The 70,596-nt window shown below is 39.2% G+C and overlaps 6 protein-coding genes across 10 annotated transcripts; 1 reads left to right on the top strand and 5 right to left on the bottom strand.

The window, feature by feature from the left end:
* Nucleotides 1–20,049: 20,049 nt before the first annotated feature.
* On the bottom strand, nucleotides 20,050–21,924 carry LOC103697401 (AAA-ATPase ASD, mitochondrial-like). The gene has a single exon (XM_039134537.3). The coding sequence runs from the start codon at nucleotides 21,827–21,829 to the stop codon at nucleotides 20,300–20,302; it is 1,530 nt and encodes a 509-aa protein (XP_038990465.3). The 5' UTR covers nucleotides 21,830–21,924; the 3' UTR covers nucleotides 20,050–20,299.
* Nucleotides 21,925–25,108: 3,184 nt separating this feature from the next.
* LOC103697402 (protein NUCLEAR FUSION DEFECTIVE 4-like) lies at nucleotides 25,109–28,704 on the bottom strand. Its single transcript, XM_008779253.6, has 2 exons — nucleotides 28,152–28,704; nucleotides 25,109–26,453 (listed from the first exon to the last, which is right to left on the bottom strand). Exons 1-2 carry the CDS (start codon nucleotides 28,596–28,598, stop codon nucleotides 25,215–25,217), a joined length of 1,686 nt encoding a protein of 561 aa, XP_008777475.4. The 5' UTR covers nucleotides 28,599–28,704; the 3' UTR covers nucleotides 25,109–25,214.
* Nucleotides 28,705–37,619: 8,915 nt separating this feature from the next.
* Nucleotides 37,620–42,754, bottom strand: LOC103697403 (basic helix loop helix (bHLH) DNA-binding superfamily protein). Of its 3 annotated transcripts, none has more exons than XR_015980798.2 (2): nucleotides 42,542–42,754; nucleotides 37,620–38,057 (listed from the first exon to the last, which is right to left on the bottom strand). XR_015980798.2 is itself a non-coding variant. In XM_039134536.2 (2 exons), the coding sequence occupies exon 2, from the start codon at nucleotides 42,116–42,118 to the stop codon at nucleotides 38,462–38,464; it is 3,657 nt and encodes a 1,218-aa protein (XP_038990464.2). In that variant the 5' UTR covers nucleotides 42,119–42,137; nucleotides 42,542–42,721; the 3' UTR covers nucleotides 38,216–38,461. The 3 variants fall into 3 exon arrangements, 2 of the variants coding, with proteins under 2 accessions (XP_038990464.2, XP_038990463.2); XM_039134536.2 differs by lacking the exon at nucleotides 37,620–38,057 and adding an exon at nucleotides 38,216–42,137 and having other exon boundaries at nucleotides 42,542–42,721; XM_039134535.2 differs by lacking the exons at nucleotides 37,620–38,057; nucleotides 42,542–42,754 and adding exons at nucleotides 38,216–42,137; nucleotides 42,371–42,528.
* A 3,175-nt stretch (nucleotides 42,755–45,929) lies between these two features.
* On the top strand, nucleotides 45,930–48,973 carry LOC103697400 (1,4-dihydroxy-2-naphthoyl-CoA thioesterase 1-like). Its single transcript, XM_008779251.5, has 3 exons — nucleotides 45,930–46,190; nucleotides 46,281–46,472; nucleotides 48,518–48,973. Exons 1-3 carry the CDS (start codon nucleotides 46,059–46,061, stop codon nucleotides 48,668–48,670), a joined length of 477 nt encoding a protein of 158 aa, XP_008777473.2. The 5' UTR covers nucleotides 45,930–46,058; the 3' UTR covers nucleotides 48,671–48,973.
* Nucleotides 48,974–50,069: 1,096 nt separating this feature from the next.
* Nucleotides 50,070–61,296, bottom strand: LOC113461330 (tRNA ligase 1-like). Of its 3 annotated transcripts, XM_039134534.3 has the most exons (7): nucleotides 60,813–61,296; nucleotides 59,685–59,779; nucleotides 59,204–59,337; nucleotides 56,301–56,408; nucleotides 52,219–52,316; nucleotides 52,038–52,098; nucleotides 50,150–50,437 (listed from the first exon to the last, which is right to left on the bottom strand). In XM_039134534.3, exons 4-7 carry the CDS (start codon nucleotides 56,329–56,331, stop codon nucleotides 50,340–50,342), a joined length of 288 nt encoding a protein of 95 aa, XP_038990462.1. In that variant the 5' UTR covers nucleotides 56,332–56,408; nucleotides 59,204–59,337; nucleotides 59,685–59,779; nucleotides 60,813–61,296; the 3' UTR covers nucleotides 50,150–50,339. The 3 variants fall into 3 exon arrangements, with proteins under 3 accessions (XP_038990461.1, XP_038990462.1, XP_038990460.1); XM_039134533.3 differs by lacking the exons at nucleotides 59,204–59,337; nucleotides 59,685–59,779; nucleotides 60,813–61,296 and having other exon boundaries at nucleotides 50,070–50,151; nucleotides 50,336–50,437; nucleotides 56,301–56,617; XM_039134532.3 differs by lacking the exons at nucleotides 59,204–59,337; nucleotides 59,685–59,779; nucleotides 60,813–61,296 and having other exon boundaries at nucleotides 56,301–56,617.
* LOC148715058 (tRNA ligase 1-like) lies at nucleotides 58,514–61,118 on the bottom strand. Its single transcript, XM_088713126.1, has 5 exons — nucleotides 60,813–61,118; nucleotides 59,399–59,462; nucleotides 59,204–59,337; nucleotides 58,684–58,768; nucleotides 58,514–58,539 (listed from the first exon to the last, which is right to left on the bottom strand). Exons 1-5 carry the CDS (start codon nucleotides 61,116–61,118, stop codon nucleotides 58,514–58,516), a joined length of 615 nt encoding a protein of 204 aa, XP_088569252.1.
* Nucleotides 61,297–70,596: the final 9,300 nt, after the last annotated feature.

Below are 70,596 nucleotides of genomic sequence, written 5' to 3'. Positions count from 1 at the left end.
ATTTTCTTTAACTAGTTCTTCCTTATCCTTTTTAAGGGATTCAACATTTTGTGCAAGTGAGGTATTATTATCGAGTAGAGATTTTACTTTTAGATTTAATTCCTTAATTAGTGTTTTTCCCATTTTATTTTCAATGCTAAGTTTTAAGTTTCTATTTTCTAGGTCAATGGTGTTAATATTTTTAACGCTCTCCTTCTCAATCAATAGGTTTTCAATATCTTCTTTCAGTTTTTGATTGGAGGCTTTTAACTCTTTATTCTTTGCTCCTAACATACTACAATCACCCATAAGTTCTTGAAAAGCTTCATACAATTCTTCTAAAGTAAAATTTATAGTTGAGTTTTGACATACCTTGTCGTCTTCGAATGCCATGAAGCACAAATTGGCGGTCTCTTCCTTCTCTTCCTCGGAGGATGATGTGTCACTATCATCCCATGTTGCCTTCAATGCCTTCTTCTTCTTCTTTCCAAAAAACTTCTTTTGTTGAGGGCATTCGGAACGAATGTGTACCGGTCTCTTGCAATCGTAGCATATGATTGGGTCTCTTTCTTTTTCTTTTTCTTTTTCCCAATCATTTCTCCCTCCAAACTTTTTCCTTGGAAAGGGTTTCTTTTTCCTCATGAATTTTTTAAACTTCCTAACTATTAAACCCAAGTCCTCGTCCTCACTTTCTTCCTCACTCTCACTACTTTCTTCTTCACACATACTCGAAGTAGCCTTGAGTGCAATTGTCTTCTTCTTTGGCAAATCATCTTCATGTTGCTTCATCGTGAGCTCATGCGTCATCAATGAGCCCAAAAGTTGTTCTAGCCCCAAGGTGTTGAGGTCTTTGGCTTCTACGATCGCCGTGACCTTTGCTTCCCATGCTTTCGGCAAAGACCTGAGAATTTTACTTACAAGTTCCGGATTAGTATAAGATTTACCCAAACTCTTTAGACCATTAATTATATCGGTAAAGCGTGTAAACATGCATGTGATGGTTTCATTGGGTTCCATCTTAAACAACTCAAATTTGTGAACTAGAATGTTCACTTTGGACTCTTTGACTTGATTTGTACCCTCGTGGGTAACTTCAAGCCTATCCCATATTTTCTTAGCGGAACTACATGTGGAGACTCTATTAAACTCATTTACATCTAGAGCACAAAATAATGAGTTCATGGCCCTTGAATTGAGTTGAGCCATCCTATCATCATTCTCATCCCAATCCTCCTCAGGTTTGGGAACTTGAATGCCATTAACCATGTGTGATGGTTCTTGTGGTCCCTTGACTATAACCCTCCACAAGGCATAGTCTTGTGCTTGAATGAAGATTCTCATTCTAGTCTTTCAATAGGTATAATTTGTCCCATTGAAGAGTGGAGGTCTATTGGTTGCTTGCCCCTCAGCAGGAACATTGTTAAAGGGTGTTGCCATCTAGATCTTTGGCTAAGACGGTTAGGTCTTTCAAGAAATACACAGAGCACCTGCTCTGATACCACTTGTTGCCCAGAGATGGTCACCCAAGAGGGGGGGGTGAATTGGGTGTTTTAAAACTTTTGTCTAATTAAAAAATAAAACACACAAATGTATGAGCTAAAGCTAAAATAAAGCTATGAAGACAAACAATCGCAAACACAAGCTTTTATAGTGGTTCGGAGCCTCCACTGCTCCTACATCCACTCTCCAAAGCACCTTTGGGAATTTCCACTATAATCAGCGATTACAGTCCGGTAGTTTTGCGAGTGCACTACCCAACTCGTTGTTTTACACCGGGCTAACAACGAACCCTACAATCCGGTAGTTTTTCGAGTGAACTACCCAACTCGTTGTTTTACCCCGGGCTAACAACGAACCCTATAACCCCCAATTTCACTTAGGCTTGGGACGCCTTTCCCTTGTTCCAAGTCCCTTGACTGGAACAAGCACCACAATGAAAGGTTTTACAAAGGATTGAAAAGCTCTAAATAAGCAAATATGACAATGATAAACAATAGAACTCGGAAGAATTCTTTTGCCGTTGGAAGCGTGGGAAATGATGATTCTTCCGATGTGGATCGCGTAGGCTTGAGTATGAGCTTTGAATCCCGAGCGGAAGAGAGTGGTTGAGCTTGAAATCACTTGGAAAGCTTGAAAGCACTTGATTTCTTCACTTGAATGCACTCACTCCCTTGAACTTCTCTCTCTTGCTTCTCTCTTAAATGATCTAGCTTTGGGTTGGTGAAGAGTTGTTGAGAAGCACTTAAGAGGTCCCTTTTATAGCCCAAAAAGCAAATATAGCCGTTAGAGATAAAGTAAAAGAGATTTGAAATTCAAACCAAACCTGCAAAAGTTGTCAGTCGCGTCCCAGGCGCTCCGGAGACGTCTCTGCTTCAACGCGAGACGTCTCGGCTGTATAAATTTACTTTTCACTTTGTTTGGGGTCGACTCGGCACTTTACGGGAACGACTCTGGAATTGTATCGTTTGAATCCTTGTTTTTCTGTTTTTCTGAGAGGGTCGTCTCTGTACTTTACGGGGACGTCTCGGCTTGTTTGCACTTTTTGCATGGGGACGACTCCGCTGCCTTGGGGACGACTCCGCTGTTATAACTCCGAAAAATATGTCTTCTGGAATTCTCTGAGAGAGTCGACTCCGCTCTTTCAGGGGACGTCTCCGCTGCCTTATCACCGAAAATGACATCCTCTGGAAAACCCTGAGAGAGCCGACTCCGCTACCTCGGGGACGACTCGGGAAGTCTGCTTTTTACTTGCGGGGACGACTCCGCGTACGGTGGGGACGTCTCGCGCATATCTCTTGAAAACTGCCTTTCTGCCGCCACTGAGAGAGTCGACTCCGCTACTGAGAGAGTCGACTCCGCTATCGCGGGGACGACTAGGCAGGTGCCGGGGACGTCTCCAGACGTGCCAGTTCTTCCTGTTTGTGCCAGAGACGTCTCTGAGACAACCCGGAGACGTCTCGGCTGTCCCTGAACTTTTTCTTTCATCTCAAAAATTCTTCAATAAGTCCTTAAAAAATCATGGGAACTTGCCTAGACATTTCTTAACAATATTCTTAATAAAATACATGAAATCCTCAATTAAATTGTTAAGATAAATGGAATTATACTCTAGTGTTTTGTATTCATCAAAATCCATTAGGGGGTCAACAGAAGATGCAACACTTGTGATGAAAAGAATGCCAGAATAGATTTTATTATTCATTAAATAAAACATATACATTATTCTTACAATAAAAATTGGCTTTGGGACACAATTCCCAACATTTATAACTCTATTTCAACGGCTTTCCGCCGCGAAAATTGTGGCGGTGGGGCGAAATCAACAGTCGCTCGTGCAGCCGCGGGGCTGCCACGTAACGCCTGTGGCGCCCCGCCCTCGCTGCGCCCTAAGAAGCCGGCGCGATCCCCTGCTTTGGCCTCTTCCAAAAAGGGGAATGGGGCTGAAGTCGGTTGGGGCTGCCGACTTTAGCCCCGTATCTCACATTCTCTCCCCCTTAAAAAATTTCGTCCTCAAAATTTGAGAGATCTATGCCTTTCAAATTTAAAGATGCTCAGCTCATTGAGTAATATAAATCCAAGATCAATTCTCAACCGGATTGATTAAAATTAATTATATTTGGGATAGAACTTGAAATGAAATAGATCTCATACACTTATCATGGTAGTGTGCTGATCGCTCAAAGAATAATGACCAACCTTAGAGTCAAATCATTATATGGCTAGGAATGTAATTCACATAAATGAGCATGTACTGATGATCATTAGATAGCAACGGTCTATCTCAAAAATGATTTGCATCAAATCACAAGAACAAGTCTGAGAAGGCAAAGTATCGATACCATGATTCAATATGCCACAAGAATCAATAGTATTCACCTTTCCTTATTAACAAAATCTTTCATTATTGAACAACATAGTCTTTCATCATAACATGTTACTAAAACACAGTCAATATTTTTGACCAGTTTAAATTTACTCAGTCCATCAAACTTCCGCTGCGCAACTCAAATCAATATTCTCCAAAATTTCTTAATGATCCCCGACCACCAACATTTTTTTTTTAATATCCAAGCAAAATTTTATCCTTGCTTTTCAAGTACACTAGGTCATAATTAACCCTTAAGATAGTTGCTGTATTTGTACCATCATATGATCAAGTAATTATATTCTAGATCCAATATAAACTAAACCAACTCTAGATTTTCTTGACAATAAATAATTTGCTATTGTCTTCTCTTTTAAGAATATCAATTCTATGCCCCGATGAATTAAAAGATTCCAGATTAACTTACTCATGAGCATATTCAACCATCTCAAATCTTTTATTTTTGAACAACCCAAAAACATTTTAATCCACCAATGTTCTCAGAATTTATTAATTAACTTTCTATCAAAATACCAATTTTGATTGTAAACTGAAAAGATATAAAATTTTAAGTCTCAAGTAGAACCAAAAAAAGAACTCTTAAGTCTCATCCCCAAATATATTTTCCTTCTATATAAGACTTTCATGCATGATCCACATACGGATTTCAATCCTCGAATAATATTTCAATGAATATTATAAAATATTTTCTAGTCCAAACTTTGAACAACTTTTTATAAATGAACCTTAACTTGCCACCAAAATAATTAACTTCAACTAGAAGCAATATCCACATTGCCTGATATCAAGTTAAACTTCTAAAATAATTACGTTGCACGACAATATCCCATGACTAATATTCCTTCACTTAACTTAGTCAAAATCTAATTAATCATAACTTGAAATACAAATTACTCCACCAAGAAAACTCTCATAGTAGCTTATTCACACTTTGGTTACGACCATAATTAGGTTGCATTCTAATTTTAGCATTTCAAAATTCTGATAAAATAACACAAATTTATCCATAACAAAAGCAAATAAATACCTTCGTCTAATGGCCTAATGTCTACCCATCTCTCAAACTTTCCGACGAATCCTAAAGATCCTAAAACTTAAGCTCCGTCTGACTATTTCAAAAACAATCCCTAGGAATCTGAAATCTGAGCTCTGATACCACCAAATCTGTCACGCCCCAAGCCCGGATTGTGGCAGACGCCGCACACCCGCATGGCGAGCTGCACAGGCGTGCAAGGCATCGGAACATATCGGAGTAAATACATATATTCAAAACTTATTTAAGGGTTAATCACAGATGCTTAAAATTGACATAAATAATTAAAGTCATTCAAAAGCAGTCTTACAAAATTTCAAAATAACATTTGCTAACATAATTCAAATGTCCAAACTAATCTAACTAAAATGCCAATAACTGAAAAAATCATTAGAAAATCTAATGCACTCCCCAATTCTGTGCGATCAAGCCTCTAGATCTGAAAAACAGAAAATAAAATAATGAGCTACACTAGCCCAGTAAGCAACAAAATACCCCAAAGTGGGGTCAGAGCATATCAGATCAAAATACAGGATAATATCTGGAATAAATCATAAATAACATCATTTTACTGTTATCAAAATTTATTATCATTTTTTCAAAAACTCTGATACCAGAATTTCAACATAATAGGCTACGACCACGTAACCCAGTGGTATGGGTTGCACAGAGTGCCAGAAACCACTATTGTTAGTCACCGGTGGCAACGGTGTCCAGAAACCACTATTCTAATCACCGGTGGTGCGGTGTCGAAACCGGTTCCTCACAGATTATAAGTCGACAGGTCCAACGTATAATCTCCATTGGCGGGACCAGAACAGAACAAAACAGGTCATAGCCATGCTGAGAATGCATATATACAAAAATAGATTTTATTAATTGCCCAGTCATATTTCACGAATTTCAGAGCATATAACATGATTTTTAAATAAAATTTAACATGCCTGACCCATTTTGCTGAATACAAAATATATGTCAAAACTTAATCAGTTTATCAAATAATTTGAAAATCACACTTGAAGTATTAAGTTACTTACCTCTTCTCGCTTAACCCCTACTTCAGATAGGCGGATCAGGTTCACCTGTTTAAATTTAATTAATTTCTTGTTAATTTTAGAGCTAAGCAAAATCCAAAAATAATACTACTGGGCACGGCCCGACAAGGCCTAGAGTTAGTCCATAATGAACATGGCCCGATAGGGCCCACATCGGACACGGCCTAATGGGCCCGCATAGATCTGGCCCAATAGGGCTCCCATGGTTGGCCTCTAATGGATTATTTATGCAATAAAATTTATTGCAAGGACTAATACTTGATTACAGGGTACTGTTATATAATAAAACTTGAGTGAAGGGACTAAATAATATATTTGAGGACCTTTATGTAATGCAACTTTCTTAGAGGGATCAAAGCTAAATTACAGAAGGCTCTTTTGTGCAATAATATACTATCAAGGGCTTAACTGTAAAATTCATTTATTGGCCAAACGGGTTCGGATTTCGGATTCTGGGTTTCGGGTCTGAACTGGATTTCGGATTTCGGGTTTCGGGTCTGAACTGGGTTTCGGATTTCGAGTTTTTCTTTTTTTTCGAGTTTCGGGTTTGAACCGGGCCCAAGTTGGGCCCGCAGTGAATAGGGCCCCTGAACAAGGCCCTTCTTCTTCCCCAAACCCCCACAGACAAGTGAAGAAGAAGAAGAGGAAGAAAGGACCGGCGGGGGGGTCTAGGCGAACAGCCTAGATGGCGGAGGCCGTCGTCCGATCGACGGCCAGCCGGCCGCAGTGACGGCCGGCGGCCGTTGCGGTGGTCGGGGTCGAGAACAACCGAGCTTGGTCTCGGTTTGGGGCCAAAACAAAAGGGAAGAATCAAAGCTATTTGGCAATAGAATGAATAGCAAGAAGAAGAGGCTTGCCGACGGTCGACGGAGGCGGCGGATCCCGGCCGCAGGTGGCTCGATCTGGCAGCTAGCAGCGGCCACGGCGGTGGGGTTTCCAATGGCCAAACTAAATCTCAAAACAGGGGAAGCAGAGGGAACCAAAAAAAATCCAAGGAAGAAGATAACCTAGGGTGGAGAAGCTCAGTTGGGGTGCCTAAACATGCTAGCCGTATTATCAAAATGGGAGCAATTCCCTTCTCTCCTCTCCTCTCCTTTCCTTGCCCCTTCTTCACCTCCATCCACCTCCTCCTTCCCTTCATATGCTCTTTGGAAATCTCTACTTAGATTATACTTCCCTCATCATTCTTTCATGTCGACAATACAACATTTCAAGTGGCCGTACTTTCTATCCTTTTACAAATTTCAACATAAAGTTGTGAAGACACAAGAAAGCAAATAAACCTCCTCCAAAACTTGGGGGGCAGAAATAAGAATATGAGCCCTATTTACAGCATACTTAAAGAACTTCATATAATAATAAAAATGAATAAATATACCAGAGGTATTGATAGGTGCTGGTTTATAGATCATTTTTCTTCTATAATTAAAAATATAATACATGTCAATGACTTGCATAAGAACACATTTAAATTGAACGCAGTTTTTGAGCTTCCTTGAACCAGTGAATCTACTAGAGCAAAGGATATTAATTATGCAAAACACACAAAATCTCATTGTGAATATATCAAAGAATTATCCACAATGCATGGTCGTAAAAGTTGGTGCCAGTATTAACATGAGAAGAATAATGTGAATATTGTAGAAACTATCTTGGTATCAGTGCTTTTTGACCCTTGCTCCATTAGATGCTGCAGCCTTTAGCTAGTTGTAGAAACCATGTTTAATGAACAGTCCTCCAACTAGTTAGCTACTCATTTTTAACCACAACCAATACATGACGTGTTCTGTTTAAATTCTTACTCATTTTTAATCCTTACCCTATTTAGACTACTCAGAATGAAATGGAGGAAATGAGGTGCTACATTCAGGAATTCAAAATGTTGATTCTTTTCACTTTGCTGATCTTAGTTCAAGAACCAGAGTTTTCTTTTATAGGCTATCTCAAAATCGTGTAACGTAAAAGTTCGGCAGTCAAGAACCTAGGGAATATGATTTCAGCAGAAGTAAAGTTAAGGTTTGGGAAAAGGAAAGAAATTATTTATAGTTGGAAAACCCACTTAGACCATTGTCATCAACCTATCAATATATATATCATAACCAAGTTAATGAGCTCTTGGCTGTTCCCACCCTGAGGAAATAAAGCAGGCAGTTTCCATGTTTCACAGGTGACAACTACACCAAACAAATGGAAGTATTTGTAATAATCTAGTTTGACAGACTGATCAGATCAATTGCCTTATTAAGAGTGACTGATATCAGAAGAAAGACCATTTCAGAAAAAAAGCCAGCATTAAAAAAACACAGGTCTACCAGTAATTTGATGAAGAAACAGACACCTGTATTACCACCAAATAAATCACTGTTCTATTAGAAATAATTAAACAAGAGAAGGACAGAAGAATCCTTACTAATTAATTTAAAAAATGGCACTTCAAAGTAATTCACTTCTGACTAATTAAACCTATGACATATGATAAAATGAACTTCTGCAAATGCAATTATATAAGTCATAAGGTACTCAAAGTTACAGGGTTAAGAATCCTACTAGCCATTTGAAAGAATTTGCTATGAAGAATATAATGCCTAAATCACTTACTCATCATTTGTAACTTCTGAATCTGCTCCCTGATGGAGTCAGGGTCTTTCTTCAAGAGTCCAACCTCTCGCACCTTCTTCCTTTCCTTTTTGTTCTGAAACAGGGATTTCATTTTTTTTAAAAAAAAATCAGAAATATAGCTGGTTTAACTAACTAACTATTATTCAGTCATAAAGACATGGTTTTAGCCATTAAAAAGAAAACAAACAAACAAAAAAAACTGAATAAGGGGTCCCAGTATTCAAAGGTTTCAACCAAATTTAGATATCATACAATACTTAAAATTTCAAGGTTTGAAATATTGCACAACACATCTGCACAGTTAGATAAAAAGGAAGCCAAGTTTTGCAACTTATCCGATAGTTTGGATTAATTAATGAATTGTGATTATTATCATATTTTCTACATCAATAAAAAATAGCCATAATAAAGAAAAAAATACCCAAGGCTTCACAGCATCATGCAAAAGGACCGAAGAAAAGGACCGGTCAATGTTAATCTTAATTTGTAAAAGATTGGTTAGATGGTTGACATTGAACTAAATGATGTGAGAAAACAATCTAATGATCCCTCAACAATCAATACTTAATGATGGGAAAAAGGCTCCTTTAAAAGTTGTGCTGGGCTATAGCCCAAGTTGCATTTCTACATTCCAAGATTATATATCTGTATTACCAATTCAATATAGTATGATCGGTACAGTATGATATGCATCCATATCAAGAAAGGCTCCTAACACTTTTTCTCACTTTTAATCATGATTTCATCTTAATTTAAATGATAGAAAGGTTCTGCGTCATTCGTCGGCTTTGCACTTCAGCCCGCTCCCGGCCGAGGCACCGATAAGCCCTCCCACCCTCTCATGCCCGCCGACTCCAATAATAATTAAAAAAAAAGGTTGTGTTATTAAGAAAGCTATCATCAATCAAATTCTCCCTCCCCTATAAAACAATGATCCTTGGTTGAAACCCCCAGCTCCAAAATCCTTATCTAAGACATGGTTGCTATTTTTCGTCAAACCAAACCAACAAATCTAATCGCATCCATGCTTTGATGAAAAGAACATCAACTGTATCAACTTTTAGATATGTTTGATGTAAAATTCATTATAGATAATCATATAAATGATGATCAACGCTATTGGCGAAGATCAACAACATCCAAAACAGCTATAATTCAAAAAGGTGTGGCTCCCACCAGCAAATTCCACAGCGTTTCGTATGTGTGGCCTCCACTAATATTTTATCTAATTCTTTGGCACGGAAGCACAGCAGGCTACAAGGGGGTGAATCATCCAGCTCCTTGCGCTTTATTTTTCTTTACCATAAAAAATAGTTTACGGCAGGCTACGAGGCTACAAAGTTTTTCTCTGCAGCATCTTGTATGCACGTGTGGATGCGTGTGAAGAGCCTGGCATTCAGGCTACTGGGACCCACGTTAATCCCTACGAACGGTCGACGACAGCCAAGAGACCAACAAATATCAATATCTTTGTCGCCATCTGCACTACTTCCACCCTTCTCCTCCCCCTCAGCTTCTTTCGATGCTTCTTCCCCTTCGGCCTTACGCTCATGGGAGTGAATCAACCTCCCATCACTCGGATCAAATTTTGGAGACAACTCGGGGCTATCATCCACAAACTTGGGCATCAAGTTCTCTACGGCTAAGATCCTCTACAGTGCACGGACGGCACAGCAAAGTACTATACGATCTTTAGTAGCTGCAATTAGAAGATGAATGACCGTCAAACAACATGCACTGTATATGATACGAGACACGCCAATGGGCCACCTTATTTGATGGCTGTCCATCTCCTGATGGCAGCCATTGAGGGCTGCTTCCTCTGTCAGCTCTTGAATTCTCTTGGATTTAGCCATTTCGTTGATGTTTTGAGATAGCTGATGGCCAGCACTTTGAATGCCGCTAGTAGTCCTTAAATGATTTTTATGAGAAAGAGGAGCCCTATTGGTGTCAAAGGTATAGAATCATGTGGTTGAAGGATTTAGCTATTTCGTTGGAGACATACTCTTTATCTTGTACTTTTTATTTTTTTTTTGAGCCGGTAGGATGTACTCATGTTAGAGCTATATTAATTGCCGTTTTCATCCAAAAAAGAAAAGAAAAAAAAAAAAGAAGAGAGAGAGGGAGAGGCTCTAACTAGTTCTTTGGTTGACAAGGATGTCGACGTTACTTCTAAGAATGATATTGCCCGGAGACTTCATGCTTTCTTAGAGGATTTTTTTGGCTCCACGAGTAACCTGATGCCGTCCATCAACTAGAATCTCCTTAAAAGTCTAGAATCATGTGGTTAGGTGGATGATTGTCAAAATTTCTTCTTGGGCTAGTGGATGATTCATAATTAACAATTGCAAAGGATCATCAACGTCTTACTTGGGTTGCTTAGGTGTGTCATCATATGTTATAAAAGTAAAAAATATGAATGAAAAATATTAATGCCACACAAAAAGTCCATGGGTTCTAATATGAATAATTTAATAGCTCTAGTTAAGTACTTGGCTCTAGTCACTACAGCAAATGTTGGTTTTGCCGACTGACTTTTCCCGACGCTAGGAGAAAGCGTCGGTAAAGGTTGGCTCAGCTCCAGCCTTTTCCGACGCTTTAGGTTAGTGTTGGAAAAGCGAAAGAAACAACGACGCTATAAGGCGTTGTTATAAGTTTAAGAAACAACGACGCTTATAAGCGTCGTTAGAAAACTTAAAACCCCAACCCCTCGCTCGATCGGCCCCCTCTCCTCATTTCCTCTCTGCGAGCCCTAGATCGGCCCCCTCTCCTCATTTCCTATCTGCGAGCGCGCCGACTTCCCCGCTGCCGTCGACCTCTCCTTCTGAGGTAAGCCACCTCCTCCTCCTCCTCCTCCTCCTCCACCTCAAACTAATCTCACCTCCATCCCTAGCCCCGATCGGCGATCGAAGACTCCGCTACTCCGCCGCCGTCGACCTTACCGTCGTCTGAGGTAAGCCTCCTACTCCTCCTTCTCTTCCTTCTCCTCCTCCTCCTCCTCTTTGTTTTCTTCTTGTCTTTAACTCTCTTCCGGCCCCGTCTCCTCATCCTCCGCCGGTCGATGCCCTAGCTGTGCGCCGACAGCTCATCTCCATCCCGAGCGAGCCCTAGCTACTCCGTCGTCGTCGACATCGCCGTCGTCTGAGGTAAGTGATCCTCATACTCTCCGTCTTGATCCTCATACATATTTTCCTGTTATTGGGGGTTAGGTAAAACAATGAACAATGGAAGAGAGAGCGCTGAGCAGTAGATGAGAAAGCAAAGGGATTTTGGATGGTAGACTAGTAGTATTTCTAGACTAGATTTCTTGTATCTTCTTCTCTCTATTTCCCCTCCATTCCTTTCCTTTTCCATGCCTAGACTCCTCTTTTTTGAGCTTGGATTTGCGATTAATGTTGAGAAGTCCTAGCCGAGAATATGAAAGCATGTTTAACAGGATTTCTGTTTTCGATAGGCCATTGACCATTGTAGCTTTTTTGTATGGCAAGGCTACTGAATTCATAGACAGAGCACCGTTATTCCATAACTGACCATTGCTGTATTCGAGCTTGTAATGTGTTTTGTTATTGGGGTTTTATATGTAATGAGATTCTTCAGAGCTTGGAGAAATTTACTGTCTTTCTTTTATTGTTTGAAATCTATTCATGCCTTCACTGTAAAGTTAGAAAGGAATTCAGTTAAGAGTGTGTAAAATATGCTAATATGGGACAAGCAAAAACAACAATGAGAATAGAAAACACCACAAGAACAGTGATTATTCTATTATTTATGTATTGCTTAAATAAATTTTAAGAATCAGTAAATAATTATCTATAAAAAAATCGAGCTAACTTGCCTTCTAAAACCCTCATGCTGCATGTTCTTTCTTCATTTATGTGACCCTCTATTTCTCTTCACATGCGTGTGGGTCTTTCAAGGGAGATTATCTCCACTTGAAATGACATGTTGTTAAAAGGTATTAAACTTTTACTGAGATTCAATTTAAAACTTTAGCAATGATTAACGAATCATGACCTGAATTGCTTGCAGGCTACACTTTCTAAATAGAAGGGCCGAAGAAAAAAAATCGTAGTTAGCTTTCCTCTATTTCACCATCTTAATTTCAAATCCTGCTTTGGTACTCCAAGATTTTGTACTCAGATACAGGCAAATAGTGTGGCCTAAAGTGACACAGGAGAGCTGAATTGTTCTGATTGTTGTGTTTAGAAACGCCTGAATGCAAGAACAAATGAAAAAACATTTGACTCGTTCACAAGTATGATTTATTCTCTGTCTTCTTCTTCTTCTTCTTCTCCTTCTTTTCTCTTTACCTCTTCCAACATCCAACATCTCCAATAAGATATACAATAAACAGGATGACAGACTAAGTCCTACCTCAAAGCTGCAGATGTTTGTTAAATAAAAACAACAGAAAAAATACGAAAGCGTATGATTGGTTTAGTCTATGACCAAGAGAAGGGCGGATAACACGCCGTTTACAAAGCTCCATATGTTAAAGAATTTGGATGCTGACTTGGGCAATTCTATGATTTGACTAATATGACGCAAAAGAATGGAGGTCAGGATGTATCATGGTGTTTGACAATTTGCAATTGTTCTCTTTAATGGTGGCATGTGGAGTTGGTCAAACTACTTCAATGTGTTGGTTGACTGGTACCTGATAAATGATTTTGTGTATGAAAATAAATGAGAAATTGGAGCCAAAATTCTTGATGTCATTGGAATTCCTTTACTTATGATTGGTACTGTTGCCTGTACACTTGATAGCCAAAACGTTTCAGAGATATTGAGTTTCAGCACACATTCGTGGGACCAAAGACTCATATACAAAAATTAACAAACAATTGGCATTCTTTTCGATCAAAAGTCCAATGTTGATCTTCAAAAAGAACAACTTTTATTATATTTTTTTCATATGTGTGAGGATGGTAGTATTCCTTAAACCCACTTGTTACGAGATATCTATTTTGGCGAGGTGTCTGTTTGATAAAGGAGGCTTCAGCTTTTGTCATGTATCTTTGCTGTTGTGTGTTTATTCCGGATTTTCAGATATCGTAACTTTTTTGCTTATATTGTTGATTGAGTTCTTTATTATGTGTGACTGCAAGTACAAGCAACCTAACAAATGACAAGGAGAGCTCTTTCCTACATCAAATGCTTATTTTATAAGAATATTAAAAGTAATGTACTTTTAATATTTAACTAATATTGATTCTTTTTTGTGCATACTAGATTACAATATGCCGCGAGGAAGACGTTTCAGAAATATTGAGTTTCAGCACACATCCGTGGGATCTACTTCTGATCGTTCCCAGCAGCCCGATGAGCCCCATACTCAGTCCGGGTCCCAGTCGGAGCACGCTCCACCTGCAGATCGTCCAGACACGGATGACGTGGACGTCATGGGTAATTTGATTTACAATCCTTTGCCTTTAAATCATTTGCCTTTAAAAAAGTACATTACATATGGCATATTTTTTAGATGCTCGGATATGCCATATATCTATTGATGAAAGATTTTGAGAGAATATCACAGAAAAAAGGCATCCGTTAGTCATATTCTCCAACATCTATCACAATATATTTTACTTGATATATTTTACTTGATATGTTTGTTGGCAGTTTTTGTATGGATTGTTCTGGCAATGCCAAGTTTCGATTTATGATTTCCTGAGTACTTGGTAACTTTACAGTCAGTCAACTGACTCTGCGGTTAGAGATGGTGGTATTGTGCTGTTGATGGCAGGTCTCTGATTAAAGAGGAAAGTTTAATGCATTTAATTTATCAGATACTGAAAGATTAATTGCCCTATTACCCTTGGCCAAATCAATCTTGAAATTTAAAGCAGTGACCTGTGTATATAATTCTAATAATCTATTCTTTTTTCCATTTTGTTATTATGTGTCAGCCAGTGTTCTTATTATGCTTGATATTTGCTCCAAATTTATTTTATTGTCTGAAATATAAGAATGGCTCCAACTGTATGTCCTAGTATCTCTCTCTCTCCCTCACTATGTGTATGTGTGTGGCAAGTTGAAATTTATCTAAAGCTTTTTTTTTGTGTTGCATGACTCTTGAAGTAGTGCCATATATGCTTTTTTGATTTTTTCTCTTGTTATACTTAAGGCTATTCTCACACTTGATGGTCTCAAAATGTTGTATGGTGTTTATTTTATACCTGGTCAGGATGCCTGGCTCCTGTATTTGTGAGTATAATCCACATGGGCAGGAAGGGCTGAATATGATGAATGCCTGGAGAGAGAAGAGGATGGGATCAAGGAAAGCCACCAGTTTTGCAAAGCTGAGAATTTTGGGTACTAGTAATCCATGTTTAGATGAATTCCTTCTGAAGATCTTGGCATTGAAAAATAAGCAGCCTTTCCTAAACCAGCCTACAGAGCACTCAGTCTCTTCCCTGATCCCATTTCTTAGTTCTTCCCACCGGGGTGCGGGACAAGGCAAACAACCTCTTAAGTTATACCAATATTCTTTTTGACATGTCAACCAAGATTTTTTCTCTTCCTGTTGGCAAATGACAATATAACAGAAGATCTTTTATTTTGGTATCTCTACATGTTCAGGTGCTAAATCCTAGTGCTTATCATACATGGGTATCTCTTCCTGGCAAAATTTTTAATGGACTTCTTATTTTATAGATGGACTGGGGAGAGTGAGAAGAACACGAGGGCCCACTCGAGCACGGGACGTATGGAGCCTACCTGAGGATGAGAAGATTGTCGTCCATTGCAACGAACTAGGGCAGCCCATCAAGAATGCTGCAAGCATTTTATCAACTTTTTTAGGATCGGTTGCGCGGAAGGGACAATTGTGTCCACTTAACTATACGAAATGGAACGAAATGCTTCCTTCGTATAAGGTTGAGCTTCTTAGAGTTGTTGAGGTAAAGAATTGAATTTGCTTACTATCTTCAATTATTTTTTGATTTAACATTGATATAACATTTTTGACTTTGATGTAGACAAAGTTTGTCCTTCCTGCAAATAGCCATGATTGGGTGCTGAAGTCCGTCAACCGCAAATGGAAAGAATATAAGGCAAAGCTAAAGGCGGATTGGAAGCACGAGGGCATGACTGAAGAGGAGGTGGCCCGTGTTTGTCCTCCAGATGTAATCTCTCATCAGTGGAGGGAGCTTGTCCACAACTGGTTTTCCGAGAGATCTCAGGTTGTGTATATTTTTTCAATACCTTAGATTGTATTTACTATTATTATAGATTAGAAATTTATACATTTTATGCATTACATTGTTTATTGTTTTTCGGGGAAGACATATTCCAATATTGGTAGAGCTGCTCGAGCATCACAGACTGTTCCTCACACTTCAGGCTCCATGAGTTATGCGAGGCGTAGAGCTGAATTTGTAAGCTTTCTTGAAATAATTTAAATTTATTTTAAATTATTCTATCATATAGCATGTATACTCTTGAAATATACTTTTTGTTGTAGGTGGATGATAATGGGAGGGAGCCTGGTAGGGTGGAGTTTTATAGGATGACTCACACCCACCGAGATGGCAGCTTTGTCCGAGAGGAGTCAAGAGATATAGTTGTATGTATTCATCTTTGACTTGTGCTGTATTTTTTTTTGGTTCTATTATTCGCATACATTAATTTGATTTTTTTTTGGAGAGATATAGGATAGGGCAACAAATCTTATTTCGGAGCGCGTCGGGGGGTCATCATCATCCGATGCGACCCATAATATTGAAGCTGAAGTGGTCGCTGAATTGATGGGCCCAGAGCGTTATGGTCGAGTGAGGGGTTACGGCGTTGGAGTTACCCCCACTCAGTTGTCTTCAGTGGGCACATATACAAGAAATGCCAGAGAATCTGGTAACACTACAGAAGTTCGTCGGCTTCAAGCAACTATTGATGAGTTGAAGCAAAAACCAAGCAAATTTGCAGTCTCAGCTTACGAATATTTCTTCCATGTTACAACGGTTCTCCCTTCTCAGGTAAATAACTATATATATTTTAATATTTTACATATTATCAATTATGATATATGAGTTAATGTATCACATTATTCTTAACTTCTAAAGTTTTTTTTTATTTTTTTTATAGATTCCTGATACTTCAAACGCTAGTAGAGATGATGATGGAGCTGAATCCCGTCCCTGATGCATTCTAGATTATCTTTTATGAGTTTGATATGTATATGTTTCTGCTTTTTCAGAGTACATTGTAATTTGCTTTTTCAGAGTACATTGTAATTTGCTTTTTCAGAGTACATTATAATTTGTATGGCAGCTTTTCTGATATATGAGTCAAAAACATGGAGTTTTAATCAGATATATCAATATTCATATTTTGAATGATCTGAGTATTTGTGTCAATGTATCAATGTAATACAGGTTCATATTGTTATAATATATGTTTTGTAATTTGTATTTTATAATACTGATTATCGTTTTATTTTTTTATAAAAAAGACAATTTCCGACACTTTTAAGCGTCGGTAAAAAAGGTCGTGGCACCACCGGCCATTGAGCAATTTCCGACGCTTAAAAGCGTCGGTAAATCATGAATTGCCGACGCAAAAAAGCGTCGGAGAAACCGAGACAATTACCGACGCTTTTACGCGTCGGTAAAAAAGGTCGTGGCACAAGCGGCAATTCAGCAATTTCCGACGCTTAAAAGCGTCGGGGAAAGGTTAATGCCGACGACGCTATATAAGCGTCGGTAAAGTCATGTTTTTGCCGACGCTTTACTCAAGCGTCGGCAAAAACTTTTGCCACTCTGGTATATCCGACGCTTTGCCAACGCTTGGCTTTGTGTCGGGGGTATTTTAGCCGACGCTAATTAGTGTCGGCAAAGCTCCAAAAAAGCGTCGGGTAAGGTCCTTTTTACTATAGTGAGTTAGGCCACACCGACAAAACGACAATGCGGATGGTCCGACCATTTAAGCGATCACGTGGGAGACTTCATGACAGAAATTCCTTTCACCTTCGAGCTGGAGCCGCTTTGTGTTCCTCCTGCAGGGGACGGAGCACAGCATGATGCAGCTAAAAGGTGTTGACTTTGCGTATCGAGAGGCCATTAAGGCAGTAGATTGGATATTTTTTTTTATGTGGCTAGCCGTTCTAATTCCAAGAAGACTCTTTAATCGAAGGAAAGAAAATTACCCAATGCACTTCGAAATTTATTATTTTTAATTTTTTTAGTATATTTGTACCTACTATATATATATATATATATTGATACATCTGTTTCATCCAATTCAGTGAAAAAAAAAATAGCGTTGAATTTTTAATTTTATTCTCATTTGACTGTATTTTTCTAAAATTATATTTGACATCACTATTAATTTTTTTCATTCACAATTTAAAATTCAAAACTTTATTTAAATATAGTTTTAATAGATCAGGAAAAAAAAAGAAGACTGTATCACGGGTCAATTGATGGTCAGAATGGAACAATGATATCATAATGTGATGTAATAAATATCTTACATGGTTTATGAACTATAAATTATGCATTGATACCTCTATAATAATTTAAATAACTTTTACATGGTTTATGAACTATATGGCCAGCAGGGGCAATAATAACCACAGGTGGAAAGATGGAAGTCAGGGCATCCATTTTAAATCTCAGACTCCCATTCATGGCTTGAAGGATTTCAAAATTATATATGTAGTTTGGGAATTATATTTTTTCCCGGATGACGTTGCATGATCCTTATTATCAAATTTCTGCTCGGCATGTGCTGATGATCAGTCCTTCTGTTTTGCTGAGTCAAATATGAAAACTCTCGCCTGATAAAGAAATGAGCAGTCCATGGATCTCATTTAAGAATGGACCAGTATATCAAGTTAGAAATTATCATTGGACCTAAAGATTTGAATCCGACCCAAGTTTGATGCCAAACATAGACCTTGGCTTTTTAGAAAATCTTGCTCCTGTGTCGTAGGACTTGTAGCTCGGCAATCCATCGGGTAGGTTTGTTTATTCTTTTAAGTTCGAGTGTCTTTTGAATAGTTATAACGGCCCACAGATGCGAGATGTACCTTGTCAACTATAAGGTTTGATGTCTGGGGTTGGGTACAACCTAACTTGATCATAGAGACATTTATATGAGCCCAAACACCAAGATGCCCGCTGAGGCAAAATATTAAAATCCCTCTCTTTCTTATGCACTTGATAAAATAGGGAATGTAATCCAGGAATATATTTCTCATACGTACGTCCCATATTAAAATATAAATAAGAAAGTAATCCGGGAGTGCATTTCTCATAGATACATTCAGATTCAAAAAAAAAAAAAAAATCAGCATATCCTAAAACACAGAGGATTGCGTATTGTTGGAGAATGTAGTCCATTACTTAAGCTTGATTAGATGGCTAATTGCTTTAAATAAGTCAACAGATTAGGTTCAGGTGATGAGACTAACTAGCCAAATGCTGAGGTTCATGTGGTGATTGGCAAGAGAGCTCTGCCTCAAAAAACAGGTCGCTGCATATTAAACAACATGTAAGGCTGCTAACAAGGTGCATATTAAACTATAGAAATTTCGCTATGATGGATGAAACTATAAATTGAGTTATTGATCAAATCAGGTGTACTAAGAGCAGACAATCAGAATTTATATGTGATCCTAATTATTTTTTTTTTTTTGATGTAAAGGAAGGCAAAAACGAGTCATCCAACTTTTATTATAGATTAATCATATTTACAACAGAGATGAGTTACATTGCGAAAGAGAAGAGAAATAGATGCGAAAAAAAGAAGCTAAATAGCTCCAAACCAAGTGTCTAATAATCAGGACAAAAAATTTTGATTCTCGTAAGAAGAAGCAGTGGGTGTGATCCGAATTCTGAAGGTCCTCAGGGTTGGAGGAGCTTCCTGAGCAATTTGATTTTAGGGTGTATCATTAACAATATATTTTTCAGGGCATGTGGTTCTCAATATCTTATCAGGGTCTTTCCCATTCCTGGGACCACCTTTTGGGTAGAGCAAATTCTACCCAATTGAAAAGATAGGGTTTCTCGTTGCCACACAATTGAAAGTGGATTTCTGGTTGTCAAAATAAGACGGCGACGATGAAGAAGAAGAAGAGCTTTCTGAAATTCGATCTGATTGCAGAATTAAAAGCCATCTAATGTAACTCAAGTGGAGCCGGATTTGCAGATCTTGTCAATCCAAATAAGCCTTTTGGAAGTTTTGTGCCTACATCTAAACTCTGTTTGACAACCTGTTGTCATATTTGACCTGGTTCGTATTTTTGGCCTAGGAGATGCGTCCAATTGAACGGACTTTCTTTTCTTATAAAATACAGTGCGAATGCGACCAAGACTTTAATCCTAGGCATCTCAAGAAGAGGAGCATGCTTAATAGCTAAGGCTAGTTCGCACTTGAGCAAATTTCTGTATGACAAATGACAAAGAAAACTCACGTTAAGTTCGGGTTCGGTTGAACTTGTTTCGAGTTGGATCCACAAATGGGCAGAAAGCAAGCTATAAACCTAAAGATCCAATTATCTCCACTAGGTATCAAATTTATGACAGAAGATAATAACTTGAGCAACAAACTTCTTCAGACAAGTTCCGCTAAACTCCATCGGCTCTACTTCCACTCTTATCCTCCCCATTCATCTCTCCAGTGCGCACAGCCTGTTTGGATGCTCCCTCCTCCTTAGCTGCACTCACCTCCTCCCCCTCCACAATCTCTTCTCTACTGGCCTGAGCTTGTTTGGATGCTTCCTCCTCCTTAATTAGCTCCACTTTTCTCCTCCTCCCCCTCCACAATTTCTTCTGTACTGGCCTGAGCTTGTTTGGACGCTTCCTCCTCCTTAGCGCCACTTTTCTCCTCCTCCCCCTCCACAATTTCTTCGGTACTGGCCTGAGCTTGTTTGGATGCTTCCTCCTCCCTGGCTTTGTTCATGGCCTGGATCAAATTCTTAAGACACGAGTCTGCATCCTCGTCCCCAGACTTCCGCATCAGGTTCTCCGCCACATCCGCGGGGGTAATCTTCACCTCCTCCATCAGGTCCCGGATGGTGTCGAACAGAGGGTGCGAGTCGACGTCCAAATAGTTCCTGGCCAGCACCTTGAATGCTCCGAAGCAGCAGTAGGACATCTCGATGTGCTTGTCCATCCGCCCCCTCCTGATCAGCGCCGGATCCAGCTTCTCTATGTGGTTGGTCGTGAACACTATCAGCCTCTCTCCGCCGCAGGCGGACCAGATGCCGTCGATGAAGTTGAGAAGCCCGGATAGAGTCACCTTGCTGCTCTCATCCTTCTCTTCTTGGCCTGGTGGCAGATTCTTCTTCTCCTCGCTTGCGCCTTCCTCTTTCTTGCCTTTCTGCTTCCTCTTACCGGTGAGGTCCAGCGAGCAGTCGATGTCCTCGATGACTATGATGGATTTGCCCGTCGTCTCGATGAAGAGCTTCCGCAGCTCGACGTTGTTCTTGACGGTCGTCAGCTCCAAGTCGTAGACGTCGTAATCCAGGAAATTAGCCATCGCACCAATCATCGAGGACTTGCCGGTGCCGGGCGGGCCGTAGAGGAGGTATCCCCTCTTCCAGGCCTTGCCGATCTTGGCGTAGTAGTCCTTCCCCTTGCGGAACGCGTCGAGATCCTTCTTGATCTCCAGCTTCTTCCCGGGGTCCATGGCGAGGGTGTCGAAGCTGGACGGGTGCTCGAACAACACGTGGCTCCACACACTGCTCTTGTAGCCATGCCAATTGCTGCTCGGGTTGTTGCAGTACAGCTTCCGCCGCCGGTTCCGGACGGCGACCTCGCGGCCCTCTTTTAGCACATGGCTGAGATAGGAATCGAGAACGAGCTGCCGGTTCCTTTTGTGGAAGGTGAAGTGGTACGACCTCGTCTCTTCTGGAGCAGGGTAGATGGAGAGGGTCTGGGCTTGACGTGTGGACTTGGTCGACGACCACCAGAACTGGGCGCCGCCGAATTCGTCGGTGACCTCCTCATGGTCGTCCATGCTGAGGATGAGTTTGCTGCTGTCCTTGCCGAGATCGCCCTTGAGCTTGTTGGCGCGCTGCGAGCAAGAGTCGCTGAGATAGGCCTCGATGGCGGTGAAGGCCTCGCTGCGCTTCATGCGCTCGCCGGTGTACTCTGGAATTTTGATCTGGACATAGGGGTAGATGAAGGATGCGAGTTTGTGCAAGTATTTGGTGATGATGATTTCAGGGCCGAAGGGGAAGAATTTGCTGAGGACCGCCCCGAGGAACATGAGGCTGGCGATGGCGGAGCCCAGGTTTGCCCATTGCTCGCGCATCTCTCTCTCTCAGTCTCTTCTCTCGACCGGGAGTCTGGGACGAAGCCCATCGAATGCGGGATCGGGTTTATAGCTGGTGAGAGGAGGGTTCGCTAGCCGTGTGGTTGACTTGACTTGCTTCACTACCAAGAAACCTCCGCCACGTGACACCCTTCACCGCGTGCTTCCCGGGCTCGTCTCGTTTCCGTCCGCTTCATTCATTATCCCCTAATAAATATTAGGATATATAAATTCTTGTTACACTGCAGGACTAAGAAAATATACATAAAAATTTTATTATAATCATCAATATAAAATAATAAATAGTATAATTATTAACTAATATTAATCGTAATTTTTAGAGAAAAGAAAAAAATTACAATTCTAGTTGAAAGATGTGGCTGAAAAAATCGAGACCAAAGTACTTATCCTTCTCTTCTCCAACTATCTCTCTCCTACCCCGGCTGTCAAGCCGTCCAAGGTATCCCTTCGGCCGTCAATCCTCAGGGCATCCGGCTACAGAAGTTATCTTTTCTCACAGAAATATAAATACAATTTAAAACTTTTTTTATAAAAAAAAACTCTATTTTGTTGTTGCTTTTAGCTGAAAAGAGTGCTGAAATTTTCGCTTCTAGTTTGCTTCTCCTATCTCATCCTTGTTGGCGATAAAAATTAAAAATATTATTAAAAAAATAAACAAACTTGATGGAAACTATTGTTTTCATTTTATATCATCTGATTTGAGTTCATTGTGCAGAAAAATATGAGTTAAGTAATTTGTAGCATAGCCATCGTTGATAGGACTTGAAAAAAATAATAGCTAAAATATCTTGCTAAAAACTCCAAATCTGATATTAATTTTATTTTTTTCTTATGCCTGCCAACCGTTATTACAAAATAAAAATCACATACTAATTTTTTATTTAAATATTTATTACTAAACCGTAGAGGAGGTCTTGTTATCTCAAACTGTTTTCATATGGAGTTAGTAGATCTGTCACGTTGGACGAGGGCCAATATTCAAACAACGATAAATATCGTTGTATTTGATGCCATCAATCGCTGCTGCTGCGGAGCTCATCAAGATGCCTAGTAAGGCCTATGTTAAAATCCCTCTTTTTTTCTGATATACTTGATAAAATAGAGAATATAAATCCAAGGGCATATTTCTCGTACATACATCCTCAATTAAAATATAAATAAGTAATTTAGGAGTGCATTTCTTATAAATACACCCTCCCCCCCCCCCCCCCCCAAAAAAAAAAATAAAAATAAAAATAAAAATAAAAAAAATCAATACAATCTAGTTCTTATTGCAAATTTTTATAATAGAAGTATCGGTGCCATCGAGATTCAAACGTTCAAAAGTTTTACTGCATGAGGAAATTCAAGATGGGCGGAGGGACACGATGGCTGAGCCGCTGGGATCCTGAAACAAAAATCACGTAGGGCAGGTATGAGAGAAAAAAATATAGTACAGATTTTTTATTTTATTATATTTTCTAATGCTCATTTTTTAAAAACTAAAAGATTTTAAATTTTTCTACTAATAGAATCATTAATTTTATAATAAAAAAATAAAAAATTATGGTATATATTATATGTTTAAGTAATATATACCAAGCAAATTAGTTATTTAGCAAACTAATATACCTCTTTAGATAAATCGATATACAGTTTCTAAAACATGATGTTTACCAGTACTCAGTATACGGTCAGACGATATATACTTAGCAAATTAGCTATTTAGCAACTAAATAGACAAATTAATACACAATTTCTAGAACATCATATTCACCAGTACATACTACTTGGCCAGTGATACACATTAGTCGACTTCTGATACATATTGCAAGCTTATTTAGTAACAATATACATCTCGAGTAAATCGATATAGAGTTTTAAGAATATGCTTTTTACCGGTACATACTATATCGTGAGATGATACACACCAAATAAATTAATCATCTCGCAAGTCAATACACACCTCTAAATAAATCGGTACATAGTTTCAAGAACATAGTACTCATCAATATCTATACATAGTTTTCTAGCTTTGTTTAACATAAGAAATTTTATATATATATATATATATATATATATATATATTTAATAAACTCTTAGATGCAAAGATTTTAGAAAAGAATGAAAAATTTATAGGAGGAGAAAAAGTCTCCAAAGAAGAAGAAAGATTCCATATGACTTTTGCCCGAGATGATGCATAGTTTTTGAAGGTTCAAAGGTCTCAGCCGCCCTGTCCTTAGGGATGGTAAGTCTCCTAATAGCGACAACGCTATTTTTCGGGAAAGATCTTGGCTCCTTTTTTTTCTTTTTTTTTTTTGCTAAAAAAAATGGGTAGGGGGGAGGAAGGGACCAGCCCACCTCCGCGTAGCAGCCCCCACTGGGCCCCCGCCCCGTCAGAAAAATGTTCGATGCGGCTAGACACCGTTTTACTTATACCCTTCCTACTCGAAGGTGAGTACGTCACATCTGACACCACCCAGGTACATGTGGAAAAAAAGCATAACTGCCAACAAGCCGTTCGGGCATGGGACATCCGGTCTCCGAATTTAATCGACGCCCGTGCGTTTCGAATCCGAATAATTTGGATGGAATTATCGCCTCCTTACCATCAGACTACCACTTTGGTGGCCAGATCCTGGCTCCTTTGAGGAAAAGGTAAAGATGCTAAGTCTCCTGATGACGACAAGGAGGGACTGGGCGACTGAGCCGCCGGGATCCATAATATTTCTACCATTTGATGGGGGCCATGAGACGTGCATCTAAAGAGGCCTTACAAGCCTGAGCCTTGGCCCTAAGGGTGCCAGTTACGCCAAAATCAGTCAATGCGTGGGACTCCAAGTTAGGAAGCTTCTTCTTTTGCTTGCATGTCAGGTTCATATACACGATCCATGCTCCGAGACAAAGCTGATAAGGAACTTGATTTCTATCAATGATATTTTCAACAGGAAAATAAGGTATAAATGAGTCGAATTAGGTCGGATCATGAATGGCTTCAACCCAATCCGATTTTTTGCTCGGATTCTAATTTTCAACTTAGACCTAACCCAATAAAAGATCCAACCTAATAACTCCACTAGAGAACAAGAATTTGCCATGCTGAAGAGGCTCTTCTTAAGCCAGCAATGCACTCGCACTAGATCAAAGTAAACATGAATCCCAAACATTCCACTGTAAATAAAAGAAATTAATGATTCTCTCAGCTTAATAACCATACTACTTCCCAGGCAGACTAATCAAAACCATGCTAAATATGGAGGACACATCATCAAAATAACATTAGCATTTCAAACCGTTGCCTGTAGCTTGCTAATTACTATATCTCCATATTTACAGCAGAAAAGAGTTAAAACATGGAAGAAAATGAAGAAGAAGACTTGAGTTCTCATTCTACAAAAGAAGTTTGTAGTCTTGCATATACAACCTGCTTGTAAAACCTCCTAGTCCTATAGAACAATGCCAAGGCGACAGCAAAACCAAAAACGCTAACGGATGCCATAATCAGAAATGATAGCATGAAGCAATGTCTACCCATGCACTCTTGTACACCTGTCGATGATGACGATGATTCCATGTCATATATGTATCCCACCACTCTTACAGAGAGGATGTAAGAGCCAAAGGGGCTTGCAATGGCAACAGTGTTAAATATGGTGCCAAAATGCCTTAACCCAAATATCTCTGAAGTGATGCTGGGCATCAATGCCCATTGTGAACCATAACACACACCAATCAGCACAGAACCCACATGTAGAGAACCAGGAAAGCCAGAAGATATTGTTACATGACCGACACTCATGATTGCAAGTGTTGCAGCTATAAACAGGGGCCTTGCACAGCCTCTCAGCCGAAGGAAGTAATCCGAGATGTAACCAGCACCAAAACGACCCAGAAAATTCCATATACTCCATAGAGAAACTAAGGTACTTGTTTCCATGCTCGTGTAACCTAGAGAACCTCCGATTTGACTGATATTATTTACTGTTGCCAACCCTGAACCCATACCACATGCCATGGCTAGAAACAATAACCAGAAGTCATATGTCCATATGGCCTGCAGTAGATTCAAGTTTTCTCCCATTGGCAGCAGAAACTTTTCCTCGTTGTATCTTTCATGCCCATTATCACATGAAATTTCATCAGGTCCAACATGATCATGCTTCATGCAGCTTCTTTCAGCTGCTGGTTGGCTGTACTTTCGCTCTTCTATAACTTGCAATGAATTGATATCCTCTATCAATCGGATCCTAGCATCACAAGAAGCTTCTGCCGGTATCTTCAATTCCTTTGTCTGGGCTTTTACTACGATGATTAGTGGAGACATGAGCAACAGCAGAAGCATTAGAAATATCAGAATGCGGGCTTCCGATCCCACAGTCATAATACGTTCCCCTATTATAACGAGCATAAGATAACCAGCAATGGTTAAAGCAATGAGTGAGAAAACATCAAGAAATTTCTTGTCACGTCCTCCATTTGTCTTATGAACTTCTACGAAAAACATAAGCAGCAATGTTAGGAGAGTGGGCAACAGTGCAAGCATTAGAAGGAAGGAGCTTGGTTTGCCGTCGAACAATGCCCTATATATCTGAATAAGTATTGCACCACTTAGGCCCAGAAACCCCTACATAGTAAAACAAAGACAAATGTGAATTATCAGATGACCAAGGCAATAACGGACCAGAAAGAAAATATGAGAAACATGAATCAAGTAGAGGAAACAAAAAAGAGAGAGAGAAAAGTAACAGGAGTGATGCACCAGTAAGCTGATAACTGAAACTATAAGAAAAATATAATACAAGATAGCAGCAGAACAACTATTTCCCTTTGGCACAGTAGCCTATACTTAGGATCAGCTTTTTATGCAATGAGAAAAAGAAATGAAAGTAACAGAATGTGATGGCTAAAATCCCACTTGATTAGTTGGGATTTCTTTGAGTTTGTATTTAATATATATAGGATATACAAGAGTGGTTATAGGAGAAAAATTAAAAGAAAATTACAGCAGCGATTCAAATTAAAAATTTGAATTTGAATTGAAATAGAGAGAAAATAGGAAAGAAGTAATGAGAAGATTACAAAAATAATTTGAATTCAAAAATGGTATTTGAATGGAGAGAATTTAAGGTATGTTATTAAGAAGTTCCAGCTAAGTGTCAATGCATTTTTTATGTAAAGGGAGGGACGACACCTAATTTGTTGGAACAAGAAGGATAAAATACAAGAGTAGCAGAGGAGGAAAGACGAAAAGGAAAGAGGAGGTGGGGGGTTGCAGTCAGGATTAGGAGAATAATGAGGCAAGGAGGCGATTTTCTCCCAGTCAATGTACCACATCTGAACTTTGAGATCAGATAACAAGCTGGCCATTGCCAACCACACCAAAAAGTACAAAAATAGAAAAATTGGCATCATATTTGCATATAGTTGAATAGCAAAAATAGATCTTTTGCTCTAACTAATTAATAATTATTATAATCCAGGGCTACACTCAAAAAGGTTAGCCGAAGGATGTTGCTTAAAATTTCTTCATCCTCTATAAGTACATAAGATCTACTTAGTAAATAACCAATATGGGACTAAACACACATGCCCGCACAGAGCCTCACATAGTCTCCTGATTTAAGCTTCCTCGTCCTCACCCGGCTAAGAATTCAAATTTATTCAAATCTATTCACAAGTAATTTAAATCTAATCACAAGCACTATAATCGATTTGTGCCAGCAATTTTGAATCTATACTGCAGCATCTCCTAGCCTATATAAGCCATAAGTCGGATTTATCCTGATATCATTTATCACAATCCATAACCTTACCTAAAAAACCAGCCAAAAGATATTATTTGAGTTCTTTGATCCTCGGATCTACCTAGCAAATAAATCTACTTAGAAGGTCACATGGACCAACAAAACAAAACAAAAAAAAAAAAAAAACAGACCCAGCAAATTAACGGGCACATCTTTCAGTCCATGGAACAGACATAAATCTAACAAACTAGGACCCCCCACCAATGGTCCCCTCAAAGCAGGACAACTCTGATGATGCCCTATTCATGAACTGAACCGCCACAAAATTGTCTCGCATCGTTATCAAGAAACGCGTAAACCTCACGCAACAACAGTCCTCTTTCTCAAATTATCCCCGTAAACTAAGAACAGAACAAATCCAAACCCAATTCATGCCTTAAATTTTTCCCAATCTCCACCTACCGAACAACACAACAAATGAAAACAGCCAAGCGCTCGAATTCGCTGAAACTCACAGAATCCGAAGAAAAAGAAGACCTTTTGAGAGGACAGGAAGAGGAGGAAGAGGGCGAGACGACCTTCATGATGCCGATGACGGTGCCCCGGCTATCGGGGAAGTTCTCGACGGCGGTGACGACATCGGCGGTGTTGAAGAAGGTCTGGGCGTGAGCGGCGAGCAGCATATACAGGCACATGAGGAGGGGAGGGGGCCGGGGGAGGACGCCGGCGACGGAGAGCCACATGAGGAGGTATCCGGCGAGGCACTGGACGGCGCCTGCGGCGAGGACGGTCCAGGGGCGGCCGGGGAAGGCGGAGTAGAGGATGCCGGAGAGGACGCCGACGTTGGCGCCGACGTCCTTGAAGAAGGCGACGGAGTCGAGGGTGGACTGGTCGTAGCCCTGGCTCGCCTTGAGGAGAGGTGAGTATACGCCGAAGCAGTAGGACGCACCGGCGGCGCACTGGATCCAGGCGCTCGCCGCCAGCGCCGCCCACTTGCTCCGCGGACGGAAACCACCAGGCCCCATCGTTCGCTACCTCTCGCGGCGTTGCTCCGCCAAACGACCTGTTCCCAACCTTTATAGAACTTGTGAGAGTGAGTGTAAGGGGTGAGGAGTAGAACAGTTTACTCATAAAATGAAACAGTGCCACGTTCGACTAATATGTACCTTGTTTTGCTTACGTGGCGCTTTCTTGTTGGATGATGGTGGGAACCGTGTTCGGTTCGCGCGTGTGTAAGAGTACCGCGTGGGGCGCGTGTAAGATGCAACCCCAGTTTTTTTATCTTTAACTAAGGATGGACGAGACAGAAAATGTATTTATAAGACGATTGAAAGGAGTTTTTGGTCACGCCAAAATAACCTTCTCCATCAGAAAAGCGAGGACAGGAGAAAAGATAGGGAAGGTAAGGAAGTAATGCACCTTATCTTTTTTCTCCAGAGGAACCCATGCTCCTTTCGGATTTATGCTGTCTGGCTGTTCAATCAAACCTTTAATGAAGTGTTACTATTATTTGAAATATAAAATTTTTGAAAGATTTAATACTTGTAAATAAGATAGACTATGCTTCATTCAATCGGAACTAAATCCGGTTGCCTCCAAGGCCATCTGATGTTGCACCGATCCCAAAGTAACAAAAATCTTAGTTAATAGGTTAACAGGATTTGTTAAGAAAGAAAAATAAGAATATTGTACGTATATATACCTTCCAAAATTAAGGTTGCAAATGGGTCAGGTTGACCCGTGACCCGACCCAACCCAATCCGACTCGCGTAGATCCGATCTAACTCGAATTTTAGGACTCGTGGGGCCGGATCGGATTCTAAATTTGAATTCGTTCTATTTTTTGACTCGGATCTGGGTCAACTCAATCTCAACTTGATCCAGATTCGACCTAACCTATTATTTTTTGGATCAATTTTGGATCGTTTACCAAAAGATCCGTTCCGACCTAATCCGAATCCGGATTATCTCTTCAGACCCGTAAGCCCACAGGCCATAGCCGCAGACCCGCAGCCTGCAAGGGATGAAGTTAATTTTGTAATGCAGGAAGATCAAACCATCTCAGTCTTCTTGATATCCTGCTTCAGAAAAACAGAGATGGCGATGTTGATGCGTTTAATTTTAAAAGCCCTACGCATAGCGCCAAATGCCTACTAAAAGTTCCAAGCGATGGCCAACCACTTCACTGAAGGCAATCTATTAAATAAGTTGAGATTAAATTAAGGCCATGAGACAGCGGCGGCTAATCTACCCAACAATTACTCCCAGATGCAAGCCTGACAGATGACATTTTTAAATAAAATTTCTGCTGGCTACCAAAAAAAAAAAACTTCTACTGAACTTGTGGTTGCCTTAGCTTGGTCCACCAAACTGTACATTTCTGAGCGACAGCAACCTAGTATGGCAACACACTGTGTCCAGAAAACTTTTAATGACAAGTATTGCATCCATTCTTCCCCATCAATCCGAGATCTATGTCTTGAAGAATGAATTATTTTTTTATTTCTTTTTGCTAAAATGGGTAGATCATACCTGACGAGTATGGATGCACTAAAAAAGTCAGAAAACACAATGCTTCGGAGTGTCCAGGGCAACTCTCCATCTCCAGCCCACAAGTACTACCGGAATGACTGGCCACATAAACAGCAACCCAATCCGCAGCCTAATTGGCTTCTCAGAAAATATACTTGGCCTGAAAGACCCCTCCGTCACTCAGCATTGCCTAGATATCTCAGAGCAATGGATGGTCGCAGCCATTACCCCTTGGGCCCCTCCAGATCCAACTGATGACTGTGGCCGAGTCACACTTCACGATAATAGAGCTGGCTCGTAAATCATGCCGAACATGACGATGGCTCGCCCAAGCAGCCCTCAGCTCCGCACTGGGAACCGAGATGTCGAATAGCTTACAGCCACCTGCAGCCACCACCCTGGCATACAGGTCCTGCATAACAAAATCCGCGCCTCTCCTCGTGCCTCTGTCAAAGATAGACCCATCGAAGTTGACCTTAAGGAAGCTCGGAGGTGGAGGCTCCTAGGTGAAAAACACCGTGCGGGATGCTACCGGAGCAGAATGGAAACTCTAGATGTCCCGAACTGTCAATGTCCCCCCAACAGGTATGATATGACTGATTTTCGCCGCCTGCACCCGTGCGCTCTCCACCACGAGCCTCGGCGACATGCTGTGTTCGCCAAAAGTTCGAGCATTCTTTACCAGCCAGATATGGTAAGCCGTCCAAGTCGCTCTAATTGCATCCTCGTGAAGCAGTGGAGACTCCGACTATCGATGTATGGCCTGTAGAAACTGATCACTCCAGCCCCAAACCTTCTGCAGGATTCCTGCCAACTGCCAAGTCACACTCGCCCATGCGCACTGAAACATCGCATGGTCCACAGTCTCATCCACACCACACTTCGAGGGAATCTTCAGCCTCCGTCCGCCGAGTACTGCTCACATCGGAAGATAATTCCAGACCACCTTCCAAAGGAACAGTGCTACCTTCGGATAGAGTCCCATGCGCCAGATCCAGGCACAGTCTGGCCCTGGCTCATACTCTCATCGCCAGTCCTACTTGAGGTATTCCAAATTCAGATATCTGGATTTGCATACCTTGGTACTAAAAGAGATCGGACTCTATCCGTAAGATGCTTCTCGAAAAGCTGAAACAACTTAGCCTAGCCTTGTCCCACGCCATCTCTCGCCGCTTTGCTCCGTCTAACGACCTCTTCCCAGCCTTCATGGAACTTGTGAGGGTGAGCGCAAGGGGTGAGGAGTAGAACAGTTTACTCTTAGAATGAAACAGTGCCACGTTAGACTAATATGTGCCCATGTTGTGCTTACGTGGCGCTTTCTTGTTGCATGATGGTGGGTACCGTGTTCGGTTCGCGCGTGTGTAAGAGTACCACGTGGGGCGCGTGTAGGATGCAACCCCAGTTTTTTATCTTTAACTAAGGATGGACGAGACAGAAAATGTATTTATAACACGATTGAAAGGACGGGAGAGAAGATAAGGAAGATAAGTAATGCACCCTGTCTTCTTTCTCTCCTTTCGGATTTATGCTGCCTCGCTGTTCAAGCAAACCTTTAATGAAGTGTTACTATTATTTGAAAGAAAAAATACTTGAAAGATTAAATACTTATATATAAGATAGACTATGCTTTATTCAAATGGAATGGAACTAAATCCGGTTGCCTCGAAGGCCATCTGATGTTGCACCCATCCCAAATTAACAAAAATCTTAGTTATTAGATGGGATTCGTTAAGGAAGAAAAATAAAAATTTTTTTACATATATATATATATATATATATATATGTATATATATATATATGTATATATATGTATATATATATATATATGTATATATATGTATATATATATATATGTATATATATGTATATATATGTATATATATATATATATATGTATATATATGTATATATATATATATGTATATATATGTATATATATATATATGTATATATATGTATATGTATATATATATATATATACCTTTCAAAATATACAAAATTATATAAATATTCTTATAAAATTGCTATGTACATGCATACCCTTATAAAATACTTATTTTGCATGTATAACCTTTTTTTTTCTTTTTTTCATATATGTACACATACCATCTATCATCATTAAAGAATAAATGATTTTAAATTTAAAATGACTAAAGTACCTTTATAGGTAGATGCGCAAAAAAAAAAAACTTTATAAGAATACGCATGTAAATAGCAACTTTGCAAGAGTATTCATATAATTATGCATATTTAGAACGATATATACTTAAAAAAATCCAATAAACATGATTAAAATTCTGTAAAGATATTCAATTGTTCTTAATTAAAAAAAGGTAAAAAAAATTAATATTATTATGTCACATGATCTCATATTAATATCAACTCTTATAGAATAAATCATGCTGCTTTTACGAAATTCTCGCCTAAATAACGAATAATAACTCAATATTTACAAATCACTAAAAAATACTTTTACTAATCTAAGCATCTATAATTAATTTAAAATTGATATTAATCTTTTAAAAATAATGAAGAATATGGATGTTATAGATATAATAATGATAATTATATCAAAATCAAATGAAAAATAGTATTACCAAAATAATTACCTAATATTCCAACTTGACCGAGTTATGATCTTATAAAAAAATTGACAATGTGAATCAATCTATTTTTGACTTGTCGATCGAACTGAATCATAAAAGACTTAGCAAGTTTTAGCCAAGTTTTAATTTTTTTAATAGATTTTTTTAATGTATACTCTTCTCAATATGAGAAATTGTATGAATACTTTTGTAAAGTTGCTATTTATGTATATACCCTTATAATTTTTTTCTGCATATCTATCCATAAAGATATTTCAGTCATTTTAGTTTTAAGCCATTTATTTTTTAAACATTAGATTGTATGGGTGAAAAAAAAAGAAGAAGGATATATATATAAATAGTAATTTTATGAAAGTATTCATACAATTTCATATATTTAGGAGGGTATATATACAAAAAAAACTTATCAAATAACCATTATTAGGATAGGACACACTGCTCACATTGTGCCCTCATGTGCCCATCTTTTATACTATCATTTCAAAAAAAAAAAGAAAATACTCTCCTTTGCAGACGGGCCACTTCATTAATTGCTGGAACCAATTTCATAGATTTTTAGGAGTAAATACAACCAAGTGATTTTTAAACAGAAACCTACGCTCTCCTGTAAAAAAAAATAGCAACATTTAAAGAATAAATACTAATCTCTCTAGGATAAATACAAACTCTCCAGGATAAACATCTAGTTTGTGCCGATAAACATAAATATTGTAGAAATAAATAGAAACTCAACTCTCCACTTTGGTCAGGTCGATAAATAAGTAGGGTGGAGGATAAACTCAAAATTCAAATCCAATAAATATAAAGTAGTGTAAAATAACCAAAAACCTCATGAGAATAAACACAAACCAGCCACGGATAAGCAGAAATCTGCAAAGGTTCTCACTATCTTCTTGCACTCTTTTCTAAAATTAAATAGAAATACCTAAAAAGTAAACATTAATTGCTCCTCAATAAATACAAACCCTCCAAGATAAATATTTAGTCTACGGCGATAAATAAAAACATCATAGAATCAAACACATGGATCCCAACAATTAATAAATATTTTTTTTTCAAACATGGTACTACTTTAATGGGGAGGGTGGGAGAGTGTACAAGCAATGTATCAAGAGATGGGTGCAGACAAGGGCAGCACATCCCGTCCCACTAATACTTTTTCCTCCTTAATGGCTCTCATTTATCTTGAAGGTCGCATGGGGATGTCTACCTACCAAGAAAAGCCTTGGCCCGATGGGGAATGCACATCACCTCGAGATACTGGGCTTATCAGGAGACGGAAGAGACTATTTTTCGTGCCCTTTTTGGTTGTCAGAGGGCAGCTTCACTATGGGAGTGTGCCTCAGCCTGCTCTAGTCTGCACTGGAGGTGGTCGGCGATAGAGAAGTTTTTGACATTCCTGGCGGAGTCTTCTCAAAGATCGGATCTCATGTCATTAGGGATTAGGGCAGCTTATCTGGCTTATCACTAGTGGCTAGATAGGAATGCCCGAGTCTTCGAGGGCAGAGATGAGCAGCTGAGAGTTGTAGTAGATAAGGTCGTTCTACATACGGTGGAGGTCCTTGACGTTACTGCGTCAACGTTCCTCGGGTTTGCTAGGGGAACCTAAGACTCTCATCCCGCTCACATAACGTCCAGGTGTGTTCCAGTCTCCTGGGAGCTCCCACACTCTGGTTTTCTCGAGATAAACTTTAACAGCAGTACCTAGGAGGGTGGCTGCTGCAGCGCCGGCTTTATCATCAAAGATCAGCAGGCCAGACTAGTGGCGGCTGGGGGGCGGCGTATCTTCGATCCGTCTGTCGACAACACCGAGTTGAGAGCAGTATGGGAGGAAATTTTCTATGCGAGAGAGTACTAGGGGCAGACCGCATTATCCTCAAGGGAGACTCCGCCATGATAATCGAGGGGATTCAGAGGTCGGAAGTACCATAGGGGGAATGCGACTGCTCCACGATATTCGTCGTCTGCTAGGCGAATGCATCTCCCATTGAGCCTCTCATGCTTACAGAGAGACCAACAATGCAGCGGATTGGGTGGCCACCTATGCGACTCATCATTCAGACGATTTCATCTTGGTGGACCAGGCTTCTGTCCTGCTTCCTTTGCAATCTATTTTGCTTTCTGACTTTTTAGGAAAGTCTCACCCGTTATGTGTGAACGGCATGTACCCAAAGAAAAAAAAAACTCTTGTTAAGCTATTAACTAAAACTCTTGCTACTTTGAGATTGGTGCAGGATCAGATGGGTCTGAAAACAAACGGATTTACCTTCGGATCCATTTAAATGGATCGAATCTATCTCCATACATATTTTTAAAAAAGAATAAAAGAATAAAATCTCGGTTAAAGTTGAGGTAAACGCAGAATTCAACCAAGGCACTGATACTTGCTCAAAAACTTCACTAAATATACTACCAGACACCTTCTGCATATTACGCTTAGCTACAGTAAATAACCACGGGAAATGAGAGTTATTCTTGAATCAATTTAAACCAGCGGCTAGGTCTAGTTCAGATGGTACAGATAAAGTTTCGAAGCCAGTTCTCAAATTAATGAACTCTGTTCCAAGAGAATTGCCTCCACCCAAAATTTAAGCAAATTTTGCCCCTTGTAAAAGTAAAAAACACACCAACCATAACTCCTAATACAGTTGTTGTAGCTTTGCCTGTATATCCTTTTTTTTTTCTTTTCTGATTGAGTATGTCCTTCACCTTCCCACATTCAGTTGTTGGTGTCCGTTTTGGTGCTCCTTCTTGTGGGTAATAATATAAAACAATAGAAGAAGAATTATGTATGGAAGATCATAGACTAACACATGCAATCATTTTCAAGAGAGAGAGAGATGAATAAGTATATCATTTTGACTTTTTTTATTGCTTTTTTGGCTGACAGAGCACACGGCATATCATTTTTATTTACTCAACACATCATCTCCTGGTTTAGATTAGGACATCAAGATCCTAGCCTATGGACTCCTTGTGGAGCTCCCATGAACAAAAAGACCGAGAAAAAGAATTCAGATATGAGCGCAGCTAATCTCCAAGTAAGAATTAAAAGAACAGGAGGCGAATTAGCAGTCTGGTGCATGGCTGAGATCACAATTGCAGCGATATGATGACCCAGTGTGTCATGTCACATAGTTAATCAAAATGAAATTTGAGAGCCTTCAAACTCTTCTCACTCTAACGCCAAATAATCCCACAACCCTTGCAGAAATCAGTTATCTATAGATCCTGAACTAAAATCAGATATAAATGAATAAAAAGAATTCTTAAGAATACTTGTATGTAGTAGTGAGAAGGAAAAGATAGAAGAGAAATTTGAGAGAGAAAAGAACAAAGATATGAGTGTATGACTAGGCACATTTCATGGCCCTGCATACTGAATTGCCGGTGTCGCTTAAAAACAGCCGTGAGCCTGTGAAAATGTCTGTTGTTATCAGAAGTTGGTTATAAAGAGTCCCACAAAAATTACTCAGGTGTATATCTCATATGTGTCTTATTGTGATTTTTTTGTTTTTTTGCTCATAAACATTAATCAAGCCTGAATGCATACAAAAACATAAATCAACTCAACCTGTATAACTAACAATTTTACACTGACAGCTCATCATTGTTTGTATGGGACTATGTCGCAAACATGTCGAAGAATAGGTTCTCTCCACCCCAGAGGAAATTAATTCACAAGAAGTAGGAATATGGTGGAATAAAATCTGAAGCATGTTTTCGAGAACTGCCAGTTGAACAAACCATACACATATTTGCTGAAGGCTATAACAGAAGGCCTACAGTGTGAGTCTATTTTCTGTTTTCAGAATAGATAGAAGATATAAACCCAAATGACAAAAGAAGCCTATACCATCTCTGGAAAAAATAATAACGTATGCGCCGACACGAAAACAGGCAGAATCAACATTCCAAGTGATGATAATTCTATTTGCCCCGGGGAGGGAGGGGGGTGGAATCTACATGAGATGATCCGTCAAGGCAAGAGAAAAGTGTCAATTAGCTATTAAGTTTCAGATTATCAGGGTAAACAATCTTCTTGAAAGTGTCATAACAAACAATATTAACTCAGAAGGATACATAGAAGATATACACACTATCAATTAGCTATTAAATTTTGATTTAGTGCCGATACAGAAAACTTCACAATCCAGCATCAAGAGAATGTTGTGCTTATAGAGACATGAGTTGATTGTGCAGTTCTACATTTAAATGAGAAAATGAATTATGATTTCCATTAGAGAGCAAAATGATGAAAATTATTCCATGTCACAGTAACTGCTGTGTTATAGACGGTGTGTATGAGTTACATTTTTTGCAATTCTAATTTTTAGATAACTCAGATAATCAAATCCTACTTGTCTGCAAAAAAAAGGATAATGAAAACCTAACTCTGGCACTACCATATCAACATAAACAGATTTACCATGTACAAGAACAGCAGTACTGTGACAAAATTCAAGAAACTGGATGAGATGGATATATCGACTGACAAATGTAGGATAACACAGATAGGGACCAAAGGAAAAAATCAGTTGAGAATCTTGAGATGAATATGATGAAATAGATAAGTGGTCAGCCCTCATATCCTGAAAAAGAGATTTTTCCTGTTTGAGCAAACTACAAAGTCCTAACACAAAAATTTAAACAGTAATTTCTTACTAGTCTTAGTTTTTTTTTTAAAAGATATACAAACTTGGTATTTAAAAGAGAGAGAGGAAAAAAACAGGAGCTAGTGGAGCTGAACTAGGCCTTTGAAAGCTAAAACCTTCATGGAAGGCATTCTCAGTTTTTAAAACTTAAGCCAAAATATTCAAATGAAAGTATGAGAACAATTGTCACCAAATGAAGATGATTATGTAACTGAGACACCATGAAAGAACCCACAGGAGGAAGATCATCAATGAAAACAAGAACCTATAGGGAATTGTATATCTTTTAGGAGCATATGATAAAAGAAAACAAACTGAAATTGCAAGCCACCATGACCTGAACATATTTTGAAACATCAATTAACCAATTTTAAACAGGGTCAGATGGATGGCATCATAACAACCAATCCAGTTATCTCTCCCGAAAGTCTCTTATTTATTATTATGCAGAAAATGTAGTAGGGAAGGCAAAATTTGAAAAATGCAACAAAAAGCATAAAAAAAACATAGAAAACTATGCCATGGTGCCAATTTAATACTCATAACTGCATTTGTCAAGGGATGAACATAAGCATACACTGACAATGGAGATCTTGCCATGTAGGTGCTTCCAGCACCTCCCACAACCACCATAAAGGATTGCAGGTGTAACCTCCTGGTCATGGGTGTTGAAGATGGAAACCACAAAATTCTGCAAATGGTTGCACTGTTGAAATCAGCATTTGTGATTTCAAAAAAAATGCAGTTGTAAGTAGGTACAGTTAAGCTAGAAGACTTTTTGCCTTTGCAATAAAAGCAATAGTAATAAACCAAGCAAAAAAAGATGGGTTGCATTTAAGAATCGCAACATTACTACAAGAAGCAAGAATTTCTTATATGCTTTTTCCAAAAATTAAGAGGGGCTACAAGTTGAATTTAATCAAAATGTCTGCAGCAAAGTGTTAGAAGCATTAAAAATACTTTTGAGGTATCTGACATGATCACAAAGTAGCGTGAACAAATGTTGTCATCAGAGAAGGTGATCAAAATAATCGCAAGTATCTTACAACAAATTTCAACTCCTGATACAAATTGTCCTGCCAGTCCTTCCAACAATCAGCAGTTATACTCCTTCAAGGGTGACCTTCTATCAGTAACCTGTCCTGCTTTGTTCCTTGAAGGGGAGATATTGTTCCTGCCATCTAGTTTGCTGGAGGTGAACAGATCCTTCCTATCGGAAGTTTTCACACTGTCTTCATTCCCAGCTTTCTGCATGACTCTATCCCAGGTTCTTGTAAGGTCTTCATCCATATGAAATATCATGCCTATCATTTCATTGAACCCCATTACTTGCCCAACTAACTTTCCCCTTTCTGATGTAAACTGTGCAATGATATCATGAAGGGCTTTTATGTTGGCCTTACACTGTCCTAGCTGGTCCTCCAAAGTTCTTTTGTTATTCTGTGTGGTTTTAAGTTCATTCAGAACTAGAATTTGCTCTTTCTCCTTTTCCAACTTCTCCGTCGCAACTTCAGCTTTAAGTCGTTCTACACACTTCTGTGAATCAAATGATAATTTTTCTTCAACCTTCAATTTCAACTGGAGAGTGCTGATTTCTGTTTCCAGTTCAGCAATCCACATGTTCTTGAACTGGATTTCCTGCTCATCAAGCAGGTAATCTGCTGCAAACTTCTGCAAAGCCTCATAAAGCTTGCAGATCTCAAGTTGTTTGCCTGCAAGTTTCGAAGCAGCAGCAGCTTCAACAAACTGAGTAATATTTCGTTCAAGTGATAAAACATGCTTTTGAACACCAGCAATTATGTTCTCTTTTTCTTTCATAACTTTAAACCACTTTGCTTTCTCTTGCCCGATGGTCATCAAAATTTCACTCTCTCTTAGCACGTAGTTTTGTCCTAGCAAATCAAATTTGGTTTCTATTCCTTTCAATCTCCTGTTCACATCCTCTGCAAATTCAAGAAATTTCTTCTCGTGTTTTTCAGTGATCTTCTCAGCCTCTAACTTGACCAGAGTTGCAACTTCAGACTCTCGCCTGGCATTATCTTCTTCCATACAAATGATGTGCCGCCGAAGCTTTTCTATAATCTTGTATGTCTCTTCTGTTATTTGGCGAAAATTCTCCTTTTCTTCCATGAGAGACTTTTCAGCTTGTATCTTGGCCAGACAAGCAACCTCCAATTCCCTTGTGGCTGCTTGCCTTTCATCATGACATTTGTACAGTTGAGTTTCAAAATCAGACTTGATCTTCTCCATCCGCTCCATAACCAGTTTCTGTTGTTCCAATTCAAATTCCACTTTGTTCAACTCACTAGTTTTCTCAGCAAGAGCATAATTTGCTTGGTCTAGAGCATTTGAAGCTTTTCTCAAATCCTCCTGAAGGTTGCTTTCCTTCTGAGAAGCACGCCTGACATTATCTTCTTCCATACAAACAATGTGCTGCTGAAGCTCTTCTATAATCTTGTCTCTCTCTTCTGTTATTTGGCAAAATTTCTCCTTCTCTTCCATGAGAGACTTTTCAGCTTGCATCATGGCCAGCAAAACAACCTCCAATTCCCTTGTCCCTGCTTGCCTTTCATCACGATATTTGTTCAGCTGAGCTTCTAAATCAGATTTGATCTTCTCCATCTGCTTCATGACCAGTTTCTGTTGCTCTAATTCAAATTCCACTTTGTTCAGGTCACTAGTTTTCTCAGCAAGAGTACAATTTGCTTGTTCTAGAGCATTTGAAGCTTTTCTCAATTCCTCCTGAAGTTTGCATTCGTTCTGAGAAGCTCGCCTGGCATTATCTTCTTCCATACAAACAATGCACTGCCGAAGCTCTTCTACAATCTTGTCCCTCTCTTCTGTTATTTGGCGAAAATTCTCCTTCTCCTCCATGAGAGACTTTTCAGCATGCAACTTGGCCAGCAAAGCAACCTCCAATTCCCTTGTAGCCGCTTGCCTTTCATCTTGATATTTGTTCAGTTCAGTTTCCAAATCAGATTTGATCTTCTCCATCCGCTCCGCGACCAGTTTCTGTTGCTCCAATTCAAATGCCACTTTGTTCAGCTCACTGGTTTTCTCAGCAAGAGCATAATTTGCTTGTTCTAGAACATTTGAAGCTTTTCTCAAATCCTCCTGAAGGTTGTTTTCTTTCTGAGAAGCTTGCTCTTTTAAGCGGTCAAAATTCCTGCATGATTCTTCAAGCATCCCTTTATATGTGTCAAGCTCTTTCAGCACCATAGCATACTTCCACTCAATAGATTCTAGATACTCAATCCTGCTCCGCGATGAGTCTAACATCTCATGTTCCTGGATTGCCTTGGCCTGAGCTTGCATAAGAGCAATGTTCTTCTGCCTTAATTGTTTAGTCATGAGAGCAATTCTTTCCTCGACTTTTGCAGTATGCTGTTCCGCCTCAAGTTTCAAAGGTTCGATATTTGAACAGGACTCCAAAAATTTCGATTTCAGTACCATAAGCACCACCGAAATCTCTTCATTCTCTAATTTTTGTTGCATTAATAAGGAATGGCTGCCTTTTAACTCACTCTGCAACTCCTGAAGCTGTTTATCTCTGGAACTTAGCTGGGACAGGCATTCATCCAAATTCATCCCTAGTTTCTCTATCTGGGCTTTCAATTCAGCTTCTCTAGCCTTCAGTTTCTCAGAACAACCTCTGTGGGCTTGCTCCAAAGCTTTAAATTTCCGACGCAAAGTCTTCAAAGAAGCAGAAGCACCCACTCCATCAATTTGCGCTTCTTGATGTTCCTTCAAAGATTCCCGCAGCTCCTCATTTTCCTGTTCAATTTGATATCTTGTATATTCCATTTCTTTAAGGTCAGTTGCTTTGATAGCCAATGCATTCCTTAAAGAGGCAATCTCCTCATCTCTCCTCGTTGTCAGTGCTTCAATTGTCGATCTGGCCTCCTCATACTCCGAGACAACATTGTCATACAATGACTTTGATTCAGACATTTGAACCTCCAGCAATTTTCTTCGGCTTTCTTCATGGGCTAGGGCTTGGTTGCACATGTTCAACTGAGAACGAAGGTCTTCCAGCACTCTAGTTTGAGAATCCAAATTCATCTGCAAAGTACGAATCTCATCAAGCAAGTTGGATCTCTCCGAACCCCATTCCCTTTGAGCTGCCCGAAACTCATCTTGAAGCTTACTGTGAGCTTCCTCGAGATGCCTGAACTGCTCGATCTTCCATTTCAGCTGGTCCTCAACTTCCCCTTTCTCCTCCTCTAATTTCAGCAACATTTCATCTCGCCTCCTCACTACTTCTCTAGGTGCCTGAGCCCTCTGCTCTGCATCAGAATACCTCCTCTGAGACACTGACAGAAGACTCTTGAGCCCTTCGATCTCTTCCCTATATGAACATATCATCCTCTCCTGCTCTTCTCTTTTAGCATGGGCCAGATCCAAAGCCGAGACGAGCTCTTTGTTCTCCCCTTCCAGATTCCTCATCTTCTCCCTAAAGCTGGTCCTCAAATTCTCGTTTGCCAGACCCAGACTCTTCAAGGCTGATTCTTTTTCGGCAACAATGGATTTCAAGTCTTCGTACGTCTTCTTCACCAAACAAATTTCTGCTGCCTTTGTATCAATCTCTCTTTCTTGCTTCTCCATCTTGGCCTTCGCTTCTTGGAGCCTATCGAGTTGCTCGTCGTGAGCTCTCCTCAAGCTCTCAGACAGTTGGCATTTCACCCGGTACTCTTCCTTGAGCGTCTCCATATCCGACCTCAAATCCTCCAACTCCTTGTAAACTTCGTCCATTTCCAGTGCTTCTCTCGATCTGGACCCAGAGAACATTTTATCGCAGTTTTAGGAGTAATTTTTGTTTTCAAATTTCAGAAAGTCAAATTACGCCGTTTTCTTTGATATAAACACAGCAGAACAGATCAAAAATATCAGTAGCATAAAGAAACCTATCGGATTCGCCTAAAAGTGCTTGAAAAGAAAATGAACCGAAAAACCACTACCTCGCGAAAAAAAAAAGGGAAAAAAAAGAATCCAAACAGAGATCACCTCAGTGAAAATTTAAGATGAGATCTGAGCAATATCAAGAAAAATAGCTCCAAATAAGCCCACATTTTCTTCGAGATGGCTAAAGAAGAGAAGGGCACTACAGCTCTAAAGTAGATCTAGGGCAAAAGAGGAAGGCAAACCCTAGACATAGAATAGGGGAAGGAAACTGACCTGGAAATGGAAAGAGGAGAGGATGGAGGCGATCGGGATGTATGGATCTCCGCCGGTAATACGTCCTGGAATCTGTCAGGGAGGCTAGAAACCAAGGAAGGGAGTGGGATCCCTCCTTTGTGTCCTTTTCCCCCGGTGGCTCCGTTTCGGCGGGCTGTTGGTTTGTTTTCAACTTTTCGAAATAGAGATCCATGACCTTGAGATTCGTGCACACGTCAGCGATTCGGTTAGGTTCACGTGGGATGCAAAATTGAGATTTAATTATGGATTTTTTTCCATACAGATAACCTTCTAAATATCAAATTTTATATAAATATTCTTTCAAAATTGATATTTACATATATATCCTCGTAAAATTCTATTATTGTACAAATGCCCATAATATAACCGTTATTCCAACAGTGTTAAGAAAAATTTATTTATATTAATTAAAAATAAAATAAAATTTTAAAATTACGCTATTGTTTATGTTTTCTTCTCCTACTATCGAAATTGTGATCTATTTGCATGTTTACCTATTAAGGGTATTTTAGTTATTTTAATTTGAAACCATTAATTTTTTAAAATTAACATATGCACGGATACATATGCAAAAACAAAAATAAAAAAAAAAGTAGAATGACAAAACAAGTGTTTTACAAGGATATACATGCCAATATCAATTTTGAATGGCATTTTGTTGTAGACAAAACTTTCTATTTTTGCCACTTAATCAGTGAACTTGATTTGTGATGCTTATATGCCGTTGATGTAGGTTTCTTGCATCTACTTTAGATTTGCAAATGACAATCACTTTTGAACTCATATCATTTATCCATGTTTGCATAACACCATATTACTACATAAGACATGTTGCCATCAATTTGGGAAAATGGTATCAAATTTCCAATGGAATATCCTCTAATTGTCGATGTATAAGTACCATCCTAAGTGTCAGGACATTGCTGCTTTATTATTCATGTGGCGTCCCGATCGCCATGTTCTAAAACATCCCTTACTCAAGTGTCGAGATGGTGACACAGTCTAAGAAAAACTAAGATTGCTTCATCAGCCCTTGTCTCCCATCTTCTTTTCAAGTCCCACACTTTTCTCGATTAACAACGGCGGATTCTCCTTTTTTTAATTAAATAGAGTCCCAAAAAGAATACAGAACAATGTTTAATGATATTATTAAATAATTTTAAGAATCACATTTTTTCTACTTATTCTTCGAATTGTCACGAGGTGAGCATATCTTTAATAATCTCAAACTAAAGCATACCTAAAGATGAGCGTTTGCCCTGGATGTGACGTTTGAGCCAGAAGAAGGTGAGAATCTATTTATATGCATCAATCTGGAGGTGGAAACCTGGTCAGCTAAAAAAAAATCATAATTTAGCCATTAACCTAATATTAAAAAGGCTAAAAAGCTATGCCAAAATACAGATAATGACTATTATTTGATATATCACTATTTATTAAAAATATAAATTTGTTTAAATATTTAAGCTAGTTACAATTTTTTTCTTTTATCTGGAAAAATGAAATTATGCTGACAAACCAAGAAACTGGTCTTCGTGAATATTTTATTTTTAAATAGAACAAATAACACGCCTGACAAGTAAATATTTTGGGTAAATCTCTTATTCAAAGCTATTGGATAGGGGAATACAAATTCGTTTGTGCAAATTTTAGTATCCGTGTAGAAGGACCTATGAACAGATTCAATTTGGTTACTTCTCTCCAAATTATGTGCTACAGAATGGGTAAAAAGCTAGTAACAAACTAGTGAAGAAGTTGCAGGTATATACTTAGAATTATATGGAAAACAATGTAAAGCCATGACAAAACAGTTTCTGGCATATCTTTCCATCAGTCACCATTGCTTTTATGCAAATCATAACCCTCCATGTTTCTTTCTCTGTGTCCCACCCAAACAGTCATTTTGATGGAATCACATCCATCCATCAAATAAACCTTTCTTTTTGGCAAACTATATGTTGCATGTGCTTAAAAACAATTTCAATAGTAAGAATCTTGATAGCAAGGACACCTAGCGTGCATCTAAATCGCTATTATTAATAGGAAGAGAGGAATGGTCAAGAGCATGATGGTTGAACAAATAAAAGCTTCTTTGAATATTCCTACAAGATTCGGTTAAAAAATCTTTCAGATGTGGATTGGGTCTTTCAGTTAAGCACGGCTCTATCAAAACACCTTCCAACCAAGTTCTATTTATAACTACTATCTTCTAAAAATCTCTATAGATTTTTTTTTTTCCTTCCTGCATCTTAAAAATTGGATTTAGGTTGAAATTCGAGCACACTTGTAGAAGATGGTAGCTAGATAGGCCAAGAGTTCTGCAGAATTTTTAATTCAATTCTACAAGAATATTCAAATAAAATATAAAATTTTTAGAAGTAATTAGTTATAAATGACCAATCTTGTGGTGTCTTGCTCACTTTCTATTCAGTTTTTTTTGTACGTGGTTGAAAGTAGATCGGTGAAATTTAGAAGGCCTTTTGTCTTGCCCCCTTCAATGCCGATAGCCTAATGGAAATGTTGCATCTATGCTAGTGTATGATCTATTCGGCCTATCAAAAAAAAGAAAAAACATTGTATCCACATCGATCTTGGATTCTCCGAGGTTGAAGTAAGTAGGATCAAGACACCGTTAGATGTGTGATACATCCCCGGGCTTCACTCCATCACGAGATATTTCGCAATACATGGACGGATGATAAGTGGGCATCAAACTTCCAAATTCCCGGCAGCTTAACCTTTTTCAAATGATATCCATACCACGGACTCAAAGATCACCATCGCATCATCGGCTAAAATAAAATTTTCACCATGTGGAAACAGCATACGGTGCGGTGGGACCCACGAGACTAGGCGGTTCGTCGTGCTTCTGGAAGCAAGCCGAGTCTTGATGAATGACCGGTGTGACAGTTGGGCCGTCACGGCGTTCCATTACTCGGTTCCCGTTTTTTTTCCGTTAGAAAAATCGATTTACATCTGGCAAGCGCAAATATACGCAATAAAAATAAAAAATAAAATATTTCGAAGTGCGCAAGACAGCTCATAATTTTCGGCCCATACGATACTACTCGTATGGCTGGCTACATAGGCAGCCATCCAATCCGCAATCTCATTAATTTTATGAAAGATATGCTTGCTCTGAAACACCACTCTATTCATGGTTCTCACTCGGACTTCTCGGATTCTTTGAATCTATTTAATAACCATAGTCAAGTCCTCCAAAATAAATGAGCAAGCCCACAAATTTAGTTGGACATGTTAAAGACTTGTCCATACGGCCTTCAACCTTGTACTAAAAATTTTGAAACATCGAATAGCTCACATGCTGCCTCACCCTGGCGCTCCACCTACCGTTTCGACCGCCGTCTCAGCCTCTTCCAACTACCCTTCCACAACGACTCCGTTCGCTTCTTATTAATCTCCCTTCCCATCCATACCCCTCGCTCCCCCTCCTATCAATCCCAACCCGGACGATCCCAGCCGTCCGCCGGCACCGATGACTACATCCCCTGCGCCGTCCAAGACGGCGGAGATCGACGCCGCCCTTCACGCCTTCGGCTTCGAGGTCGACGTCCTGTCCCCGGATCGCGTCACCGGCAGGTTAAAGGTCACGGAATCCTGCTGCCAGGTACGCCGTTCTCCGAACCAGTCCATATTTAATGGCGCCGATCGATGTGATTGACTGATGTTTTGGGATGGGAACCGGAATCGATCGCAGCCGTTCAAGGTGCTGCACGGCGGGGTGTCGGCGCTGATATCCGAGGGCCTGGCGAGCATAGGAGCGCACATGGCGTCGGGATTCCGGCGGGTCGCGGGGATCCAGCTCAGCATCAACCACCACCGGAGCGCCACCGTCGGCGATCTCGTCTTCGGCCAGGCTACTCCCATCCACGCCGGCCGAACCGTCCAGGTCCGTCCGTCCAATCCCACTTTGTTTTAGATCGATAATTGCGATGATTCCCTTCTAATTTTGGGTTGGGACGCGTGGAACGATTCGGTCCGTCCAATGACCAAATTAGTATATGTTGAGAAGATACTCTCTTCTTCCCCACCACCGACTGGTTTCCACCCAAATTCTAGTGTAGCGATCATGTCCCATGTAGCACGTGAGGTTTGTCACGTGAAGTTGGTCAGCAAAACTTTCTCGTTCTGACTACAAGACAGCGGGCAGGACCCGGCAGCGGCATTAGTTTACCTCCAAGTCGTGGTCTTAATCGCTTTCATTGGGGGACCATTGTCCCCTAGCTAAAACTCAGACTACAAAGTTTTATTCTTTTCTTTTTGGGTCCAGCGCGACTTCCGTCCCTTTTAAGGCTAGTGTTTTGCATATGCTGTGCATATAAACTAATTATTAGTTAGATCTTTAAAATAACATGTTCAGAGGACCTTATCGGATGGTAGATCCTGATTGAAAGAAAACATTATGGAAAGGAAAAAAAAAATTGTTGATGCTGAATCTTTTGAGAGATGACAATTACACAGTTTGGTTTATATATATATTGATACAGAGAGAAAAAGAGCTAAACTTGGCTCCATTTGAGTGGAGAGTGGATCTATTCTTATATTCAGTTAGATCTATATTAGACAATAGAGATTTCGGAACTGTTGGATGTAATTTATCATCACTAAACTATTTATATAAAAAAAATTATATAATTTAAAAATTTCTAACCTATCCATCAAGTAATTAAACATATATAATTTAATATTATTTAGATCGCACAAGTAGGCTCAGCGTGCGCTCTCTCTCTCTCTCTCTCTCTCTCTCTCTCTCTCTCTCTCTCTCTCATATATATATATATATATATATATATATATATATATATATATATATAATTTTCTTCTTATTCTTTTATCCTAAGATAGTATATGAAAGGAGCAAATTTATCGGTTTTGTTAGTAGTCCACTTGACAAAGACCCTTTAATGACTTGCTATAGTTAAAGTGAAATACAAGTAGTAAATGGGTGAGAGATTCATCTTGTTCTCATATTCCTTCTTGCTTTTTTAAGGAATTTCTTTTTTCATTCATTACTTAAGAACCATTTAATGATTATTATACTCGAGAGAATTCAAGATTTGCTTAAGCCTTGTAAGACATGCATGATTATTTTCTTTCTGATCTTTGCCAGGCCTCCATCTTAAAGTTTGTGTAGTATCAGATATCTGGTTCGATTAAAGCAACTTCAAAATGGTAACATTAGACGTTTGATTGTTTAATTTTGAAAGTTGGGTTCATTATGATTGCAGTATCAATAGGCGTTCTTTTCTTATTTTCTTCTTGTTTAAATTAAGTCCAAGTAGCTGAGTAGAGATAATATTTGTTACGACCTGATTCAAATGCTTTAGAATCAATTTTTGTAGCGCCCTAAAATCTGGAAGCTTTGGTTTAACACTTGCACTTCTTTATATTAATGCTTCATGATTCCATGATGACATGGTATGATTATATTATAGTATTTTTTGCATGAATGGTCTCCCAAAATTAATATTTGAATGTATACCCTCGTAAAATACTTGTTTTGCTATTCTGTCTTTTTTTTATTCTTATTTTTGTATATGTACCTACGCCATCTAACGTCATTAAAAAAATTAACAGTTTCAAATAAATATGACTAAAATACTCTTAATAGGTAGATGTCAAAAAAAAAAACGTTTATAAAGCAGTCGCGATGGGGGGCCAAAAAAAATAATTTCAAAATTCTATTTTATTTTTAATGAAAATAAATATGGTTTTTATTAACGGTGTTAGAAGAACTGTTATATTAGGGACATTTGTGCAAAAATGGTGTTTTATGAGGGTACAGAAATAAATATAAATTTTAAGAGGATATTCACACAAATTTAAATTTTTAGAAAGATATTTATAAAAAAAAATCCTATATCATATGAAGGCCAAGGGTATAATTACTTGCAAATTGTTCATCTTACTAAATTTTACCTCCTCTGCAAGCAGGTATGGGAGATTTGTTTGTGGAAGTTAGATCCAGTTACTTCTGAGAAGACAATTCTACTGTCCTCATCTAGAGTCACTCTCTTGACAAATTTACCTGTGCCAGAGAGTGCCAAAGATGCAGGGGATGCTCTAAAGAAATATGCCAAGTTATAAGCTGGATGTCACGGTGTGTTCTGTTGCAAACTCATTGTGAAAAGGGAAAAGCCAAATGAATGTTCTCCAAGTTCAAATTATTTCACTCTTGTATGTCTGGAGTTAATTAAAACTATACCTCTTCATAGAAACATGGTCAGTGGTTATCTAGCTCAGAAATTAAATGCCTTACAGGCTAGTTAGAATCTAGAGGTACATTTATTCGATATATAATAACTGAGCAGTGTTTCTCCAAATTTGTTTCTCTTGAAAAAAATAAAATATGAATGCACTAGAACTTCAAAAGGAATTTTATCAGAAAAATGCCATACTTTTTTATTTTTGCAAAATGGGCCACTGTGAACTATTTTGCAAAAATAATCCATTTCGGATTTTGTTGGAATATTACACTCCCCACCTTTTGTCACTCCTACAAAACCATTTCCGTGTGCAGCAGCACGTGTTATGGGTGCACTTATTAGATGTTCATGATTAAAGGTATGTACTTTAAATGATGGACAAAGTCTAAAATAGACCACTTAAGCCCAGAAAAAAACAATAATTCTGGATTTGCAAGAACAGAAATAAAATGAATATTTTTCAACAAAATCCCCGACTTCAAATTATTCAATCTCTAGACAATTGCTTGACGATGGATAAATTTAATTTTACAAAAATACATAGTCGGATCATTCTTGGTACCGGAATTGCTAGTGACTAAAATGCCAAGCTAGTTTATATTGCATCACATATTGCAAGGTTACAATTAGGGGTGCAAATGACTTGACTAACTACCGAAGTGGTAGCACGGTGGGAATGAAGCATTGATTCCACCGGAATGGTCCAGATTCGCAACGCGTGGACGTCGATTAAATACGGGGACCGGATGCCCCCCGTCTGCTTTGCTCGGTAAAGTCGCTATCTGGTCTGTCATTACTTAGATGGTGCTAATGTAACATACTCACACGGAAATAGGACTGTCACACTGATGGAGTTCTGCCATGGGTGGGAAGGATACAAGTAAAAAATATTCTATCCGCATCGAACACTCTCCAGCAGAGAGAGAGCCCAGTGGGGGGCCAGTTTTAAACCCAATCTAATTTTAGATAAAAGCACCCCTGACCTATCTAACCGATAAATGACTTATATTTCAATATTTTGCAACCAGAACATGCATAAACTATATTTGTAGAGGTTCTAAATCCATTATTCCCAGGATAGTCGTCACTATACCTTTTCCCGAGAAAAAAGGTTTACGATGATATGATGATTGAATTTGATTGACCATCACGTGGTTTGTAACACAACTCACAAGCATATCACCACATAGCAGCTGGCCTGGCTGGCCTTTACGGTGAGCTCGTTAGTGCAAAGGCCTTAAAGCACTGAATTGTCGGAACAATTAAAACAGAAAGGTATCTTTACATATCAGCCTTGAGCAAAGGCATCTTGATCAATGAGCCAAAACGTTCATACAATTCACTCTCAAATTCTCTGCGATTCTGGAGAAGCATGGCGAAAATTATTAGGATAAAACTAAATGAGAATAATTTCACATGTATTCACTCCATATCAGAGTAATATAGTGACTACATGTCAAGATTTCCGTTTGACAAGTACAGCAAAAACAAGCTAATAGAGCTGAGTGGCAATGGTAAACAGGTAATTGATGCCAATTATACTCACAAAATTAGCAGAGGCATGCAGATACCGGACGATTTACACGTTGAAGAACATGAAACATAAAAACAGCCAGCGCATCAAGAGAAAATGGAATTGAATCAGTTCCTGCACAATCATGCAAATCATAACTCTAAACAATGTTTCCCTGTACAGGATTGTATCAAAGTATTTAACAAACCTTGATTACAGGCCTTGGGACAGTTATTTGCTACTTGTACTAGTTAATATTCCATTATGAATTTCTTCTACTGAATTTCTTGGAGGAAATACAATTAGCCTAAAAAGAAATAGCTGTAGCATCATTTAATTTAGTCTCTGTTATTACAATATTTGATTTGATGAACAAAACAAAATTCTATGGGCAAAGGTGATCACACTTGTGAGCAAGGTTAGCAAAACTAGTAGCGGAAACCATAGTACTAGATGCCCTATGAACCCCATACCAAGACAAACTATGAACACTTTTTCTCGCTCCCTGAAATGGTACCACTCGAAACCGGGAGGTACAAGACTACTGCACTCGGTTTGGGCTGGTTCAGCTCATACCCCAAATTGAACTTTGGTACCATACTGATACCTTACCAATAGGTGTGGCATGATCATACGGGGTGAGACTTCTACACAAGTAATAATGATGCCTTCGAAACACAACTTAGAAAAAATAAAACCATAAAATGCACATTTGTATGATTGCATGAGTACATGTATTTATGTATGTATGTTAGGCATTTTATTTTAATGCGGCTCACTTGTTTATATTATGTTCTCTCAAAAATCATGCAGTTCCTTATATAAAATCTTGCCTTATTGCCCTTGCATGTAGAGTCCTTCCAATAGCACGGCAAGTCTAGAGGGCTGTTTAATATTCACATAACCTTAAATTACAACATACGGCTGATTTCTTACCTGCCAACTAGCATTTGGATTTCATGATGGATCCTCTCTTGTTCAAAGATGCCTAGGAAGCTAATACCAATTCAAGGGTTATTTGTCTGGTTAAGAGCTAATTATAAAACATACTTAGAACATGAAAGCTCATTTTTAAATACAGAGAACCAAGTCTAGGTATCTTGGACAAGGCAAATTGATTGAAGTAAAAACGACTTTGGATGTCTGCGTATTTATGCATGTATATCAACATACAGGAAAATTGGTTATAATTAACTCTAGTCGTGTAGAATCAGATTTTAAAATGTTAATGCATATTAATCTTATTATAGTTATTTTTTATCTTGATTAATTCCAATTCTCAAGCAAAAACTAAATATTCATTTCAGAATACTGTAACTATCCATCCAACTCAGGTTTCACATCTATTAAAAGATTATTATCCTTGATTTTTTAAACAAGGAACTCAAGATTACGAAACAACAGTAAAGAAGCATAAAGTGAATAAAAGAAATATAAGAACTTAAAGAGTTATTGAGATTCTACAAGACAGTATTGAATAAGTTCATGAAATAGGAAGATTAACCTGCATGTAAGATCTATTGAAAGGAAGTCAAAGACAATATGATTCTACCGTCAACTGTACAGAAGAAGTGTTTTTACACTTTAACATCAGCTAGAGTCGAATATAAAATTTCAACATCTGAAGTCCCATAGGCGACCTAAAACTTTAAAGCAGAACTTAAAGGAAACCAAACAAAAGGAATAATAAACAGATTGGCCGAATTTAATGATAATTTCTACATAGTAAGCATACCTTCAGTTTCTGGAACAACAGGAACAGCAGATGCTTTTGTGCTCCAACAAATGTCCTCAATCTGGAATATGAAAAATATCCATCAGAATCCTACTTGCAATTATAAAGGAACTCATGATACGAAAGGTTATAAGGAAAAAAACAAAAAATCATTTATTCAAAACAGGAGATAGGACATTACCTGTCTCCACACTTCTTCCTTTGGAGCATTTTTGTTGCCTAGGGTTATGGCACATGGTTTCTTCCTACGCTCATCAGAAACCTTTTGCCAGTATCTTCCTGCAACGATTCACTTTGGAGAATTAGAGACAAAAATATCACTTAGAGGAGAATGCATTTCACAATCAAAGGATATGGATTTCGAAGATAGAGTGCCGGCCTTTTTAATCCATCGACCACAAATGCTTTAGTTAGTTATCTAGAAAGGTGTATGGTGAAGGTTCGTGTATACATAAGCAAGCATGTACCTATGTATGTATATGCATGCCTATTATTGTACGTACACGTATTTCTAGCCACAGTGGACTTAAACCAAGGATTAGCACTAAGATCTCTCTCTTTTTATGCTAATTTGATGAAATTGTCTATTAAAACAATGTATAAAAAGAGATACATATGCAATAGAAGTAGAGCTGGTTCCATGTAGTGCTTCTATGATATTTTATGATCAACATGCTGGTGATTTTGGAAAATTTTATGAGATGACAGGCTCCAAAAACTGCACACGAAAGAAAACCCAAGAAAACAATTTGGATTTAGAAGCAACAAGAAGATGGATTTGTTGTAAAACTATAGCGGGAAGAGTGAAAATTCAGTCTTTTAGAGGAGATATAGCAGTCAAATAAATTAAGGACAAACAAAGTGACTTTGAATTATAAGATAGTACATTTACAATGAAAATTAAAGGTGGCTCTAGAAGAGAGCTTTAGAATTTGTTGAAGGATAAAGCAAGATGAGGGAAAGACTTGCGCTACACAAAATGTGATAAAAGATATGAAAAAACTTGAAATGACACCAAAGGCAACTCTAAAAAGGAATGCTTGGTAAATGAAGACTCACGAAGCCAACTGCAAATTGTTAAATTGTTAGGATGAGGCTTGATGATTATGGTCATGGTGATGTGTGCGCATGTATTATAGGTTACCATTCAGTCCACCGTAATCGCTCGGTCATGCCTGCCATGGCATTTACCATACAATACAAGGCTATGCTTTGTTTGTAACCTTATAATCCCTATCCTGTGCAACTACTAGGCGTCGACTTGGGCATCAGACAGAAAAATTGAGCTTGATAGTGATTGCCTAGAACAATATGTGAATTGCAAAATAATGTCAGTGCACGTAGGGCACAGAGCTGATGTGGACCTGACATCTAAAGCAACTTTAAGATAATCATGGAATCAAAATCTTATTCTGGAAAGAGATTAAAAAAATATTACATATTCAGCCTATGGTGAGAAGTGCCAGACCGTCAATACCTAGTATTACAGGATCAGACTGATAGGGAATCGGCACTCGATAAACCCTTGGTACTCAGGTGTGCTCCCCACACAAAGTGTCAATACCAAGGGATCTATCATATTGACACTTAGTATGGCCTGTACTAGTTGGATGCCAATATGTGTACCGGTATCTAAAACCTTGAAAAAACTGTCAACAAGAAAGGAAAATTCAAAGAGAAGTTTGGAATGGTAGGATAATTTTGGGATATGGACATACACAATTTGGATGCAAAAATCCTATTTTAGGTTATCAAGGATCCAAAGCATTGATAAATGTACAACAGTACAAGCACTCATTTAAGGAGCTGATGCCCAACATAAAAGAGCAAAACATCTAAAAAATCATGTTATACCCCATAACGAAAGCTACAGAATGCAGCATGGGTTAATATGTAACAATTCAATAATATTTATTGTTCATATTCACTAATATAAAACTTAAATCTTCGTAATAAAATCCAAAATGCATAACTTCATATAAGATCTTATAGAGGAAGGAGCAAAGGTAGGCAAGCAGAGCAATTGTAGGAGGTTGGCATGGATGCAGTGGTGTAATCATACGATAAGGGGGCATGCATGATGATGGAACGTGAGGAGTTGGCAGTGCGGTAGAAGGAGCCCGATAGATAGTGGAGGAGTGGATACCGACGAGGTAGGTGCAGAGACACTGAGGTGAGGAGGCAAGGATGCAGAGCAGATGGAGGAGGTTGACATGGGGGTGATGCCAAGGTCTGCATGGCAAGGAGGCCAATGTTGATGCTTGGAGGCAGAAAGCTTAGAAGTCGCCGCAAGGGTAGAGTCTATTTGCAGCATTATATGGTTGGTCAATGCAGTTTCCTACTTCGTAGGGGGGCCAGCATGGATGAAGTCCAACTGGCTTCGATATTCAGTTTTGAATTTGAATTTTAGTTTGACCAGTATTGGGTTTAAGTGGATGGCCCATATATCCGGACTAGCCCAGTTTTTCAGTTTGGAGTGGGACTGTTAGCATAGAGATTGGGTCTTGGGTCTTGGGTTTTATGTTGTTGATTACGTTTGTTGGGCTAGTTGGGCTCCCTTGTCTTTTTGTTTTGTCCTTTCCAATTTTGTTCTTATCTTACTTTTGTGACCATTTCATTTTTTATGACATCTATGGTGGTTTTTTCCACTGTTTTGCTAAAAAAAGATTTGTAAAGGTTTTTCCACTATAAAATTTTCCATAAGTTTAGCTAGATCCGTTGATGAATTGTTCCAATGTTTCAATGGTTATTACTGCATGTGAATGATATACAGTACACTAGATAGAAATATGGCATACTTTGATTCAACTATGAACAGAGAAGTGGGATGTAATCAAGAGGCCATTACAACACAATTCGGAGAGAATTGGGTACCACAAAAATCACCTTTTTGAATGGAAAAGGCTACCTGATCTATGGGTGAAATTGGAAAGTTAAACTTCAACTAAAATACTATACCAGAAAGTCTCCAACTTATCATTACAGCAATTTCTCCCAAGTCCCAACTGCACATAGGGTACCTTTTGGATATCTATAGTTGGACATCCAAAGACCGGAAGTAAAGCAACTATATAGTCAATTTGTACTTTCATCCAACTTTTGCCTAAATATCAAAAAATGCAGCTTATACATGCCTCAGTGACTCCATTCATTTGCTAGCTTATAAGTAAACATCTAAATTTAGGCATCCAACGCATTTCTTTTTCCCTTCAATGTGCCAGATCAAAATATTGAAATCTTGTTGCACCATAATAAACTAGGAAAACTTTAACTATAAATATTTATGAAAAATCAAAGATATTTAATATTGTCGTGAATATTGTGATCACATATATAACTTTAACTTTGTCAAATTTTGGTTGAGGAGTGAATGGATGATAGGTTTGGGCGAGCATCCTTCTGCACCGTGTGCTTGTGCAAACGAAACATGCAGAGGTCATTGTGAATTTGCCCAAACTAAATAATAACCATCAGGAACACCAAACCATTAAAATCGACAATAGCTCCGAAAATGCAGATAAATGTGTGAAAATTAAAGATAAAAATAGAAGATACAAAAGATGCTTTATTGCTGACATCACCTTACCAAGAAATTGTCAAAATTGGTAATCCCACATACACCACATATACTATAATTATGAGCAGGGTCTGTTGTGCCAGGATACAGCACTGTACCGGTTGCCCAGCAGCACAAGTCGGTACGGGCCCGTGCCGTACCGTGCTGGGCCTGTACCGACACAGAAGACCGTGGGAGAGAGAAAAAGAGAGAGAGAGAGAGCAGGGGAGGAAGGGAGGAAGAGGGAGAGAGGCCGACGGAGGGCCGGCGGAGGCCAACGCTAGTGTGGGTGGCAGAGGGAATGAAACAGAGGTCTGGCTGTAAAAATTTTTGCGATTTTTTTAATTTCAAGATTTTTAAGTGAAGTCGATAAGCAATTTACCGACTTTACTTAAAAATTACGAAACTTTTTATGGTCAGGTCCCTGTTTCAAACGAAACAAGGGTCCGGCCGCAGCCTCCGCCACCAGCACCAGCGCCGGCCTCCGCCACCCTCCACCGGCCTCCTTCCCTCTCTCTCTCTCCCCCTTCCCCACTCGCTCTCTCTTTTCTTCTCTTTTTCTTCTTTTTCTCCTCCAGCGATGGCATCTCGGTTTTTTTGCCGAAACCATCCCGGTCCGCCATCGGTACGGCTCGAGACGCCCCGAACCGGATGGTTCGGAACGGTTCCGCCGACCTTGATCATAAGTATCATGGATACTAACAGACCTTTAATAAGATCACCCATCAGACTATGCATAGGGCAGTTGTCTCCAAGGCCACTGGGAGTGTTTAGTAATTCTTTGCATAGATCTGATTTAGCGCAGCCTGGTATGCCTGAAAAGAGAGACAAAATCAAATAGAAGGCAAGAACAATAAAATGTGAAAGATCTCCTATCATCAACTTATAATTCCTAGGGGAAATTAATACAACTCTGCACAACAAAAGAAAAGGTCATCTTTCAGAAGTGAATCATCAATGAGAGAGACATGAATAGATATATAGTTAGGCATAATGTCAAGAACACTAACAGCAAGAGATCTAACAAGCAAGCATTGATGTACAACCAAAATTCTCAGATCCTATGAACTCATCTTGCAAAAAAATATATTTTATTTGTGACTGGAATAAATATTAGCAGAGGACCTCAATTTTACTTTAGGCTCTATATGAAACTCAAGGCTATAAATCGAATGCATGACATTTCACTAAATCTGCAACCTCATGAAAAGTTAAAATCAAATAAAAAAGAGGAATGACCAACAAGGCCTATTGTTTGAAATGCATCTGCATATGCTTCAATGAACCATAATATACAGCAGTAATCTCATTTAAAATTGGGAAACTTTTGTCTTCTAAGCACCATTGTAGTAAAACATGTCTCTCACATAAAAATTCAACAGACTCATTAATTATTGGCCAAATCCCTCCCTCCAGTCCTAAACTGAAGCTATTAAAATTTAGTAACATTGTAACATATTCACATACGCAGCAGTGCCGCCAAGTGTTTTTTTATTTGGGGGGGAAGACAGTTCATCTCTGAAACAAAATAAAGATACTCAAATGGGAATAAAAGAAAAAAAAATAAGAAGAATTAGTAAGGTTTAGTAAGGTAAAGGAGAAGAAAATTAGCCTGAAAAACCCAAATTACAAAAACATTGATTTTATCATAATTTCCTATTCCCCTGCACTTTTCAACCAAACAAAAAAATCCTAATGAAAAATTTAAAGCTGAATTTCTGTCTCACATAGCCATCACCCCGCATTGTCCTTGATGAGTTTTCATACTATACTAGCCAAGGTATGCCGAACTACTCGGTACACCTCGTACCAAACTGAACCGGTGTGGAACAAAGTTGATTCATGCCTAATTTTTGAACCCCACTTCGCCCCCCCCCCCCCCCCCCCCCCCCCCCCCCCCAAAAAAAAAAAACCGCCCTGAACTGCTCTGACCAACCCAAAGAAGGCAGTTTGGAGCGGAACCGGTGCAAAACACTCAGTTCACACCTGTTTGAACCGGTTCCGGCCCCCTCCCTTCTCTTTAAATGATAGTATGCCTCCTCCCTTCTTTTTTGTTTTCAACCACTCCCCCCCCCCAACCCCAAAAAATGCCAAAAACATGGTAATTTCGATGATTAAAGAAGAATCCAATCCAAAACAAGGTACAATGGCTCTCTCCTATCTCATTTCCTCCTCTCTTTTTTTGTCAACGTCAAAAAATACCGAAAAAAATCCAACATGAGAGTGGTCATGCCAAAATTTTTGATTTTGGTATGATTTCGTGATATATTGAAGCTCTATGGATGATCTACATAATGTGACTAAAATCTTTAATTTTTTAAATTAAAAAATATATTTTCGGATTAAAAACTTAAAAATAAAATAAAATCCAAACAAATAATTGTATAAAAAGAACTAGAACTAGTATGCCGATTCTCCTGCAAGGACTACAACTACATATGCCTTCATGTGTTCATTTATAAGACAGAGTGCAAGAAGAAATGCATCATAAAAGGAACAAGGAGGGAAGGTGCATGAGTACAAGGAGAATAACATCAGAATTTACACTCCACATGACCAGACATAGCAACAAGTTAGTTTTCCCTGTCCTAGATTAAGAACATATGCAAATCAAGATGACAAATAGCATATGATTCTACATAAACTCATAGGTTGGATCATTTATAGACTGCTTATCTTTTCTTTGAGCCCTCGGACCTCCTAGTTTTGAGTCAGAGGACAGTCAAGGCACAGATTTTTTAGTTCCTAAGTTTTTGTATGCGATGCACCTTTTGTCTAATTCATGGATCAACCAAGGAAGCTGCATTAATTCTTGCATAGAAGTGCTCCAACACTCTTGATCGTTAAATTGGTTTCTTTTTTTCTTCTTTTTTATTCAATTTATTAAATCCTTTAGTGCTAGATACAGTTCCTGTTTCTTTTAATCTCCTGTTTGTTCTGGAATATCTGAAAAAAGAGGTGAAAGTAAAGTCATACTGATAAGCCTATAATAATGCCAATAAGTGGATATAATGGAAAAGTAAGATTTAGTGCAGAGGTACCGAATAGTATGACCAACAAATGATGTGCATCTGATTGTTCCTTCTGTACCACATTCACAAATATCAGGAACCCCTAGAGCTCCTTCAAATAGAGCAAGGCCAAATTGTCCAAATCCATGTTGGACATATCCTTCCTATGTACACAACATCATAGTTGAAAATATTTTGACAAAAGAAAACTATTTTCTTTAATCAACATGCTTAGAAGACCTAAATACAAGTTGAACATAATTTGAAAGAAGAGCACGACAACAAGCATATGATTCTTGTCAAATTGCTTCTCTGTATTGTTACTATTAGAAGACAGATTCAGCACTCTTTTTATACTGATAGACTGATGTTGGTCCTTCAAATTCCATCATACCATGAAGTAAATAATTACAACTAAGTGATAACTCAGGCTCAGCCTAATTTAGCCTTATTGATGAAGTTAAATCTGTTTACAGAATAACACTTATGGAGTTTGTAATGATGTATTCCTAGATATAAATTGACGAAGAAACTTACATAGAAAAGTTGAAAGCTCAAAAAAGTAATTGGCCATGTTTCATGAAGTAAAATGCAAATACCTCAAGGAAATCACTAAGCTCTGCTTCCTTTCTTCTTGCTTCAGTGCCCCATGCCTCAAGAAACATTCGACCCAAAACAAAAACACCAACTGCAGTATATCTGTGCCAAAGCATTGTCTTCTCAGTATTATGCCCTGCAAGATAGAATAACATAGATTTGAACAAAAATGAAGGTCATGCTGTTTGCAAATGTACATGTTCCCAAAGCTGTTCTTTGCATATACTCCCCACTCGTGACCCACATACATAAAAAGAGACCCTGAGTGTTTGAGTGAGACATACAAAAATTAAAGGTAGCATTCAGAACAATGATAGCCAGCAAGGTTATTCAGCCAAATGTTGCACATGGGCCCTTTTCAAAACTGTTATAGCCGATCCAAAAAGCATCAACTTATCCAAAGGACAGCAGCAAAAATTGTAATTGCCATCAAAGAGAATGTGTAACATTTAAAATTATTATGGAATATGGATGATGGATTACCTCAAACCAGAGTGTACAGGAAGTAAATAAAAGTTGGGTTATACTTCTAAGGTTGCTTCGCCGTGAGACGCCATCTCTATCATCCATGTTCTAACCTGCAGTTGGAAGTAACAAGTTATTTAATTCTTGAGGGTGCAAAGTGGATGTATCATCACAAATTATTAAGTAATCAAATATGATAAATATGAAACAGAAAAAAAAATGGAGGGATTCAGAAAATAAGAAAAATACAATACTTCAACAGATGCTCGGAAAAGAGATTATGAAGGGATCTATATATTTAAGTGCGACCATAACCATCAGCACAATGGCCTAATGTCTTTTTGCCCATGCCTGGTCCCACTATTATTTACAACTTGTTGGCCTAGAGACTAGTTAGGCCCACTTTCTACTCATCTAGCTAATCATACAGTATGGTTTCATGGTACATTGTACTGTACTGAATCGAGAGATATGGGGTGTATCATACCAGCTGGAACGGGGCATATTGTAATAGTACAAGGGGCATACCGATACTCGGTACACTAAGTTGGCGCCCCACCGAATGTACCGACATAATGATAGGATGGTATGGGGCCCGTACCGAGACGACATACCTTGGACAGGGGACAAGGTGACAAAAAAAAAAAATACAGATAGCATGTCCATATGCAACAAAAATCTGAGATTCCAAGAAGGGTTTTACATTTATGTGACACTTTTAGGAGGAGGTGGTAAAATTGAATCAAACTTCCAAGGAATGATTCTACTAGCTTTGTAAAAGAATTATTTATAAATCAGAATATTATTAGGGTTCAGATTTAGGCATCACTAAAACAGTAGACTTTTTTATTTGTCCAGAGATGATCTACACCATATGGCTACACATATTAGTAGCCAAACAAATCGACCCTCTGGAACTCTGCAGAAAGAGGTGGCATCAGAAGATCTAACAACGTTGTCCTACAAAATTGGTGGTCATTTTGCAATAAACTAGATTCAACTAACATAATTCATGAAAAGAAAAAGAATATCTGATGCTTTTCTTGAGAAACCCCTAGAGAAAACCATCACTGCAATGGCGTTCAATCCTTTTAAACAGAGTGCAAGAAAATAAAGATTAAAAGCACCAGATGATCATCACAATACCTCTTGGTCAGACTTCTCATTCTCGAACTTCGAATAGAACGTAGATCTTATCTGAGCTTTGGAGAACGTGTTGTCATCCGCGTTGAAAACCGCCCCTAGTGGACCCTTGACCAGCTTCGTCAAGCCACCGACACCGCTATTCTCCTTCGCTACCGCCACAGAGCTCTTACCAGGCTCCGCAAAGGCAACCTCCACCAGGGCAGCAGCAGAGCTGCTCGCAGTCACGTAAATCTTGGGCATCCATACGCCTTTTGTCTGACCCTTCGCCAGGCCCTGGTTTGCCAGCGGTACACCGCCGAATTGCATCGGAACGGCCGACTGGGCACGGCCCGCGTTATCTGCGAGACTCAGCCGGCTGATCCCATCGGCCACGGTGGAAGCGCCAATGGCATCGGAGGACAACGATGACCCGCCGTCCACGCCACCGGCGAGCGGCTGGCAGGCCCGCGGCTTCTGCTTCCATTGCTGCTCACGAGGGTAGAAGAAAAAGAAGTTTTCTTGTATTTTTTTTTATTACATCTATTTGCACGCACTATCCTCGCATGCGCAAAGCCAGCTGAATCACCAAAAAAAAAAAAAAAAAAAAAAAAAAAAAAAAAAAAAAAAAAAAAAAGAGTAATTGACTTTCCCATCCCTCTAAAGACTCCACTATAACAAAAAGTCCTTGTTAATTAAATCTAAAACAACCGGTGCAGAAACTTTCCAAACTGTAATTCCCGGTCCCTGAGCCCCTTTTATTTTGAAATAAGATACCGAAAATGCCCCTTCCCTCATGATCTCCCATCCTTCCGAAGAAGAAGAATTTCAGAGACTTTCCAAACTGTAATCTCCCAGCCGCGGCTGCTGCCGACCGCGGCCTGCCCCCTCCCGCGGCCGCCGCCGGCCCAGCTCGCCTCCTCCCGAGCCCCCTCCCGCGGCCGCGCTGCCGGGAATGCCTCCGCCCCTGCCCCCATGGTGGGAAGGTGCCGAAGAAGAGGAAGAAGGGCGCCGTCCCGCGTCCTGCGGCTGTCGCCGGCCACGGCCCGCCCTCCTCCAGCGTCCGCCGTGGCCCAGCCCCTTTCCGGCGCCGCCGGCCTCGCGGGAAGAGAAGAAAGAAGAAGAAGGGAAGAAGAGAAGAAAAAAAAGAAAAAGAAAAGAAAAAGTTTGAACTGGGGTCGACTCCTGCTCTGCTGGGGTCGACTTGTAAAAATCTTGGGTCGACTCGCTCACTTCTACAACAATTTTCTAAGAACACTTAACTGTGTGCACAGTCCTGTTAACTGTGTTCGCAGACAACTTAACTGTGTGCCGCCAACTCGCGGAAGGAGCAAAAAGAAGAAAGAAGAAGAAGGGAAGAAGAGAAGAAAAAAAAAAGAAAAAAAGGAAAAAATAAAAATAAAGTTAAATAAGCTTGGAACAATTAAATAAGTTTGGAACACACTTAATCTAACATGACACACGGTTAAATAAGCTTGGAACATATTTAAATCATCCCGGAACACACTTATTCTACCCCAGAACACAGTTATTTCGACTGTGCACACAGTTAAGTGTTATTAGAAAATTATTGTAGACTTATGCTGAGCTGGGGTCGACCCCTAAAGAGCTGGGGTCGACCCCTGAAGAGCTGGGGTCGACCCCTGAAGAGCTGGAGTCGACCCCTGAAATCAGGCAAAAAACAGCTCTCTGGAAAGCCTGAGAGAGTCGACTCCAGGTGAGCAGGGGTCGACCCCAGGTCTGTGAACACAGTTAAGTTGTCTGTGAACACAGTTAACTTGTCTAAGAACACAGTTAAATTGTCTGTGAACACAGTTAAGTTGTCTAGGAACACAGTTGTTTAGGAACACAGTTAAGTTGTTTGGGAATACAGTTAACTTGTCTGGGAACACAGTTAAGTTATCTAGGAACACAGTTAATTTGTCTAGGAACACAGTTAACTTGTCTAGGAACACAGTTGTTTAGGAACACAGTTAAATTGTTTAGGAACACAGTTAACTTGTCTAGGAACACAGTTAACTTGTCTAGGAACACAGTTAAGTTGTCTGTGAACACAGTTAACTTGTTTAGGAACACAGTTATCTAAGAATACAGTTAAGTTGTTTGGGAACACAGTTAACTTGTCTAGGAACACAGTTAACTTGTCTAGGAACACAGTTAACTTGTCTAGGAACACAGTTGTTTAGGAACACAGTTAAATTATTTGGGAACACAGTTAACTTGTCTAGGAACACAGTTGTCTAGGAACACAGTTAAGTTGTCTGTGAACACAGTTAAGTTGTTTAGGAACACAGTTATCTAAGAATACAGTTAAGTTGTTTGGGAACACAGTTAACTTGTCTATGAACACAGTTAATTTGTCTAGGAACACAGTTGTCTAGGAACACAGTTAAGTTGTTTGGGAACACAGTTAACTTGTCTGGGAACACAGTTAAGTTGTCTAGGAACACAGTTAACTTGTCTGAGAACACAGTTGTTTAGGAACACAGTTAAATTGTTTGGGAACACAGTTAACTTGTCTAGGAACACAGTTGTCTAGGAACACAGTTAAGTTGTCTGTGAACATAGTTAAGTTGTTTAGGAACACAGTTATCTAAGAATACAGTTAAGTTGTTTGGGAATACAGTTAACTTGTCTAGGAACACAGTTAATTTGTCTAGGAACACAGTTGTCTAGGAACACAGTTAAGTTGTTTGGGAACACAGTTAACTTGTCTGGGAACACAGTTAAGTTGTCTAGGAACACAGTTAACTTGTCTGAGAACACAGTTGTTTAGGAACACAGTTAAATTGTTTGGGAACACAGTTAACTTGTCTAGGAACACAGTTGTCTAGGAACACAGTTAAGTTGTCTGTGAACACAGTTAAGTTGTTTAGGAACACAGTTATCTAAGAATACAGTTAAGTTGTTTGGGAACACAGTTAACTTGTCTAGGAACACAGTTAATTTGTCTAGGAACACAGTTGTCTAGAAACACAGTTAAGTTGTTTGGGAACACAGTTAACTTGTCTGGGAACACAGTTAAGTTGTCTAGGAACACAGTTAACTTGTCTGGGAACACAGTTGTTTAGGAACACAATTAAATTGTTTGGGAACACAGTTAACTTGTCTAGGAACACAGTTGTCTAGGAACACAGTTAAGTTGTCTGTGAACACAGTTAAGTTGTTTAGGAACACAGTTATCTAAGAATACAGTTAAGTTGTTTGGGAACACAGTTAACTTGTCTAGGAACACAGTTAATTTGTCTAGGAACACAGTTGTCTAGGAACACAGTTAAGTTGTTTGGGAACACAGTTAACTTGTCTGGGAACACAGTTAAGTTGTCTAGGAACACAGTTAACTTGTCTGGGAACACAGTTAAGTTGTCTAGGAACACAGTTAACTTGTCTAGGAACACAGTTGTTTAGGAACACAGTTAAATTGTTTGGGAACACAATTAACTTGTCTAGGAACACAGTTGTCTAGGAACACAGTTAAGTTGTCTGTGAACATAGTTAAGTTGTTTAGGAACACAGTTATCTAAGAATACAGTTAAGTTGTTTGGGAACACAGTTAACTTGTCTAGGAACACAGTTAATTTGTCTAGGAACACAGTTGTCTAGGAACACAGTTAAGTTGTTTGGGAACACAGTTAACTTGTCTGGGAACACAGTTAAGTTGTCTAGGAACACAGTTAACTTATCTGGGAACACAGTTAAGTTGTCTAGGAACACAGTTAACTTGTCTAGGAACACAGTTGTTTAGGAACACAGTTAAATTGTTTGGGAACACAGTTAACTTGTCTAGGAACACAGTTGTCTAGGAACACAGTTAAGTTGTCTGTGAACACAGTTAAGTTGTTTAGGAACACAGTTATCTAAGAATACAGTTAAGTTGTTTGGGAACACAGTTAACTTGTCTAGGAACACAGTTAATTTGTCTAGGAACATAGTTGTCTAGGAACACAGTTAAGTTATTTGGGAACACAGTTAACTTGTCTGGGAACACAGTTAAGTTGTCTAGGAAAGCCTGAGAGTCGACTCGAGATGAGCAGGGGTCGACTCGTGCTGTTAAGGGGTCGACTCCAAGTCTGTGAACACAGTTAAGTTGTCTGTGAACACAGTTAACTTGTCTAGGAACACAGTTAATTTTATTTTTATTTTTATTTTATTTTCTTTTCTTCTTTTTCTTTCATTTTCTTTTTTTTCTTTTCTTTTTCTTTTTTTTTTCTTCTCTTCTTCCCTTGTCCTTCTTTCTTCTTCCTTCTCCTCTCGCGAGGCCGGCAGCTACGGAAGGGGGTCGGATGGTGGCGGCCGCAGGATGGGGCCACCGGGGGGGGCAGCGGCTCCTCTTCTTTGGCACCTCCCCATCGTGGGGGCGGAGGTAATTCCGGCGGCGTGGAAGGGGGCAGCGGGTGCGGGAGGGGGCGGGCTGTGGCCGGCGGCAGGCGCGGGAGGGGGTGGGCCGTGGCCGGCGGCAGGCGCGGGAGGGGGTGGGCCGTGGCCGGCGGCTGCCTTTTTCTTCTCCTTCTTCGGTGGGAATGGGAGAGGCGGGGGCATTTTTGTCCCATAAAGCAATGTTAAAATATATATGGACCGGTTGTTAAACAACCGGTCAACAGGGATTTAATGTTAAAGTTCGGTCAATAAATGGACCGCTGAGCAAGTTCCCCAAAAAAAAACTACATAATCGAAGAAAAGCAGGGACATGCTCAGTCTAAAAGATTTCTCAAAAATAGTAGACATCAAAAGAGACAACTCAGTTAGCAGTTATGTCCACCTCAACAAACATGTTGCCCAGCAAGCAACTCAAGATAGGGGGGTTGAATTGGATCTTAATTAAAAATGTGAAATTTTAACTTGTGATGGAATAGAAAGTGAATTATTAATCTAAAGTGTCAGTCTGGAATGCTAGAGGAAAGAAGACAGTGAGATAATGAAAAGCACGGCACAAAGACACAATATTTATAGTGGTTCGGAGCTAACCTTGCTCCTACGTTCACTCCCCAAGTTTTACTCGAGATTTTCACTATAATCCTAGAATTACAGCACGGTTGTTTTACAAACTCACAACCAAACTTGTTGTTTTACCGGTTTACAACGAACCTCCTCGTTCGTTTTACTCGGGCTCACAAACAACCCGGTTGGTTTTCACAAAGGATCACCAACTACAACCTTAGACCCCCTGATTCAATTCCTTGATTGAATCAAGCACCTAAATATAAAAATGAATATATAAACACAAGCTTCTCAAAAAGCAGATAAAATAATATTAACAAGAACAGAGAAAAGAAGCTTCTCAGAGAATTTTTGCCGATTGAGATGCTGCTTCTTTTCTTCTGGATCCTCTTCTGAATCAGTCAGCATTAGAGGATCTTTCTATTTTGGCTCTGGTGTGGACAAAAGATGAGTTCTTGATGAAGAGTTGCTTTCTCCTGATTTTCACTTTGAGTGTCCTTTGAGCTCTTATTTGAAAAGATTTGCTTGATATACTTTTTATGATTTTTTTTTTTCTGTCAGTTTGTTTCACTCAGAATGGGTCTTCTTATAGCTTCGTTTTTGAAAACTAGCCTCTAGACTGAGAAGAATAGTCGTTCTGTCGCGCCTGATACTTCTAACAAAGTGTCCATTAAAACTGGAGTCGTCTCGCCCATCCAGGAGTCGGCTCGACTAAACTGGAAGACGTCTCGCATGATTCTGGAGTTGGCTCTGGCTCGGGATCCCTTTGACAGATTATTGGTCAATTCTCGTTGGAGTCGGCTCGCGCGGTTCGGGAGTCGTCTCGCGTCCTGGTCTGCAGAAAACGAGTTCTCTGTTTTGTCTCAGAGAGTCGACTCGTAACAGTTAGGAGTCAATTCACGCTTCGTCTGAAAGATGGGAGACGGCTCACGCTTGACTTGAGTCGACTCGCGCTTTACGATCTAAAATACTACTTTCTATCTGTTTGAGAGAGTCGACTCACACTATTGTGGGGACGGCTCGAGGATGTGCCAATATGCCGTGCTTGTGCCAGAGTCGACTCTTACTTTTTGGGAGCCGACTTGAGTTCTAGAAAATGCTTAAATGGTTTTAGAACTTGAGTTTAAGATCCATGAACCATTTTCTAAGGTATTCTTTTGAAGTTATAATATTGTTACCCTGAAAAGACTTGTTTAAATCTGTTAGTCCAACAAGGAATGCACTCAAAATATTTTGGCACATCAAAACCAAGTAGGGGATCAATTAATTACTCAGCAATCTCCCCCTTTTTGATGATGACAAAATATTGAGTGTTTGCAACTAAGTATCAATTACATAAATATCTCCAATCAAGAATGTATGCTCAATTTTAATTTATCCGAGATATGAAAGGTGTGAGCAACAACTTCAATATTATAATGTTCCCCCTTTCACTTGGAATTGTGTAGTTATGTGAATTGTTTTGTTTAACCATTGTGAGTCTTTATATTCATGATGAAACTTCTCTCCCCCTTAATTTGAGCATTTGTTTAAACACCGTTCATTTAGCTCCCCCTAAATTAGTGCATTTATTTTGCCTTTACCATTTGTGCTTAGTTCTTCTCTTCCTAACTCTTCTCCCCCTTTTTGTCATCAGCAAAATATATTAGAGGAGTGTAGTGATCATAAGACACGGAGAAGATGAGGAAAGAAATTGATCATTGCATTTCATCAAGAGGTTGTATACATGACTGATTCAAAATGAGGTACAATAGGTCTAAAGAACTTTCTCCTATACATAGACTAAGTTATTGGGGAGGAATTCTTGAGGACCCTGGTTGACTTGGGATAAGTTGGGTGATTGCCATGAGGATATCTCCAAGACTTTTGAGGATCTCGGAGCTCTCCAACCGCTGAAGCTTACTAAGTTGACTTATCATCTGAGTGTTTTTGTGCAGTTGCTCCAGTAGTAAGTTGGCAAGTTTTTCCGCATTCTCGTTTAGCTTCTCCACGTCTCTTCGAACTGATCCTTGCAAACTCCATGTGTTTTCTTCTATATCTAGAAAACATTGGTATTGAGCTTGAAGAAAGCAACGGAGGCTTGTCAACTCAGCTTTTATCTCACTTACGGTCTGGGTGAGAGCCACTATAGAGGGTATGAGCTTCGAAGAAGGTGCTCCACTAATCAGATCTCGAGAAACCATCTCATCAACCATGAAGGAGGCCATCCTTCGCAGCTGATCATCACTCAATGTGGGTGGAGGAGCATGAGTAGAAGGTTCTGAAAGTTCTGTGGTTGAAGTAGGAGGAGGAGGTGGAGGAGGAAGTGGTGGTGAAGGTGGAGCTCTGGAGGGAGAGGTCTTCTTGGTGTGACCGGGCTTCCTAACCCAAACATTTTCTAGCTTTAGGAAACCCATTCTTTGAAGGGTCTTCTCGTCTACATAGTCAGTGTGTCGTAGCTCACGAGAAATATCCTCTTCAGATATGGAAACTCTGGATTTCCTAAAAATTAAGGTGAAGGCCATGCCATAAGGTAAACTAGTTTTATTCTTGGACACGGCTTCTAGGGTGTGCAGGTACATTAGTCTAGCAAAATTCAAAGGCAGTTCGTTTATAATATGATACATGACTGCTAGGTCTCTTTCAGAAATGAAATGAAATCTTCCTGTTTTTAGGAAGAGGATCCGACCTATAATACTAAGAAGCAGTCGTATTTCAGCTGAGAGCTGATTTACAAAAACTTCCTCCATTGGACTATTGGGCTCTCGTCCTAATATTGTCATGAGTGCTTTTGCCCTATTAGGATGGGAAGAAGGTGAAGGCCCTGTATTGGAAAGACAAAATATTCTAGACAATAGGGCTTCGGTTACAACCACTTTAACATTCTTGACCCATCCCACCAAGCCATCGTCTTCCCTTACTACGATGCTAAAAAATTTCCTAACTAGGCCTGGGTATGTAGGGACGTTTAGTGAGCAGAGAAGTTCTAGACCTAGGACTTTTAGATGATTTCCTAGGCTAAATCCCTCACGAGAAAGAAAGCGGAAATCGACCTTTCTACCAGTCGTGACCGCCCTCAAGTCACGATAGGACCGTTTTCCGCGTGAGCTGGAGAATTTCTTGGGAGCCATGGAGACCTAACCTAGGTTAGACTTGGAGGTGACCCTAGGGTTTTGGAAATACTGGATGATCCTAAGCTCAGGGACAAAGAAGAACTCAAGTAGAAAGCTCAGGAAAAATGAATGAAGAGATGGCTCGGGTATATATAAAAAGAATGTCGATTCATCCTCGAGACGTCTCGCGCAAAGGTCAAAACGACTCGACAGTGTCAACTTTCCTTCGAGACGTCTCATGCAAGAGTTTGAGATGACTCGGCAAAGATATGTCACTGTGAGTCCGACCTCAAGACGTCTCACGCAATATCTAGAGACAACTCTCACGCGAGTCGACTCGGATTCTTCTCGAGTCGGCTCGAGGTCTGCTTTTCTTCAAACCATTTATAATGGTTAGTCCAAAAAGTTCTAGAATTGGTTTGGTTGACTTTTATCCTTAGAAAATACTCATAAAGGCGCAATTTGATTGGAAATTAGGACATAAAGGAATGAATTAAGGGAAGTGAAAGCATGATCATTGAAAGGGGTCAATTACTTTCAATTTTTTTCTAAGAGTATATAACCTATCTTCATTCAAGGATTTCATAAAGATGTCGGCTAATTGATCATCGGTGGACACAAAATCGAGTGATATGTCTCCATTTGAGACATGATCCCTTATAAAGTGATGTCGTATTCCAATATGTTTAATTCTTGAGTGTTGAACTGGATTCTTGGATAAATTTATAGCACTGGTATTATCACAGTTAATGGGTATTTTTGTTTGCTTAATCCCATAATCTTCTAATTGTTGTTTAATTCATTAGATTTGAGCACAACAACTTCCGACTGCAATATATTCAGCTTCCGTTGTTGCTAATGCAACCGAATTTTGCTTCTTACTAAACCATGAAATTAAGTTTTCACCTAAAAGTTGACATGTGTCACTAGTGCTTTTTCTATCTAATTTACATCCTGCAAAGTCAGCATCTGTGTATCCTATTAATTTCAAACTAGAGTCTTTTGAGTACCATAACCCTATATGCTGAGTTCCAACTAGATATTTAAAAATCCTTTTAACTGCAAGTAGGTGTGACTCTTTTAGATTTGATTGAAATCTAGCACACATGCATACACTAAACATAATATCTAGCCTACTTGCGGTAAGATACAAAAGAAATTCAATCATACCCCTATAGAACTTTTGTTCTACACTCTTACCTGCCTCATCCTTGTCTAATTTGCATGACGAGCTCATGGATGTACCTATGGACTTATTGATCTCCAAACCAATTTTTTTAGCATTCCTTTGATATATTTGGCTTGATTAATAAAGATTTCATCCTTTAGTTGTTTGATTTGTAATCCAAGAAAGAAATTCAGTTCATCCATCATACTCATTTCAAATTCACTTTGCATTAATTTTGTGAATTCTTGACACAAATTGTTGTTGGTAGCTCCAAATATAATGTCATCTACATAGATTTGTACAATCAACATGTTCTTATTTTTTCTTTTCAGAAATAAAGTCGTATCAACATGTCCTCTAGTGAATTTCTTTTCCAATAAGAATTTACTCAATCTATCATACCAGGCTCTTGGTGCCTATTTTAAACCATACAGTGCCTTATTAAGTTTAAACACATATTAGAGTACATGTGATCTTCAAATCCTGAAGGTTGTTCTACATATACTTCTTCAGTTATATACCCATTTAGAAAGACACTTTTGACATCCATTTGATATAGTTTGAAATCCATAGAAGTGGCAAAGGCAAGCAACAACCTGATAGCCTCTAG

This window comes from Phoenix dactylifera, chromosome 1 (assembly GCF_051530095.1).
Source record: "Phoenix dactylifera cultivar Ajwa chromosome 1, Ajwa_hap1_PhDact_Kaust_v1.1, whole genome shotgun sequence".
NCBI lineage: Eukaryota > Viridiplantae > Streptophyta > Magnoliopsida > Arecales > Arecaceae > Phoenix > Phoenix dactylifera.
Note: the sequence above shows the minus strand (reverse complement) of the source record. Positions and strands in the feature narration are given on the sequence as shown.

Coding starts and splice junctions, on each gene's coding strand:
- LOC103697401 (XM_039134537.3), bottom strand. CDS start 21,829: ATGCGCGAGCAATGGGCAAACCTGGGCTCCGCCATCGCCAGCCTCATG.
- LOC103697403 (XM_039134535.2), bottom strand. CDS start 42,435: ATGTGGGCTTATTTGGAGCTATTTTTCTTGATATTGCTCAGATCTCAT. Junction 42,138..42,370: donor CATCTTAAATTTTCACTGAG/GTGATCTCTGTT, acceptor CTCTGGGTCCAG/ATCGAGAGAAGCACTGGAAA.
- LOC103697402 (XM_008779253.6), bottom strand. CDS start 28,598: ATGGGGCCTGGTGGTTTCCGTCCGCGGAGCAAGTGGGCGGCGCTGGCG. Junction 26,454..28,151: donor CCGTCATCGGCATCATGAAG/GTCGTCTCGCCC, acceptor TTTACTATGTAG/GGGTTTCTGGGCCTAAGTGG.
- LOC113461330 (XM_039134533.3), bottom strand. CDS start 56,472: ATGATAGGAGATCTTTCACATTTTATTGTTCTTGCCTTCTATTTGATT. Junction 52,317..56,300: donor GATGGGTGATCTTATTAAAG/GTCTGTTAGTAT, acceptor GAATCGTTGCAG/GAAGATACTGGCAAAAGGTT. Junction 52,099..52,218: donor AGGAAGAAGTGTGGAGACAG/GTAATGTCCTAT, acceptor TTCATATTCCAG/ATTGAGGACATTTGTTGGAG.
- LOC103697400 (XM_008779251.5), top strand. CDS start 46,059: ATGACTACATCCCCTGCGCCGTCCAAGACGGCGGAGATCGACGCCGCC. Junction 46,191..46,280: donor TCACGGAATCCTGCTGCCAG/GTACGCCGTTCT, acceptor AATCGATCGCAG/CCGTTCAAGGTGCTGCACGG. Junction 46,473..48,517: donor ACGCCGGCCGAACCGTCCAG/GTCCGTCCGTCC, acceptor CTCTGCAAGCAG/GTATGGGAGATTTGTTTGTG.
- LOC148715058 (XM_088713126.1), bottom strand. CDS start 61,118: ATGCAATTCGGCGGTGTACCGCTGGCAAACCAGGGCCTGGCGAAGGGT. Junction 59,463..60,812: donor ATGAGAAGTCTGACCAAGAG/GTATTGTGATGA, acceptor TCAAACACTCAG/GGTCTCTTTTTATGTATGTG. Junction 58,769..59,203: donor AGCTTAGTGATTTCCTTGAG/GTATTTGCATTT, acceptor TTGTGTACATAG/GAAGGATATGTCCAACATGG.